The sequence below is a fragment of the Ipomoea triloba genome, chromosome 4 (genome assembly GCF_003576645.1).
Source record: "Ipomoea triloba cultivar NCNSP0323 chromosome 4, ASM357664v1".
Lineage (NCBI taxonomy): Eukaryota > Viridiplantae > Streptophyta > Magnoliopsida > Solanales > Convolvulaceae > Ipomoea > Ipomoea triloba.
The window spans coordinates 17933625-18005713 of NC_044919.1; the positions used below are offsets into that span (position 1 = coordinate 17933625).

General features: G+C 32.2%; 2 protein-coding genes across 3 annotated transcripts; both read right to left on the bottom strand.

Moving 5' to 3' along the window:
- Positions 1-46323: 46323 nt before the first annotated feature.
- LOC116015911 lies at positions 46324-46752 on the bottom strand. The gene has a single exon (XM_031256076.1). The coding sequence runs from the start codon at positions 46750-46752 to the stop codon at positions 46324-46326; it is 429 nt and encodes a 142-aa protein (XP_031111936.1).
- Positions 46753-51247: 4495 nt separating this feature from the next.
- Positions 51248-57729, bottom strand: LOC116017328 (glutamyl-tRNA(Gln) amidotransferase subunit B, chloroplastic/mitochondrial-like). 2 transcript variants are annotated; one of them, XM_031257888.1, is made up of 10 exons: positions 57651-57729; positions 55633-56310; positions 55098-55307; positions 54750-54890; positions 54458-54661; positions 52889-53086; positions 52192-52260; positions 51732-51848; positions 51558-51634; positions 51248-51481 (listed from the first exon to the last, which is right to left on the bottom strand). In XM_031257888.1, the coding sequence occupies exons 2-10, from the start codon at positions 56257-56259 to the stop codon at positions 51478-51480; spliced, it is 1647 nt and encodes a 548-aa protein (XP_031113748.1). In that variant the 5' UTR covers positions 56260-56310; positions 57651-57729; the 3' UTR covers positions 51248-51477. The 2 variants fall into 2 exon arrangements, with proteins under 2 accessions (XP_031113748.1, XP_031113749.1); XM_031257889.1 differs by lacking the exon at positions 57651-57729 and adding an exon at positions 57331-57594.
- Between the last annotated feature and the right edge of the window lie 14360 nt (positions 57730-72089).

Below are 72089 nucleotides of genomic sequence, written 5' to 3' on the forward strand. Positions count from 1 at the left end.
TTTCAAACCCTAATTTTGAATTTGGGGAAGAAGATGAAGTTGACTTTTTGAAATTCTTGACTTTTGTAGTTGACTTCTTATTTGACTATCAAATTGATATATCTTATGATGATTTTATGCATGAGTGTGATAATGGAATGATGTTGTTGATATTCTTATGCTAGAATTGTCCAAAATATAGGGGAAACTATGGCGAAATTTTCGAAAATACTTAGCCCTATATATTTGAAATCCATTATCATGACAAGGAATTTTACATAAAAATAATAGTGACTTATTTAAAGCCAATTACCATGAATGTTAATTTCTATAATTTGTAGGATGGGACGCTCGAAGGAAATTGTGAAGAAATCAAAGCATGATGTAGGAGAATCGAGTCGATCAAGGACGCGGCAACAAGCTACAGCTCCGCAGGAGCCGGGGTTAAGGTCACTACGACACTTGACACCCATCCAACTCGCAACAGTGGATAACTATAAAGGAAAGCATCTTTCTGTTGGCCGTCACTTCGAAGATAATGTTTTAAGCGAATTTGGTTGTTTGAACGAAGTAAATAGGCTTCTTAGGCACCCACAGCTCTGCTATCTGTTTGAGTGGAGAGGACCCACCTATGCGCCTGTCACTTATGAATTCTTGGCGACCTTGGAAATTAGAAGGGAAGCCAACAATGCAAGAGAGTATATTTCATTCACTCTTTTCGGCAACCACTACAGTATGTCTGTCAACACTTTGGGTGTTACACTCGGTTTTCATGATGCAGTGAGCATGTCCATGCCATATTTCAGAGATTTCAAGGAAGATTTTGATTCAGACGAAGTTGCTAGACGATATTGGAGAAGCATCACAAACAATGCCCCATACAACTCTTCAAACTTGAAGGCAAAACTCATCACCCGGAATGCTCTGAAGGCTATCAGATTAGCCTTCGCTATAAATCTCTCAGGCAGAACCACAAATCGCAACAAGATATACAAGCAGGATCTATTCTACATGTGGTGCATGGAAAATGATGTTCGCATCAACATGGGCATTCAAGCTAGGAAGTGGCTCCAAACCCAGCAAAAGCCTAAGGTTCAGACTGTGTTTATTGGATCTTTTGTTACTAAGCTGTGCATCGGGTTAGGCCTACTGAACCGATTGATGGGGGAGAGATCCGATGGTTGTACAATTTCTTTCTCCGTGGGTGAGTTCTTTGCCGCTGAACTAAAGCCTGGAGGTGATGATGCACCTAATCTAGAGGCTTCTGATGAGGATGATGATGAGGACGAGGAAGAGAATGAGGAGGAGAATGCTGCACAGGAGCAAGGCCCTACTCCCATGGATTGGGATACGACGCAGACCTTTCATAGGCAGCTCCATGAGGAACAAATGAACTTTTGGCGTGAGCAGCACACATGGCAAGAAGGCCATTTCACATCCATCTCCGCGAGATAGGATGTCCACACCGAGGACCTCAACCGCATGAGACAAGCGGTGGAGGAAAATGATAGGAGAATTGCCGCTCTTGAAGCTAGATTCGACAGGCAATTCCATCCCTTCGGTGATGAGTGATACCTTCCTTCGATTTTTCTTGATCCTGACCCATTAACACTTGATACTGAGTTCCTTGACTTTGGTTACTATGGTTGCTAGCCCCATCTGAACATTAGGATCCCTATGCGCGGGGTTCCGACTTTTATTTCCTTTATTTCTTTACTTTGATTTACTTATCTTTATTGCTTTATGTTATTTAATTTCCAACTGCTTTACTTTTCTGCATTTCTATTTGAATAATTCTACTTATTTATATGTTTTATTATCTAAGTTTTTGTTATTTTTATTGCTTTTATATTTCTATCAGCTTATAATAATTGAATAGTACTCCGAAAACCCTTTTTGTATGTTATGTCTCCATTTCTTATAGAGCATCTATAACGGGAGCAGGCCCATGCTGGAAGCTAAAGTGTGGAAAGAGGGATGCATACTTGGTTTATCCTCTTATCCCTTTTCTAATTTTAAGCCCCGTTTTGATCTTTAAAGTGTGGAAATATTTTCTTTATAGCTTTGTGTATGAGTATACTAGAGTTTACCATGATTAATAGGATTGTTTGATGCATACCCTATATCCCAGAGCAATTTCCAAAGTGTGGAAAGGGATTTTTATTTGTCTACCCTTAGAATCCCTATTTCGTTCCTTTACCCTATACGTATGGAAACATCGAGGACGATGTTTACTTTAAAGTGTGGAAAGGACGCACTTCGTGCTTTACATGCTTACATGCTTAGTATTAGAAGTTGAAGCTCTTGGTAATGATAAGCGGATGCATTTGCAGTTTTGAAAAGAGAGTTATTATTTGTGTTATCTAGGGAGAATTTTGACTGGATGCCCAAAAATTTTTACTCTCGAAATATCTTTGAGGAAGTTACTTTTCGCACCCATGAGAGTGTTTAGAGCCAAATAAGTTTAGATTCTTGCCTGCTTGCATGATGTTCACCTCTTATTTACGTAGGACCTTAGTCAAGGGTCTCTCGAAGTGGGAGTGTGCACTTTTTAATTTTAGAAAGATAAAACTAGCGAGGCCCGGAATTGAACTAACCTTGGTAGGGCATGGGGCAAAAGGTGAGCCTAATGGTAAGCTTAATGAGAAAACAAAACCCTTGATCATAAATAGAAAAAGGCATGAGGGGTTGACACGAGGAGAAGTCGAAAAGGCAAAAGGCCAATCACCAAAGAGTTTAAAAATTGAGAGAAGCCAATTCGTTGGGTTGTGTCCAAACCATAGTCTTCGGTAAGCAAAAAGCTTTATCTGGAGTCGGTTGTTCACATAAAAAGATCCCAAGAATTGAGAAAATAGAGCTGAGGTGAGCCGCTTTGCTAGGATTCGAGTACCCATTGCACTGACCTTCGAAAAAGCATGGATCTCCATGTGAAGTCGGGTGGCTCGATGATGTTATCCTAGGAAGTGAGAAGTAAGAGGGACCACGCTAAGCCAAAAGCGGTGAGTGGTCCATGCCCCTACCCTCATTTACATTTACGTTGGGCTTTGGCGTATAAGGATGGAAGTTGATTAGCTAGTGCACATCGTTCCCACTAGTGGGATCGGCTAGAGGCCCTATTTAAATAAGAAGGTGAACCAAAACTTTGGAAATGCATGCTTGCGTATGGTGCGAGAAGTGTGATCCCTTGTTTTATTTGTTTTATCTACGAAAGGTTTTTATTTCCCGAAAATATTTCTTGAGTTGCTGACATCTGACCAAAATCCTTTATAGATAACACAAATGATTTCCCCGTTTCAACAGTCTTAGACATACACCCATTATTTTGACTTGCCAAAAGCTTTGTTTTGCATGAGAGAGTATCTCGGAGACTTATGTGCTTAGAGAGTCAAACGTCTTGCTTGAGGACAAGCAAGAAACAAAGTGTGGAAAATTTGATAAGACTCCGAGATACCCTTATTTCAGGCACATTTTAGGGTGTTTTATCGCGTCTATAACATCCTTACTTGGTAAATTATGTGCGTAAATGCTTGAAAATCACTAATTGATGCACAAAAGCTATTTTTAGCTTAAAAGAAGTAAAACAGGAGCCCCGAGAGCAAATAGGACCAAAAGATGAGCTTAAAGAGCAAACCAGGTGAGAGCGGAGCCCCGAAGGACCAAACTGGAAGGCCACACGCGTGTGAGCAGGCGTGAAAACTTTCCAGAAGCTTCCCACGCATGCTCACACGCGTGGAGACAGTGATGTGCGAATTTCAGCTAGGGTTGTCATTTCGGAGACTATTTAAACCCCTTTAATGAATTTTCAGAAGGGGGAGCCCAAAAAATTAGTTTACCTTTTCTTAGGTTTTCCTTTGGAGAACTTTCTCCATTTTTCTTAGCTTTTAGATTAGATCAATCTCCATTGTAGAAGACAACAAGCTTGGATTGAAGATCTTTTTCTCTCTAGGTGATCTCTATTTCATTTCTATAATTTTAGCTATCTTGTTCTTGGATTAAATTAGCTTTTGCTTGCATTTCATATTATGAGTAGCTAATTTAGTCTAGGGATTTGGATTGTGTGATTGAATATTGCTGTTGTGATGATCTTATTTCTATATCTTGGATCTATGAGTTTGTGTTGATTGATTATCTATTCTTGTCTTTTGATTGTTGTTTTGATGAGATCTTGTTTGGATTTGGCCAATCTAGATGAGAGATTGAGCTCTTGACTCTTTCATGTCTTTGATTAGAGTTAGGATTTGAAGCTTGACACAATCAAAGTTCCTATGGACTTTTTAAGAATAGTAGGATAGTGTGTAGCTTAAGTGTTTGATAAAATTCCTCTTAGAACTTTGGATGCTTGAAGGCACTCCTAAGTCAAAGAAGCCTTAGTACACAAAGGTGGAAAAGGACTAAGACAACACACTCTTGAATAGACAATATCCTAGCAATCCTAATCCTTGACCTTAGACACTACACTATGCAATATTCATGAACACTATCCAATCCCTACCCCTTTTACATATTCCCAAAATCACTTTTACTTTACTACTCTCTTGCACTCAAACCAACCAATGAACTACTCTCACTCACAATCCACCCTTCACCACACTCGAATCCAATGCATGATCCAATCAAGTAAACTCCCGAACGTTTGACACACCTCCACGTCCCTCCTTCGAGACCGACACTCGGGGAGTCACAGACTTTCCGTTTTATCATAAATATCTTTTGACGAATCTACCTCCACACAATACTTCATTCTTCACATGTGGTCATTCACAAATATCACAATAAAGTGCAAGGTCCATACAAGGTTGAGGTTGCTTCCCCATCTTCTCTATCACAATAAAGTGCAAGGGACATACAAGGTTGAGCTAAAGGCCCATGGCTTCCACTTTGGCATCACTCATCGCCTTCTCAAAGATCTCATACATCTCGACCTTGTGATCACGCTTATCATACCAAAAAGAGGTATTAGCCGAGATAGTTTCAATAAACTCTTCAGCCTCATCCGGTGGTGATGACACAAACGCACCCTTTGATGATGAATCAAGTAACATCTTACTTTTGTCATTTAGGCTTCTATAGATTGAGCTAATAATGTCCCATGGGTGTAGCAAGTTAGGTGGGCATTGCTTTTTTAGACTCTTGAATCTCCTCCATGCCTCTCAAGCGATTCCGTATATCCTTGCTTAAAATCTTGCACTTGTTTCCAGATCTTAAGAGTTTTGGTCAATTCTTTATGGAGTTGATTCCATGACTAGAAGTGGTTATTTTTGTTGGAATCCAACCAATGGGCTACCTCACTGATGACCGAAAATGGGAACAACTTGAGCTGCACAATTTCGCCCGAAACACCATTTTGACGTTACAAACCACAAGACTAGATGAACCTTGTGATATAAACATGAGGGTTTTCCAACTGCGAACCACTAAACAGTGAATTTTGAACCAATGTGATAACCAGCTACCAGATCTCAATGTTGTTGGCGTCAATAGAAGGAATGAAGATCGAGTTGTGCATTGAAAATTCGGGAGTCATATACCTCCTCTAGTTTTCCCCTCCTTGGTTGAGGTGGTTGCCTATGATGTCCATTAAATTGGCTTTCCTCCTCAAAAGGCATTTGTCTAAGAGAGATAAGAAGCTCATATGCATCATCATAACATCCTTGTTGGTTCACCGGTAGTGGAGGTCTAGAAGCAGATCTCCTTTGTCCTTCGTTGTGAAGATTATCAATCGTTGAAGCCATTTCTTGATGTTCTTGAGGAATCGATACTCTCCTTCATCTTGTATGGGTGTTGATCTCTAGATCGAGTGGTGTCAAGCCTTGTCCACCCTTAGATCTAGTGTGCATTCAAGACAAGAACTGTTGTGCAACTAGAAATAGTTGCTTCTCAATGTGAACAATCACAAAATTCAAAACACAAAATAAAAGCAATGTAAACTAAATGGCTAAGTAATCAAAACAACCTTAGCCAAAAACAAGACAAAAAGTAAAGGCAACAAAGTAAAAGTAAGCACAAAGTAAATGAGAGGAACATAAAGAGATCAAAGGAAAGAAATGACCAAGTTTCCAAGATCTTTGGTTATGCGCATATCAACCCAAAGAACACATCATCTAACACTATTTGTTGTCCTTGGCAACGACGCCATTTTGACAAGTCATAGAAGAGCGGTGGATGGAAAGAAAGTTGAGGAATGTGAACTCTCCAGCACGTCATTGTCTAAAGATGACACGTGGGAGTGACCGACGCGTGGTTGAGTACAGGTGTGCCAAAATCCTACAAGAAGCTAGAACAAGGCATGTGCAAGAACAAGATTCTAGTAGCAAGTGAACTAAATGATTTTTTTTAAGAGACAAGTGAACTAAATGATAAGTGCCAAAGATGCATCTTTATAAGCGTCATTTTGAGATTGTTTTGTGCTTGATTGGAGTCCTTTGTGCTTGATTTGTGAAGAAAATTCTAAGAAATGATTTTATTTTGTTGCAAGGACCTGTGATAAGTGCATTTTATTATTTTGAAGGATTTTGGATCAAAGTGATAACATATGGGCATGATTTGCAATTTTGGAAGAGTGTTGTTATAGCAAGGCATCAAAGAGGCTGCATGTGTAACACCCCCATTTCCCAAATCAGAGAAACTCTTAAAAATACATACTTTTTTTTTTAAGTCAATACAAGCATGGAAGCGAAAACAAAACCAAAGGAAATGGAGAGTGCTACCGCCTTGCTTGGATAATTACCTATATCCAAACGCATAGGCTAAAACAAAAATTAAATCAACATTCAACTTTATTCACATCACAGGTTCCAATCTGATAAAATAAATTCAACTTAATAACTGATAAACTGAAGGATTTTAATCCAACTAGCTAACTAATTAATTAAATGACATCAATGATTAATACTCTAAGTGGAACGAATCGTTCTCATGCCCGATGCTCATGCAAGATCTCCTAAAAATAATTTAAGAATAAATCACAAGAAATACACAGAATTAGCACAACGCTAATTAAGATTTACTTCACCCCATAAAATAATCTTATACGTATATAGCACATAGCACATAGCACATAGGACAGATATTTAGAAGATAACCATATAAAAATACATCCCATAAAAATAAGGGCTCACACATGTGAATATTAGAGAAGCAATCAAATAGGGCAAGCATTCAATAGCTACTTCCTTAAAATTTCCATATAACTATTTCCTTGAGATTTTCTATATTGTCACCAATACTCAAAAGAATTTATTAGTTCTTAAAATATCCACCAAAGAGAGTTTCCAAGTCCTCAAAATAACCACTAAAGAGAGTTTCCAAACTCTCAAAATAACCACCAAAGAGTCTTCAAGCTCTAGAAAATTACCACCAGAGGTGAGCCTTCCAAAATAATTTGTTAAAACTTCTCATATAGTTATCAATACCTATTATATATAGTGTCAAGGAGGAAAAGATACCAAATGGAAAATTTTCAAGCTCTCAAAATAACAACCACACCAAAACCAAATCAAAATAAATCATCTCGTGGGAATTAATATCCCAACCCACACCGGTACGTAATAATAAGAATAACCTAAACCAATCGAAGAGTTCAAAACCACCCAATAGAACCATCCTCCATGACAAAATACATATCTATAACCTTAAAACTTCACACCTTATATTTATAACTCAAAAAACTTATCAAATTCTCACCTTACATCTATAACCTTAGCTTTAAACCAATTAGCATGCCATATCCAAAATATTTACACCAAAATACCATATACACTTAGTTTACACCTAACTATTACACTAAATATTCACAAATATACATATTATATCAATATTCACAATTTGAACATTGAACACAATTTTCATAACGATCATGAGTCAGATAGCATTTATTCAAAAATAACGAACTAGATTTTTGAGGAAAAAGATTTTCACATAAGTACTTAGGAAAAAGGTTTTTGTTTCTTATGGGGTTTAAAGAATTTTTAGTGAACATAAATCTTACCTCTAAGACCCAAAACAAAATAATCTACTGCACACCACAATCCTTAAAACCGTTGGCTCTCGTACGCTAGTTCTTGAATTGATGATGACTAGAGAGAAGATCGAGATTGAACCGATAAACAAGGAGAAGACCAAAGTATTGTTTACCTTTTGAGAGATGGGGAGAAAACAACACGATGAGAAGGAGAATTGGAGAGGGGAAAAAATATATGAGACTAGCTAGAGTTAACTTCTAAGAATATATATATTCAGGAATAAATAATTAGGTAGAATAATATAATAGGATTAGAAATATAACACACACACACACACACACACACACATATATATATATATACACACACGCGCGCGCGTACAAAACGTAACATATAGATATCTTAGGAATAATTAGGAATTGAAAAAATACATATAGTTGTGTATTCACGTATGGTAGGATTAGGAATTAAATAGCGTATATAATTCAATATATGTCTATATTCTAGGATTAGGATTACATTGGCAATTTGGCATATAGACATATATATTTATTTAAAAAATGTGTGGCCATATATATATATATATATATATATATATATATATATCTAAAAACATAATAAATGTGAATGAAGGTTATACCCCCCATTTATGTCTGTTTTTTCTGTTAAGTTTTTTTGTATATTATGCTATAAAAGTTGTACTACATAATATTTTGGACAAATATACCCCTATTGTTATAACTTCCGTTATCTTTTCCACTATTGTTACTATGCACATGCATCCACCATATATTTTCTTATCTTCTTCAATAATAATAATAATAATAATAATAATAACAATAATAACAATAATATACACATTAAATATTAGAGTTATATGTTATTTATTTTTTAAAATAAAAATATTTTACATTATTATTATTACTATTTACTATATTAAAATTTAAATAAATTTAAAATTTTAATACAAAATAATAATATTTGGCACCTATTTTTTGCACATCGCGCATAAGAAAAACTAGATATATATATATATATATAGTCATGATCAGGTGTGGTCTGGTCATTAGGTGTGGCCGTGTGGCCTAATTTCTGTCATTAGATCATATCAACTCATCAAACCAACGCGCAATATATATATGTTAGAAAACACACCATTCTACGTACTAAAACGCACTAGAGGACCGATAAAACACACAATTTCACACAATATACCAAATGCACCTATTCACTTAAAATTCATCAATATACTTGATAAAACAAATCATTCTACATATTAAAATATACCACAACGTGCCTCATGTCAGATTATAAGCATACACTATTTACACATATTAGAAAACATGTGCTAAAATATGCACTATTCTACGTATTAAAATGCACCACAACGTATGTTAAAATGCACAACTCCACTTTTAAAAATCCCATCCCCAGATTATAAACATGCACTATTACACTTATTAGAAAACATGTGTTAAAATACACACCATTCAACATATTAAAATGCACCAGGTGACGTATTAAAACACACCATTCCACAACACAGTTACACATCATTCTACGTATGAAAATGAACCAGCGAATAGATTAAAACACACCATTCCACAACACAGTTAATGCACCAACATACGTAATAAAACGCACCACAGCATGTATTCAAACGCACCACACTATGTACTAAAATGCACCATCCCAATTCACGTAATATAAATACTAAAATTACCATAATAACCCCACTTAAACATACGCGAATTTCAGTAGGATTAATGAAATTAGACGATGCAGATTAGGCCGCATGACCGCACCGGAGCTCACCGCCGCATTTGAACAAATATATATATATATATATAGTTGAATTCAAGTGTGGCCTGGTCTTTAGGTGTGACCGTGCAGCCTTTTTTCAGCCATTAGATTTCATCAAGTCATCAAATCAACGTGCAATATATATATGTTACAACACATCATTCTACATACTAAAATGCATCAAAGGACTGATAAAACAAACCATTCCATGCTATAACTAAATGCACCTATTTACTTAAAATTCATCAGTATACGTAATAAAATGCATCATTCTACGTATTAAAATGCACCACAACGTGCCTCATGTCAGATTATAAACATACACTATTTACACATATTAGAAAACATGTGCTAAAATATGCATCGTTCTACGTATTAAAATGCACCACAACGTGTGTTATAATTCACAATTCCACTTATTGAAAATCTTCATCCCAGATTATAAACATGTACTATTACACTTATTAGAAAACGTGTGTTAAAATACACATCATTCTACATATTAAAATGCACTGGAGGACGGATTAAAACACATCATTCCACAACACCGTTACACACTATTCTACGTATGAAAATGCACTAACGGATGGATTAAAACATACCATTCCACAACATAGTTAATGTACCTTCATACGTATTAAAATGCACCACATCATGTATTAAACCGCACTACACCATGTACTAAAATGCACCATTCCAATTCACATAATATATATACTAAAATTACCATAATACCCACACTTAAACTTACATGGACTGTAGTTGGATTAATAAAATCGGACGACACAGATGTAGCCGCACGACCGCATGGGAGCTCTCCGTCGCATTTGAGCCACTTTCTCTCTCTCTCTCTCTCTCTCTCTATATATATATATATATATATATATATATATATATATATATATATATATATATATATATATGTATAGCAAGATAGAATGTTTGTGGCAAAATTCGCGATAGAATTGCGACGAAAAATAATTACGTCGTTATTTTGCGACGGAATATTAATCTCCACCAGAGCGCCAAAATAAGCGATTCGAATAATTTTCCGTCGCCAAATTGCGACGAAAAATGTTCTGTCGCAATATTTCGCGACGGAATTTTTCCGTCGCGAAATATGGCAACAGAATTTTTCCGTCGCGAAATATGGCGACGGAATTTTTTTGTCGCAAACCAAGATACGACAAGCCGAAAGGCGACGAAACGAATTCCTTCGCAAAACCTGTTTCGCAATGGAATTTGGCTGTTTTGCGACAGAATTTTCCATCGCGAATCGCGATTTTTCTTGTAGTGGTGAAGATTTTATAGCAAGGAGGGGGATGTTCGTAGCGTGATCCGGAATCATGTGTGTGACGCATTTATGATTCAGTTCCAGTATGCAATCATGCTGTTGTCACGCTTCGTGACAGCAACGTGATTTGGCTTCAGTGCCTAATCACGCTGATGGTCACGCGCATGATAGCAACGTGATTTGGCTTTAGAGCCTAATCATGCTGGTGGGCACGCGGCGTGACCTTACCCTAGTGGCTTTCTTCCCCTTTTATTTCTTCCTTCTTTCCGAATCGTCCACCACACGAGTTCCTGCAAGTGTTTCATCTCTAAAGAACAAACATACAGATCATGAGTAAACTTTGTATAAAAGAGAAGAGAAAAAAAAACTACCAAAACACTTGGGTTGCCTCCCAAGAAGCGCCACATTTTACGTCCTTGGCTAGACGCAACCGGCTTTTCTTTGTCACTCTGTGTCACCACCATGAGGTCGTAGACACCAGGGGTTCAACCACTTTTTCCTCCATGTTAAATCTACATTCTTCCGAGAACAATTCGCCTTCACCTTCCAAAAAATTAATAGAATGACTAGTACGTCAATGGTAACTAGAGGAACAGATCAATTTTAGTTTAATTGCATAATTTTGGAATGTTTTGAGACCCAATTACAATTTTTTTAGTTGGATCTCACAATTAACTTTCACGTGTAGTTTGGTGATCTATTTGAGCATTGTTCCAAAAATAATGATGAGATCATCCTCTACACTATGGTGAAAGAAGTAATTATGATTGGTGAAAATGGGTTTTCTCTCTCTCTTCTAGTCACGTGTATGGAAGTAAGTGTACAGGAGGTTAAATGTAAGAGTAAAATGGGGAGTTGAGGCCCCGAGTGTCGTACTCAAGGAATGATAACTTGAAAGTGTTACGAGAGTGGGGTAGTAATGGTCTCGGGTGTGTCAAGCATTGGTCTAAGCATGGCTTTGTACAAGAGAGTTTGGAAAGCAAATGAGAGAGGGTGTACACAATTAACAACAACAATATGAACAAGACGGTCTAGGAATGTCCTCATGTTGCAATGTAACGTAGTGTATGAAATTAGAATGTGCATGAGTGAGGATTGCAATTCCAAGAGGAGTGGCAAGCGAATGCGTAGCAAATTTTGGTCTCTACGCCTCCAACTGATCAATATGGCACCCCAAGTGTCATAAGTTGATGGGGCAAATCAGCGAATACCTAGCTAGTCTAAACTCCTTCCCGGGCCTTGTCCTCTCGGATCTAGGGCAGAGATTGTGGTCAGATTAAGAGGCTAACCTAGGCTTGGCAATCTCTTGCCCAAGCCTAGCATTCCTAGGTTATTCATGGAGTCCGACCCTACTTCAAGAATACTACATCAATTCATCCTCCACAACAAGGAATTCAATCCATCTTCACCAACACGTTCATACAATTAGGTTTAAATCACACTACTTAGACACAATGCAACAATTAGAACAACCCTAGCCCTGATGATTTAGCTACACATGATCTTAGATTGTAAACACATTGAATTGAAGAATAGCATCATCAAGAACAATAGAATCGAAAGATAAAAGAGAAAATTTATTACCAAACTTCAATCATTGTGATTAGAATTATCAAGAAGTAGAAGATCCAAGCTCCTCCCACAAAGTTGTCACACCTTTGCTCTTGGAACTCTTTCCTCTAATTGAGAGAATTGTATTGCTAAGTTCTAGAGAGAGAATTTCTACAAGTGTTCTAAGAATCTAAATCTCAAAAAATGATCAAAAGTCTCAAGTCCTTTCTCCAAAAAATCTAGAGATCCTCCTATTTATAGAGAAAAATTCGCACCTAGCCTGCTGTGCTCAATCCACGCCGTCTCCAAGTGCGTGATGCTGGTGTGGTCTGGAAATAATCCTCATCCACGCCCAGAATCACACGTGATATATGTTCAGACAGCTTACGCACTAATAAACACGTGCGTGACAGCAGCGTGATTTAAGTTCAGAGCTTAGTCACGCTCAGGATCACGCGCATGACATGGGAGTGATTTGGTCCTGCTTTCGTGTTCTCCAAAAGTACATCCGTTTTGAGCTCTTTCGCTACCCTTTTTGTCCATAATTCATCAAAAACATCATAATCCACAAATTAGACGACCTTGTAATATAAAATGACATTTTATTGCTTTTCACTCCTAAACCATGCATAAATCATCCAAATCGTTGATAGAATACCTTCAAAATGACCTGGAAGCTAGCATCTTTTGACACTTATCAATTGGGTTCAGCGCAAATAAAATGATTTATTAATACCGGTGTTACCCGACTCATTGTTCCAACCGTTAACTATTTACCTCTTTTGAGGCTATCACTATAAAGAATGTATGGACCATAAATTTTGCATAGTTTGCTATTGAAGTCGTGGGTAAAGTGGTTCAGAACATAACCTCTAGGAAAGAACTGACTCTCACTAATGTGTTATACGTGCCTAAAGTTATAAATAATTTAATTTCTTGTTCTTTGTTGAACAAACATGTGTTACTAATAAGTCTTGTGTTTACTTGCTTGAGCCTTTCAACTTGTGATATGGTAGACTATGTCATGTTAATGTTAATTCTATACATAGATTAATTATCATGAATCACATTCCTACATTTCAAATTAATATGTACAAATGTGAAGTCTATGTGGAACTAAAACTAATAAGAACTCTTTTTAACTCAATTGAAAAGAATATAAAACTACTTGAATTAACCTTTATTGACAATAGAACATAATATTGTTATGTGTATTTTTTAAGGGCAAAGACAAAACTATTGATAAATTCATTATTTATAAGAATGAAGTGAAAATTTTATTTAATAGAAAAGTTAAGGTAACTAGAAGTGATCGAGGTAATCAGTCATTACTATGCGCAACATTGTACAGTATGTGAACATACAACACCTTATTCGCCATAATCAAACGGTGTTGCCAAGCATAAAAATCGCACATTGAAAATAATGAATGTGATGCTTATAAATTCAAGTTTGCTCCAAAATATGTGAGGTGAGGCTATTTTGTCAAGTAATTACCTATATACGACCTACAAAAAACTCAATAAGACGTACTCCTTACAAATCGTGGAAAGATAGGAGACTATCCCATCAATACTTGAAAAGTGAGGGCATCACGCAAAAGTAGTAGTGTCTACACTAATAAAATAAGTATTGTACTTTTGTAGAATTCGTAACTTCTACTGACTGACCAATTTGATAAGAGACAATAAAAAGTGAAATTGATTCTATTTTATAGAATCACATTTTGAAACTAGTTGATCTTCCTCCAGTTTCTAAACATTTAAGATCCAAATAGGTATTTAGATGGAAAGTGAAACCAGAATTATTAAATTGAAAAATATAAGAACAGATTTGCAATTAAATGTTACAATACAGGTGTTCATTCGATTAATTCGGTTCATAACTTAAATGAATTAACCAAACGAAATTATTTCCATTTACAAAATGCATTAACCATTAATTAAACCGAACTTCCTAATTCCATGTTAACCAAACAATATTTTTTTGGGTGGGTAATACTTGTATGAGACGAGTCAGATCTTTGATTAATGGGTCAATTTTTTTATTAATGGGTCAGATCTTTGACCTAATTAATTAAAAATTCGACCCGACCCGTGAGACGTCTCACACAAGTTTTTGTCTTTTTTAATTAATTGATTAACAAAACATTTTAGTAAAATTTTAAAACTTTTAAAATTTATAAATAAAAAATCTCAATCCATAGTTTCTCACCACAAAATAGCCATTACATCAATATCTAAATGATAAAATTGAAAAATTACTCTAATAGTATGATTTGTGAATTAACTAAAATTAAATCACAGACACAAGCACACACAAAATTTGGTTAATTCAGTTAACTGAAACTTTCAACTCAAATTAACTGATAATTGAAATTTTTAAATACTATTAATTGTTAATTGAACCGAACTATTTTGGTTAAAAAATGATTAACCAAAATTTGTTGATTTGGCCAACAAACTATTTTTTTCACCGAATTATGCAAACCCCTACATGCAACGTGAGGATCAAGATTAGTTTGATTCTTATTCTCCCGTAATGAGACTAAATTCTATTCTAAAAACATAATAAGTCTCAATCCAAATTATACCCCTGATTTATGTCCTTTTTTTTTGTTAATTTTTGTTGTACCTTATGCTATAAAAGTTGTACTACATAATTTTTTGAACAAAAATATCCCTACCATTATAACTGATGTTATCTTTTCACATTATAAATACCATGCACATGCATACACAATATTTTTTCTTACATTCTTCAATGGTAAGTTTGAATTCATTTCGGTTTTAATTAAAGATTATCATAGTTATCTATAATTCTTACTTCATATGAATTCTACAATTATAAATAAATAATTTATATATAGGGTAGAGTTCAAGTGCGGCCGCGTCTTAACCTGTGAACAGTGCGGCCTCACCACTATGTATACAGATATACACCACTCAGTGTTAGAAAATACACCACACAAATATGCACCGTTAGGTACACATCACCAAAAAACACATCACTAGGTATACAAATATACACCACACAGTGTTAGCAAATGCACCATTAGAGGCAGGGGAGTTATGGTGTATTACTAGTTTTACACGCGCATTGCGCGAATAGTTAATGCCCAATGTATATATTTAAATAAATATTTGAACGTATATCAATGCAAGATTATATAACAGAAGTTTATACATAGGTAATTGAATGTCGAGTTTGTTTATTTAAATATGTAACTCAAAGTATATGAATCCAAGATAATATAGGAAATTCATTATAATTGTCACTAAAATAAATGTTTGCAACTTTGTAAAATTGATAGTCTACATATTTGGTCTAAAAATGATAGTCTAAATAAATACTATTTTTGGTTTGAATTTTTCTAAGTATTCTTAATTCTCTTTTCAGTAACATTGTCATTGTCTTCATCTTTACTATTTGTTCTCTTCCTTTTTGTTGATAGTGTGTTATTTGCAATTGGGTTATTGTTGGTAGCATAGATGACAACGTCATGCAATGAGATTATGATATAGGAGCTATGGACTTTCCTTTAGGTATTCTGCTAAGGGTTCATTTGGTTCAACCATTATTGTTGAATGAGTTATTGTGGATAAAGAAATCCCTAGTTTAAGGAAGATTAAATAAATTAGTAAAAATTTAAAAATTTTAAATATGATGTATTCCAAAGATATTAAAAAGTAGTTTCTCGGTTCAATTTGCTAGGTAATGGGTTATTTGAGTACTTTCATTGTTAACGAATCCCCAAAGTAGTTAATATGTTTGGTTTCAAACTATTCTTTTTTTTATTTTTATGGTATTAATAAAATACTTAGTAAATAAATATATAACATTATTTTGTATTATAACTTTGATATTTTTTTTTTTTGAAAAAATAACTTTGATATTTAATTACAAAATAGTGTAAAAAGAACATAATCGACAATGCAATGAATATCAATTGATGAATTTGAATGTACATAATATTTGCATTAGAGAAAATAAAGACAATGTAACTAATAGAATTATTTTTCTTATTCAATTTATTGATAATGAATATTCTTTTTTAAATAAAGGCATTGTAGATACATAATTCTAAATTAAAGAAATGCACATGTATCATTTTTTTGTTGTAACTACTAATTTATTTAATTCAATAAGAGTAAAATATAGTGACCCCGCTTCAATTTGTTGGGTTATTTGAGTACTCTCTTTGTCAACCAATCAATCCCCAAGTAGTTAATATAAATATATAATTAGCTAGCTTCAAATTATTTTTAAAATTTTCTTTCATGGTATTAATAAAATACTTGGTAAATAAATATATAACATTATTTTGTATTATAACTTTGATATTTAATTACAAGATATTGTAAAAATAAGATAATGGACAATGTAATAAATATCAATTGATAAATTTGAATGTAAAAAATCTTTGCATGGGAGAAAATAAAGGCAATATAACTAATGAAATTATTTCTCTTATTTAATTTAATTTTTTGATAATGAATAATTTTTTCAAATAAAGGTATTGTAGACACATAATTCTAAATTAAAAAAATACATATGTATCATTTTTTGTTGTAGCTACTAATTAATTTATTTAATTTAATAAGAGTAAAATAGAGTGAAGAACTTAATTATGTCAAATTTAATTGGGATGAGGTTCGAACCTAAGACCTTTCTTATAGAAATTAATGGGTAAGTGAAAAGTTAACGGAATATTAACGGAAAAGAGAATATTTAACGGAAAACTTAACGGATAATCATATAATTAAGGATAAATTAGGAAATCTCTAGGAAAAATATAAATGTAAATAATCTGAACCATCCATTTGACTAAATAATTTGACCGCCATTTTTCTACCCATTTTAGGTCTAACTCTCTTTGGCTCTTATTAGTATAGGTGTGTGGTGTGTTTTGTGTATTTTCTTTGTGGTGCGTTTTATAATATTGAGTGGTGCATTTTATAACATTGAGTGGTGTGAACCGCACTGACCGCACGGGAAGGTGCAGCCACATTTGAACAGATTTCTATATATATATATATATATATATATTCTTACATTCTTCAATGGTAAAATTAAATTCATTTAGACTTTAATTAAATATTACCATAGTTATATTTAGTAATTTATCATTTCTATAATTCTTACTTCAATAATATTAATTTGAATTCTACAATTATAAAAAATAAATTATATATATATATATATATATATATATATATATATATATATACACACTTATAATAAGAGCCAATAATGTTAGACCCTTAATTGGAACTAAAAAATTGTTGGTGTAATAATCTGCTATAACATATTGTACTTTGTGTTCTTATTGTGCAACCTCTAATTACATTCCTAATATATCCTAATCTTTTATAATTTTACCAAATTTTTCCCTTAAATATAACGGAAGTTTAACATTAAATTCTTTAGCCAATTTGTTTCTTTATTGCAGTTTTCAAACAAATTGGAAATATTCTATAATACAATTCTGTATAGATTCCTAACTTAAAATTAGAATATTGAAATATTAATAAAATTCTATAATACAATTTTGTATAGATTCCTAACTAAATCATTATTCCACCCAAAACAATAGTGTATACACCCCCTCCCCTTCTCACTGGTATTCACCCAAAACTAAACCTAACATATTCTGCAACGCACCATATACTTGACATTCTATAGGTATGATTGTCAAAATATTATCATGCTAATTCTATTATTTGTATTTGTACTCATATTGATTACAGTTTTTTTTTTTTTAAATCAATGATGGTATACTCATTAATTAGTATAACTTCAATATCGTTATGTAAATATATCTATTGTATACTCTGTTCATCTATACTTGTATCCTTGTATGTAATGTTGTGGTTCTCATTATATTCCTCTATAATCTACACATTTTAGTTACTCATAACTCCCTAATCTATGGTTTTTGAATTTATGTTGTGGTTCCCATTATATTATTTCATAACATCCTTTATGAACATATTTTCCATGACACAAAGATATTAGTAATGACAAATGCAGTAAAGTTAATTGATATTGACACACAAACTATGGGCTGGAGTTGTACAGTTCATGTCATTAAGAAAAACGAACCAAAAACGCTATTGGAACGCTGAGAAAAAGTATATGCTCATCGTACTTGAAGATGAAACAGTAAGTAAATAGTAAAAATTTTCTCCCTTTATTATTATTATTATTATTATTATTATTATTATTATTATTTTATTTTTATCATTAGTATTATTATTATTATTATTATTATTATTATTATTTTATTTTTATCATTATTAGTATTATTATTATTATTGTGAAGATGCTCTCATTCACCACCAACATCATTGTAAATGATATATCTAAATGCAAGGAACTCGGGTTCAATCAATAATGTTTGATAATGACATTAGAATGTATGCTATCACTTTGCAAACCAACAAATGGTACATCATCTCAAATGTCATTGTCAAACATGTCCGGACGAACTATAAAGTACTTGATCACAAATACAATTACACATGAATTTTAAATGGTCGGACCGGTGTCCAAACAAGTGACAATGATGACACGCCATTTGCTCCCATGTAAGTGGTTTATTTGTTTCTACTTATTTTAGTTGCAATTTAGCTATTTACAATTTCGTTATGTTTTATTAAAATATATAAGCATCGAGACTATTTCTTTGATTTTTATTAATTTAGCATTTTTTTCTCTCATTATGATATGACTACTTTAACCCATTAAAGAACACTAATTTAAAAATACACATTGGGTATTGGTTTAATCGCGCAACGCACGTGTGATAACTAGTAATATAATAAGTCTCAATCCAAGTTATACCCCTGATTTATGTCCGTTTTTTCTGTTAATTTTTGTTGTACCTTATGCTATAAAAGTTGTACTATATAATTTTTTGGACAAAAATATCCCTCACATTATAACTTCTGTTATCTTTTCACATTATAATTACCATGCACATGCATACACATTATTTTTTTCTTACATTCTTCAATGATAAGTTTGAATTCATTTATGTTTTAATTAAATATTACCATAGTTATATTTAGTAATTTATCATTTCTATAATTCTTACTTCAATAATATTAATATGAATTCTACAATTATAAATAATATATATATATATATACACACACACACACACACACTATTATTTAAAAATATTAATATTATAAATGAGCAGCAACATAATACATTTGCAGTTGAACTAAGACAAGATTTTTGGATATCAATATGTGGAAGTTGTTGAATTGAGATAGTTGAAACCAAACATTATGTATATTCATATATGAATATGAATTTATAAGGGATATATCTCTAATTAGAAGAATGACTATATTTTTTCTCAAAAAAAAAAAAAGAAGAAGAAGACTATATTTAAACAAATTTTATTAATTTTCAAAGACAAAAATATTGTAATACAACGTTGAGTACCCTTAAAATTACAGAGGAATATATTCATCACAATGATTTTGAATTTCTTGTATTAATTTCAAATACATACACAACAAAAATTTTACTCGAATATCCATGAAACTTCGACAACTAAAAAAACGCATTATATCTATTTCAAAATGATTTACTAATTGGGTTTAAATATTGGGCACAAGTCTTCGCACAAAGCACGTAGAAAAAACTAGTAGGATAATACATGTCATCACAGCTTTCTAAAAATAGCCTTCTTGAATGTCGAATTATATGAGAAATCTATATAGAACAACCTAAGAGTTTTATTGTTTGGGACCGAGAGAATTAAGAAAGTATGTAAATTGGTTAAAACCTTATATATTTTGAAACAAGTGACTAAACAATGGCATGAAAAGTTGTATAATGCAATAACCAATGGATTTAAAATTAACAAAAGGGAAAAATGTGTCTACGTGAAAGACACGGTAGACGACTATGTCATTCTATATTTATATGTGGATGATATACTCATTGGTAGTAGTAAAAATCAAATGATTAAATCTACCAAAGACATTAAATTTAAAGTTTTGACATAAAAGATATGGGTTGTAAATTTAATCATTGCGGTTAAAATCATTATAAGATTGAATGGTCTTGTGTTTAGTTAATTAGTCGGATTATATTGATAAATCGTTGAAAAATTTAAAAGGATGATAATTAATTGGCTAGGATGTCATTAGATACTAATATTCATCTAAGTAAAAATTGGGAGTCTGTTTTTCAAGTAAAATACACTAGAATTATTGAAAATTTGATGTATCTAATGAGTTTGTATTAGATCGGATATTGCATTTGCAATTAGTAAACTTAGTAGATATACTAGTAATCTCGATAGTGACCACTGGAAGACAATTGTGAGAGTGATGAGATACTTAATGTATACTCATGATCTTGGGCTGCACTATACAAGGTATCAAGTTTTACTGTAAGGGTATAGTGATACTAATTGGAAGACATTGAGAACTCTAAGTCCACGAGCAACTATGTGTACGTTCACATTTGTTATTGGCGTCCTGTCCTGAAAATTCTCGAACCAAATTGTGATATAGATCCATGATGAAATATGAGATGATAGCATTGGACAAATGTATTGAAGAGACTGAATGAGTGGCATTTTCTAGAGTATATTCAGCTAGTTGAGAACAAAAACCCTATGGGGTCTCGAACCTCTATGCACTCCTTGTTGACATAGTGATTATCGTACGAGATTAGCATGGGATACTCAAGAAACAAAATCACCTATTTAATTGAGAGAGAAGTAGAGCCACTTCAAAACAGATTTGTATAGGCTCAGCTTTAAAAACTCTCACAGAAGTCAAGGACCTTGTAGTCCAGTGGCATCAAACCCTTCCCTTTATACGGGAGGTGGTGGGTTCGAGCCTCAGTGCAGGCAATATTGACTCTTGTGCTTCAATAGGTTGAGAAAATAGTTATGAACAGATACTACTGACTCTCACAGAACTTAATTAGCAAGGTGTTCCATAGCTAAATGGCACACTCATGAGAATTGAACAAAGAATTATGGGAAGTTCCTATGTAAGTTATATCATCATTTACACAAAATAGGAATAAAGTTTAAAGACATTACATTCTACTGGACAGCTGGTAAACGAAACATATATCTCTAGAAGGTTTAAATGGTAACACCTATCTATCTTATTCAGGTATGTTGCACGCAGTCATGCCTTTTTACAATCCTAGACAAGCTAAAGTTTGGCAAAATATATTTTTCCAACTAAGAGAGCAGCAAGCTAAGATGCATTCTATGGAGCATATGCAGTAAGACAATGAGATATCTTGTGTTGCATCTTACTATATGCTCTACACCTTATAGCAATAAGGCCGCACTTTCTACTTTGCCTCATTGTTGGAGTAGTAAAGTTGTGCTTACTGCCTTGCTTTTCATCGACTGAGGTTTCCTCAGCTTACTGCTTCCATGTCTTTGCTGTATAGTACCTCCCTATTGCATCTTACTGTTACTAAGTACTATAAATTAGTAAATTAATTCTTACTCCATCTATCTCATTTTATCTGTCATACTTATTATTATTTATTAGTCAAACAACTCTTTCTTCTTTGTTTATTTTCTTTAGTACTATTATTACTTATTTTTAAATTTGTTTTATTGTATTTTAATAATCTCTCGTTAACCGAATCAGACACATAAAATGAGACGGAGTATTAATTTAGGATTTAATATAATATTGATAATTCTTATTTTTTCTGAAAATTAAATTTGTAACATTATATTCATTTCAATTAAATTTCTAATTATGAGAGTTACATAACTGAATTTTAATTTAAAATTTTAAATGTCATGAATGACAATGAATTTTATCTCCCTATCAAACTTTGTGTAAGTTGTGTTGAGCATAATGTTTTAATACGTGAAAAAAATATATATTTTCCTTTCATTCTGTACTAGTTTTTATTCTTTAAAATTTCTGCTAGCAATTCGATCTAAAAAATTTTAGAGTGTTCCTTTTGTTCAAGTTCGGTGTATAATATATTTGAACGCTTGTTAAATCATAAATGGAAAATGGCACTTTTTCCCCCTATGTTATGTGCATATAACACTTTTTCCCCATGTGATTAAAGTGGTAGTTTTTCCCCCTGAAATGTTAAATTGACATTTTTACCCTTAAAAATAATTATTTCATTATTTTTCTTCTCTAACAAATTATTACTTATATGTATAGATGATCACGATTTGGTTCGAACCTAACCAAACACTACAGCAATCATACCGAAATAGTATGGACGGTTCTGGTTACGATTCAGAACCGAAAAAATAAAATTAAATAATTGTTGAACCGTGAACCGGAACTGAACCACAGTCATATACTCATATATAGTGAAAATGATCAAACACTTATTTGATAAATCAGTACGGTTCTGTTCCAATTTTGATTTTGAACCGCCAATCAAAACTTATTTATTTACTAGTTTTATACGCGCATTGCGCGAATGGGTTAATGCTCAATGTTTATATTTAAATAAATATTTGAAAGTATATCAATGCAAGATTATATAGGAGAAGTTTATACATGGGTAATTAAATGTCGAATTTTTTTTATTTAAATATCTAACTCAAAGTACATGAATCCAAGATAATATAGAAAATTCATTATAATTATAACTAAAATAAATGTTTGCAACCTTGTAAAATCGATAGTCTAAAAATGATAGTCTAAATAAATAATACTTTTAATTTGAATTTTTCTAAGTGTTCTTAATTCTCTTTTGAGTAACATTGTCATTGTCTTCATCTTTACTATTTGTTCTCTTCCTTTTTGTTGGTAGTGTGTTATTTGCAATTCGGTTATTGTTAGTATCATAGATGACAACGTCTTGCAATGAGATTATGATATAGGAGCTATGGACTTTCCTTTAGGTGTTCTGCTTGGGGTTTATTTGGTTTAACCATTATTGTTGAATAAGTTATTGTGGATAAAGAAATTCCTAGTTTAAGAAAAAAGATTAAATAAATTAATAAAAATTTGAAAATTTAAAATATTATGTATTCTAAAGATATTAAAAGGTAGTTTCTCGCTTCAATTTGCTGGGTAATGGGTTATTTGAGTACTTTCATTGTCAACAAATTCCCCAAGTAGTTAATATGATTGGTTTTAAACTACTCTTTTTTTATTTTTTATTTTTTTCATGGTATTAAAGAAATACATATGTATCATATTTTGGTGTAACTACTAATTTATTTAATTGAAAAAGAGTAAAATAGAGTGATTCCAATTCAATTTGTTGGGTTATTATTTGAATACTCTCTTTGTAAACCAATCCCCAAGTAGTTAATATAATTAGTTTCAAATTATTTTAAAATTTTTTTTCATAGTATTAGTAAAATATTTGGTAAATAAATAGATAACATTATTTTGTACTATAACTTTGATATTTAATTACAAGATATTGTAAATATAAGATAATGGACAATGTAATAAATATCAATTGATAAATTTGAATGTAAAGAATCTTTGAATGAGAGAAAATAAAGACAATATAACTAATGAAATTATTTCTCTTATTTAATTTAATTTTTTAATCATGAATAATTTTTTCAAATAAAGGTATTGTAGACACATAATTCTAAATTAAAGAAATACATATATATCATTTTTTGCTGTAGCTACTAATTTATTTAATTAATTTAATAAGAGTAAAATAGAGTGAGAAACTTAATTATGTCAAATTTGATTGAGATGAGGTTTGAACCTAAGACCTTTTCTTATAGAAATTAATGGGTAAGTTAAAAGTTAACGGAATATTAACGGAAAAGAGAATATTTAACGGAAAACTTAACAGATAATCATAAAAGTAAGGTTAAATTAGGTAATCTCTATTAATAATATTAATCTGAATTATCTTAACCATCTATTTGATTAAATAATTCATCTGAACCATCCATTTGATTAAATAATTTGACCGCCATTTTTCTACCTATTTTAGGCCTAACTCTCTTTGACTCTTATTAGTATAGTAGAAATTTATAATTTTATTTCTTATTTAAAAATAGTCTAAATTTAACAATTATTTTATTTTATTTTTTCGATTCTGAATCGTACCCGTAACCGTCCATACTTTTTAAGTTCAATTGCTACGGTGTTCGATTAGGTTCATATCGAACCGTAATCTTCCATACATATTAGTAATATAATTGGTTGGAGAATAAAAATAAATGAAATAGTTATTTTTAAGGGCAAAAATGTCAATTTAACATTTCAGGGGGAAAATTTATCACTTTTAAAATAACTGAGGGGGAAAACTGCCACTTTAATAACTCAGGGGGAAAAAGTGCTATATGCAAATAACTTAGGGGGAAAAAGTGCCATTTTCCCAATCATAAATTCGTTGTTTCTTAGAAAATCAACACTTCATCATTTCTAGCATATATCCTCGATAGGAAGCAAATCAATTTTAAGGAAATTGTGTATGATACAATTGTTTTGGATTAATTTCGTTAATACAGTGACTATATTTTGGGAATATATTTTCAATTTAAATTTCCCAATAATTTCTAAAACTTAAGTTTAAATGTTTAATTAGGTAAACTAATAACATTATTAACAAACTGATCAAGCTAATTAAGGTTCAATTTTTAATCATGAAATTTTAAATTCTTGTATTATTTCATTAGACGATGAGGAGTATGACATGAAGATAACATATGATGACGTAGTGACGAAGCAAAACAAAACAAAACAAAAACAAAAACAAAAAACTCTAGTTTGAAAAATAAGTCTAAAAATACTCTAGTAAAAACTTTCGAAAATATTTGAGGTGGGGAAGTAGTTGGATACCATGTGCAATGAATAATGATCCCTTTATTCTATTTACTGTTGTTTTGCGGCTTGCAAAAGATGTTAAGACATAGCACAATAATAATGTAGCTAGGGAGATAAGAAAACTTTAATTCCTTTCCAAATTCCAATGAATTGTGTGCAGAATACTCATGATGAAATGGATAATGAGAGAACGTGTCCATCATTCCAACAGCAAATCTATATCACGATTCAGCTACTACTCCATCTAAAAGTCTAAATATTATAATACGCATAATGAATTGGCTCGATTACCACTTCATATGTTTGGGTATAAATCACTCATAAGTGAGCCACATCTCAGCGCTAAGTGTCGATTACCACTTCATATGTTTAGGTATAAATCACTCATAAGTGAGTCACATCTCAGCGTTAAGTGTCGATTACCACTTCATATGTTTAGGTGTAAACAGTGGCGAATCCAGAAAGTTTTTCAGTGGGGGCGAATTCAAACATAAAAGATGAAGTTTAAAAAATAATCACTTAAAAGGAATATAGTCATAAATATTGTTAGATGTACACGAAAAATAAAACACAATAAAACTTTATAAAAATATTAATAACAAAACCATAATTAATTTGATAAAATAATTCAAATAGAAAACACATTATAAATTTAATCTCTTAAAAAGAATATAGTCATAAATATTGTTGGATATAGACAAAAAATAAAACACACTAAAACTTTATAAAAATATTAATAACAATATATGAAACATAATTAATTTGATAAAATAATTCAAATAAAAAAATACATTATAAATTACATATCTCATTATTATTATTATTATTATTATTATTATTATTATTATTATTATTATTATATATATATAAATTTAATAAAATAATTCAAATAAAAATACATTATAAATTACACATCTCATTATTATATATAATAATATAAAGGGAATGAGTGCAAAAGTCGAACTCACGCCCTTACCAATATATATATATATAAATACACACCAACCATCCCAACCAACTAATCTATTGTTTACTTACTTCTATTATCATATACTTATATCTAAAAATGTACTATACATACATATATACATATAAGGGCTATATAGGGGGTGGGGGTGGGTGAGTGGGGGCAGTGGCCCCCACTGCCCCCATGATGGATCCGCCTCTGGGTATAAATTACTTATAATTGAACCACACCTCAGCGCTAAGTGCAGTACCAAAATATACATGAAACGGGAAATTATCGAAATATTACCGCGTTATTTTCCATTAGTGCACAACATACCAACTCTTTGTAGTACATCACAATTAACTCAAAAGTGCACCACGGAGCACTCATAAGTGCACCACACCCAACACTTAGTTCACCACCGAACTATACATGTTGCAAAAAATTACAAAAATATCATGGTATTTCTTTTCATTAGTGGATCACAGACCAGCACTTTGTGGTACACCATAGTTCACTTAAAATTGCACCACATCCCAACACTTAGTGCACCACCGAAATATACATGATGCAAGATATTATCAAAATGGCACCGCGTGTTTTCCAATATTCATTGATTTTCAATAGTTTTTCAATAAGTCTCTTTATATTTATTTATAAAGGCACATATTATATTTATAGTATTTTGTACGCTATGAAAATATGTACATATTTTTTATAGAATTGTGAATACTGCTATAATTATACACATTGATTGCAATAGTTGTTACTCATTAAGAAAATTCCATTCTATATTTTGGCTAAACTCATTCTCTAAGTTGAAAAATTCATAAATATTCAGGTTCTATTTGGAAACCTAGAAAACATTTTTTGAAAAATAATTTTTAGAAAATGACTTATCAAAATACTTACGTATAGTTAAGGACTACATTAACAAGCCATAAAAAATTGAAAAGTAAATTCTTTTAATTTCTAAATGCAATTCCTTAGTTATAATTAAGGTAATATTAAATATAATTAAGGAACTGAAATTATAAAATTAAATAAATGTGTATTTATATATTTTTTAAAATTTCCTCAAATACATACATATACTTATGCACTATATTAACTGTACAAAATTAAAATACTATTGTTATAAATCTAACTACAATTATCTTAATTATAAATCTAGCAATATAAATTATAATTAGAAAAATCATATTATAAAATTTGCCTATATACATATTAATAAATATTATGTGCACATACAATGCATTATACAATCATATAAGAAAATACGTCAGATTATGATCTAAATCTACTAATATAAAATTTAAACTTGACATCTTTTTATTTCTAAATATAATTCCTTTAATTTAATTATTTTTCATATTGTTAAAATTATCTATAATATATATGAAATATTAGGAACAATCAATTTAATTATGTAAATTTCGTTTATAAATTTATCTAGATATGTACATACTTAGAAACTATATTAGCCATACAAAATATTAATTTTAATTTTAAATGCTATGAAAATACATAACTAACCAAATATATGTAAACACCAACTATATTATTATATTGCACATTTTAATATCGTTTTATTTTTTATAATTTTCATTTGAATTCATGATACCATAATTTCTTCCGTACGTGCATTATATTATGCGGGTAAAATCCTAATTAGTCTCATAATAGTGAAAATACTGGTTGAATGTTATATACAGAAGAAAAGCATATAATAGTGTGCGCAATAATAAGTGTGTAATTAATGTTATACTATTCATTTCCTTTAGGAGAAAGGGTCAAATACACCCTCAAACTTTAGGTAAGAAGTCAATTAGGCCTTAAACTTTTGAAAGTTACAATTAAAACCAAAAACATGTTATTTTGAAAGTTTCAATTTAAATATTACTAACTTTATTTACGCTATTTATTTTAACATTTTAAAATAATTTGTGATGTAAGCATGATTTCATTAAGACTTGCAAACATAACATTATAATAGAGGGACAAACTTATAAAAATAACATTGGGATAGATGAGATGTAATATTATTTTAAATGATGATAATGTAAAGGATTGGGTTAAAAGAAACAAAAAGGTTGCCACCTGCCACCAATTCAAATGCAGAATAGACTATATAATGATTAGGGCACTCCACCACCAAAAGTCTTGACAAAGTTTCTCAGCTCATCCACTAGGCAATGAGCAGTTGGCCAACCTATAATTAATTCATTTATTTTTGCTCAAACTGGGGCCCACACTTATAACGAACCAATCATCATCTTTGACAATTTAAAGTTTAAACACCCCCCATGAAGATTATATCTTCAGTCTTCAACTATATATTAATTTGTGAAAAGGACACACTATAAATAGTCAACAAGATATATATAGATTTTTGGATTCTCTGTTTAGGAGTATTCAAATAGAATAGAGTAAATTATCCACCGACTATAGGGTCATGTTAATTGCAATTCACAACTTTCAAAACTGTTAATTGAATACTTTGACTAGGGGTGGGCACTTCGGTTCGATTTACCGAACCGAATCGAAGTGGTTCGGTTCGGTTCAGTATAAATTGAAAGAACCGAACGGTACTTAATATAGAGAAACCGAACCGAAAACCATTCAGTTTTTTTAAATATATATAATAAATAATAATAATTAATATTGATCTGTGATGAGGGGATGATGGATGAACAAGATATTACTTTACAATTTGGATTGGAGTTTATTACCAAAATGGTCCCTCGACTATTGCGAAATTACCAATTTGTTCCTCAACAATTTTTCTTGACCAATTAAGTCCCTCGACTTTGAAAATTTTAACCAATTTAGTCCTCCGTTTATTTTTCCGTTAATATCCGTCAAATCAGGACCAAATTGGTAATTTTACTATAATCAGGGGATCATTTAAGTGAAAAATTAAGGGATAAACTACAATAAAGTGATCATTTAAGTGAAAAATTAAGGGATAAACTACAATAAAGTCATCGTACTATTTGGGAATTAAGGGATAAACTACAATAAAGTCATCGTACTATTTGGGAACAAGTAATTAGGTCATCCAACTCAAATAACCCCCAAATAAGGCATTGAACTCAAGAAAATAAAGCAATTGAGCCACTGCAACCCAAAAAAAAAAAAGCAATTAACCCATTTTTAAAATTTTCGGTGACAAATTCCGACACCGACGACCATTTCCGGCAACCAGCGGTTTCTGGTCACCTTCTCCTGGGGAAGGCGACCGGCGGCGACCATTGGAAATGATTGTCGGTGCCGAAATTTGTCGCCGGAAATTTTTAAAATGGGTTAATTGCTCTTTTTTTTCGGTTTTAGTCGCTCAATTGCTTTATTTTTTTGTTCAATGGTTTATTTGGGGTTATTTGAGTTGGATGGCCTAATTGCTTGTTTCCAAATAGTACGATGACTTATTTGTATTTATCCCAAAAATTAATTACCAATTTGGTCCCTTGACTATACCAAAATTACCAATTTGGTCCTGATTTAACGGATGTTTAACAGAAAAATANTTAAGGGATAAACTACAATAAAGTCATCGTACTATTTGGGAACAAGTAATTAGGTCATCCAACTCAAATAACCCCCAAATAAGGCATTGAACTCAAGAAAATAAAGCAATTGAGCCACTGCAACCCAAAAAAAAAAAAGCAATTAACCCATTTTTAAAATTTTCGGTGACAAATTCCGACACCGACGACCATTTCCGGCAACCAGCGGTTTCTGGTCACCTTCTCCTGGGGAAGGCGACCGGCGGCGACCATTGGAAATGATTGTCGGTGCCGAAATTTGTCGCCGGAAATTTTTAAAATGGGTTAATTGCTCTTTTTTTTCGGTTTTAGTCGCTCAATTGCTTTATTTTTTTGTTCAATGGTTTATTTGGGGTTATTTGAGTTGGATGGCCTAATTGCTTGTTTCCAAATAGTACGATGACTTATTTGTATTTATCCCAAAAATTAATTACCAATTTGGTCCCTTGACTATACCAAAATTACCAATTTGGTCCTGATTTAACGGATGTTTAACAGCAAAATTACCAATTTGGTCCTGATTTAACGGATGTTTAACAGAAAAATAAACAATTTGGTCCTGATTTAACGGATGTTTAACAGAAAAATAAACGGAGTGGTCCTGATTTAACGGATGTTTAACAGAAAAATAAACGGAGGACCAATGATTTAACGGATGTTTAACAGAAAAATAAACGGAGGACCAAATATTTAACGGATGTTTAACAGAAAAATAAACGGAGGACCAAATTGGTTAAATTTTTCAAAGTCGAGGGACTTAATTGGTCAAGAAAAATTGTTGAGGAGCAAATTGGTAATTTCGCAATAGTCGAGGGACCATTTTGGTAATAAACTCATTTGGATTGCTATGTTAATTTTGTGTTTGAATTGTTTTGTTTTTATGTAATATTTATATTTTAGACTTTGGATTATGCGAATATGTATTGTTTGGCAGTGTGTTGTTTGGAAAATTAGTAAATGTTGAAAATTGAACATCCTAAACCGAACCGAAGCCGAATCATTTCATACCGAACAGAAACCGAACCGAACTTTATTGTAAAACCGAATGGTATCATTTTTTGTAATACCGATACCGTAACCGGAAAAAAAATAAATAAATAAACCAAATCCCGAAGTGTCCAACCCTAACTTTGACTATTTAATTTTTTTTTTTATCAATTTTTATCACTCCAGTCAAATTGGCGGCCAAGTTTCGCCGGAATAACTTAACTACCCAATTAATGCTTAATCTGAGGGGCAAATTCGTCTTTTGCATTGTGTTTGATTACATCCATTTGACTCCGGCTACAGAGTGTTCAAGTTGCCAGAAAGATCTCTGTCAATCAGGTGCAATTCAAATAAATCCGAATTTAAAACCCTAGAACTACTCAAGCTCAGCTCCGACGGTGAATAATTCTGAAGCTCGTGTTGAAAGTAGCAAGCATGGTCCACTTGGGTCGCGTCATGCTGATCAACAGAACCGGGTAGGAAATTCGGGTCGAGAAAACTTTCAACGTTAGAGGGAATGAAGATCGAAATCATTGAACGAGGTAGTACCAATGGGAAGGGATCCCCCAAGTCATCCATGGAGGTAGTACCAATCGCAGCGGCATTTGACGGCGGCGGCGTCGATGGATCAGCCACCACTGAGTTCGTTATGCTCGATAGATTTCTGGCGACGGACCAGCGAAAGAAATTCCTAATCCAACCTCAAACAGAGATGTCGGCCATTTCACTTCTTCGTAGAATCACAGGAAAAAGATAAAAACATTTTCCCGTTATGTTATAGAAAGGATCTAGTACGCGCTACAGAGGAAACGTGGTTTGGTTAATTCGGACACAATACAAAAGACGAATTTGCCCTTCAGATTAAGCTTTAATTGGGTAGTTAAATTATTCCGGCGAAATTTGGCCGGAGTGACCAAAATTGATAAAAATTGAAAAGTCAAAGTATTCAATTAACAGTTTTGAAAGTCGTGGATTGCAATTAACAGGACCCCTATAGTCAGTGGACCAAAATGACAATTTACTGAATAGAATATTATTACTTTCTTTGTTGAATAAAAATTGTTTTAAAATATCGATAAATACCAATACCTCTTATACTCAATACCACCTAAAGTGATGAATAAGAAATGTTTTTGAGTTTGTACCGGACACAATGCATACTTGTGCCCATAGTACTAGATATATACAGACCTAACGTTTTCTCCAAAACTTATTAGCTTATACCTAGTGTATAGTTAGAGGCCATGACTATCATAAATATTCCTATTAATTATATAGTATGGTATATGTTGTAATTGATTTGTTGTGCCCGTTGGCCCATTAACTCCTAACCGATGAATATTTGCATAATAGAAGATATTGTAAAGAGAAATAGAGAAAGAGACTGAGACAATAGTGTAGAGAGGATAATCAGGCTTCATTCCATCATCCATTGATCAATCTATTACAAGTTTATATATATAACTATCATAATAACGGAAAACAACAATGGCATATATAAATATTACCGTTACAACCGTTATACAATATACTAATAATGTCCGCCATTAACAAATATTTATAACAGTATAAAGTTTTATAATATGTCAATCGTAAGTGAAAGTATTAAATGTATAATATTTAATTTCAAAATTATATTTAGAAGACGGTTTTGGAAATGAATCAATAAAAATTAAAAACTATTGAGTTTAATAAATGTGATAAATTTTGGTTGATATTCAATATAGTGATCTGAGCAGAACAATTTTTAACAGATAAAGAATGTAAAAAAATAAAAAATAAATAAATAAAAGGAAAAAATCTTATCTGAGAAAAGAGACTTTATATTTTCAAAAAAAAAAAAAAAAAAGAAGACTTTATAGTGGACTGGTGACTCTAAATGGACATCATAATATGGGTGTTGAACATATTTCTTATGAATCCAATTGAAAGCCCATTTCGCCTTTGGGTTTCAATTTCATTATTTCATTTTAGAAAAGTGGTCAAATAAGAAGCAAATTATTGTGTGGACCGTGGTCCACATAGCTGTGTGGACCATGAATATAAGGTACATTATTTTTGTACTGAAGGTACATTATTTTATAGTACTATAAAATAATGTACTTTCAGTACAAAAATAATGTACTCTAAAATAATGTACCTTCAGTACAAAAATAATGTACTTTCAATACAAAAATAATGTACTTTTTATTTATGGTTCACACAACTGTGTGGACCATGTTCCATGCAATAATAATTGCAAATAAGATACAGAAGTTATCCTTCTCTCTAAACTCTTCGCTTCTTCTTCTCCTTGGTCCGGCAGCCGCCGCCTCTGCATAAGCGGAGGCGGCGTCTTCTCCTCTTCACGATTGTCGTCTTCTTTTGCTCTTTTCTTTCTACCTCTCCTCTCCATTTTCGCCTCCCCCATCGCCGTCCACCACACCTACGATCTTGCACTATCGCCGCCGTGTTCTTCGGCTATCACCACCTCTTTTCCTTCCCTTCCAGCGTTCTTCCTCTTCCCCAGCTTCGGATTTGTCAAGAAGTACATCACCACTGAATAAGGAAAAGAAGGTTTTGGGTTTTGCAAAAGGTGAAGTAGGAAGGAGCGGTTTTTTCTTGATTCAAAGCAGTGTTGTTTTTTATTAGTAAGTTTTGTTGCTATTATACCTTTCGTTTATTTATAGAATTTGTTGTTTCTTGCATCTTTAGCAAGTGTATTCCCTCTCGCTTCTTTTACGAGTTTATTCCCTCTCGTTTTTTTTACGAGTTCTTGTTATAAGCGTAGAATGGTAATTGGTCATGGCGTATGTGAACCACCAAAGAATGAAGATTGATACTCGGGTGGTGTCAACGACTTTTGAACTAGAGTATGCCTTCGTTATGTTTGACCAAATTACTATTGACAGTAAAAGAAACTTGGAGTGCTCCTGTCGACTTCAGCTTCAATTTTGTGAAACAGTCTGCGATTCAAGTTTTCGATAACATTGTTAGGAAATTTGTTTCTATGTCTGACTGTAAGGAATGTTTGTGCATTCCTTTAATCTTTCTTGTAAACGTTTCCGCTTATGATTCAATGAATTAGTCTCGAGAGATTATTATCAAAAAGTTATCTTATTTATTCAGCAAGTTACTACAAATTTGGCAATAACTAGGCTTCTACCCAGGGACGGACCTATGTTGTTAGTTAGGGGGGCCTTGGCCCCCCCCCCCCAAAATTTTTTTTTTTTTACTATTATACTGTATATATANCTTGGCCCCCCCCAACATATTTCCCTGCCCCCCCCCCTCCGCCCTTCTTAACTCTTAAGTCCATAAAAAAAATTTGTCATTAGTTTAGAAAAAGCCAAAGAGTTGCAGGAAGTATGGAGTACTTTTGTTTTTTTTGAAAGTTGAAACCCACTAGCTTTTGTTTTATTATTATTTTTATTTTATTTTATTTGCAAATGTTGAAAGTTGAAATCACTTGTTGTCTACTTTCCTCCACCGGCTCCAGTGCTCCACTCAGAAGAGTAATTGAAGATTTGAACACTAAAGAAATTAAGCAAGCTCACTCCTGGTTTCATTTACAGAGTCACTCTTTTTGGACTCCTGAGTTTCATCATCTTCAAATCATCAATTTTCTATTCTTCTTCAACAATAAATCTGGTAATTTTTTTTATTTTCTTGTAGCTCTGAATAATTACTTTGTAAATTTGTATTCTTATATATTTTGTAGAATTGTAGAAGAATGAATTTATAAATTTATTAGGGGTAGTATTATAGAATTAGTATTGTAAATAGTTGTTGAATTTTGAGAACACTTGTTTGAAGTATTGTAAATAGTTGTTGAATTTTGAGAACACTTGTTTGAATTTTGAAATCGTAATTGCATAATTGCATAAATTAATAAATATGTTGAAAAAAAAAAGAGAGAAGGAACTAAGGAAGTTGAAAGCATATAAAAAAAAAAGAGAGAAGGAACTAAGGAAGTTGAAAGCATATACATAATACATGGAGAAGGAACTAAGGAAGTTGAAAGCATATACATAATACATGGAATTGGAACTAAGGAAGTTGAAAGCATATACATAATACATGGAATTGTATTCAGATTTAAGACATATTGAACTTGGTTAGTTTAAAAAGAAAAACACGAAATTGTAAATAGTTTAAAAAATAAAATATTTTTTTGTAATTATAGTAGCATTATATATTTAATTATTTTAATGTTTAATTGACTTGGATAATTTAATTGTTTAATTGACTTACCAAATTATTAATATTGTGATTTGTGAATATTTGTGATTTCTGATTTGTGAACACAGGAAGATTGAACTATAGATCCTATAATGAAAAAGACACAAAGGATAGATAACTTTTTTAAAAGAAAAAATTCTGAAGATTCAACATCTCAAGTAAATTCATCTACAAGTATTGATCAATTGAATTCTGAGAGTCGTCCTGAAAAATCTCAAAGAATTGAAATCAATGAGAACTTTGACATTCAAGCATTAGAAGCATTGAAATCGATGTGATGATGACTTGACATAAATTAAATAATTTTGTATCATTTTTAATTAAAAGCAGGACAAAGACTTTAGTGTTTGTCTCCATCTAGCACCATTAAGGATGTCAATCGAGCTAGTCCGATCAAAGGGCTCAACTAAAACTTTTAATATTTTCAATTAACATTCTAAACTTTCATTTTTAATAAACTTGTACTAATTAATATAGACGCATACATTATTCAATCAATATAAGCCTCCATATTTAAATCACAACAAAAAATAAATAATATATTTGCACTATAATATAATAATTATAATAAGTATTTTTTCATTACAGATTATTTATTTTCATAAAAATATTCTATTTTGTAATAAATTTATTAAAATTTTATCTACAAAGTTAACACAAATTTTAAAGATGATCATACATATAAATTCCCTATATATTTTGTTCCGCATCACTTTTAAAACAAAGAATAACTTTAAGTGGCTCGGGTTACCGGACTAGCCTACTCAATTTCAGGCTAGCTCATTTGGACTATCAAGCTCAGTGGCGGATCCAACATGGGGCAGTGGGGGCAGCTGCCCCCACTGCCCCAACACATATATAGTATATATATAAGATATACCATTATAAACCCAAAGTTTAGCATGGCTTAAATGGTAAGTTTGCATTATATTGATGAAATTGTCCAATGTTTGAACCACCCTGTAGGCTTTGATGAATTCCTTTCAAAGATTTTAATATCAATAGTAAGAATTCTAATTGAAATTTTTATTTGTAATAATGTGATTTTTTTTTTTCATTTCTTAATATCAATAGTGAGGATTTTAATTGAATTTTTTATTTGTAATATTGTGGTTTTTTTCATTTCTTAATATTAATAGTGAGATGAATAAAATTTTGTTTTTGACATTTTTTTAATATTAATAGTGAGAATTCTAATTGAATTTTTTATTTGTAACATTGTGACTTCTTTATTTTTTTAATATTAATAGTGAGATGAGTGATTTATAATGTATTTTTCAGTCAAACTATTTTATCTAATTAATTACGGAGTATGTGTTATATTTTATTTTAAATATTTTTATCTTGATGTATTTCGGCTTTTCATCTCTAGTTAACAATATTTATGAATCGATCTCTAAGTGTTTCATTTTTTTGTAAAAATATCTCGTTAGTTTATATTTATGAATCGATCCCATTTTTTTAAAAAATAAATTTTTTTGAAATTTTAATTTGTTCAAAAATATTATACAAAATTAATTAATTTATGCCAAGACATCACCATATCGTATGTTAAGTGATTGCCACATCATAATAATAGCATATGTGGAAGTCAAGTTATCGCCAAATCAGCAGTAACCTGTGAAATATTTAAGATAAGGACTTAACGCTTAATTGTACTTTTTTCTGGTTTAAATTTTAAAATCGCTCAATAGAAATTTTCATTTTTCTTTAATATTTTAGTTAGACGTTCAATTACATTATTTAGTGTACATAGAGGGACTTGACCTTTTTCCTTTCATATTTCAACAACTTAGTTTTATTTTTTACTAGGCCCATACTCAAATTTTTCAATCGTTAATTATATCGTGGACTAGGGTGTCGACCTTGCAAGGTGGACCCTATTTCAAAACCAGTCGTTATACGGTGGACCATGGTCACAAAACGACATCGTTTCAGTAAGTGGGAGAAATGGCGGTCGTTAGTCGTAACGGAGCTCCGTAACTGATACTACAGTTCATCTCAAAAGATACTGCCTCACATTTGTTTTTATATTATCGAATGAAACTGCAATTATATCAAAAAGGAACTGCAGTTGTGTTGAACTGATACTGAATAACAGTTTCATATTTTTGGGTACTGCAGGTATATCGAAAAGGAACTACAGTTGTGTTGAAAGGGAACTGCAGTTGTGCTGAACTGATACTGAATAACAGTTTCACATTTTTGGTGTATATTGTTCAATGAAACTACAGTTATATCGAAATGATATTGTAGTTGTGTTGAAAGGAAACTGCAGTGTATTATAAAAGAAACTATAGCTGCGTTGAAAGGAAACTGAATAACAATTTCACATATTTGAGTGTATAATATCGAATAAAACTGCAGTTATATCGAAAAGAAACTGCAGTTGTGTTGAAAGGGAACTGCAATTGTGTTGAAAAGAAACTGACGCAGTTACGCGGAACGGAGACCGTTTCAGCCGTTTGTTTTCATTAATCAAAACAACGTCGTTTTGACTTTTGATGCGCGGTCCACAGTAAAATTTGCGTTCCAAAACAATGTCATTTCATAACCTACATAAATGGTGCCCCGTTTTTCACACAATTAGACACAATGACGATACTATATCTACATAATTTGATAAATAAAAATACTTAATCTGTTAATTATAAATTTAAAAATCAATATCTCAAGTCTATAATATAAACTAGTTAACTTTCAACCAAATATCCATTAAAATTATACCATAATCTTGATTACATGTCAAAGACTGAATTTATTATGAACCTTTAACTTTAACTTTATTTACCTACACTTTTGTAACTTACATAAACGGTGTTTTTAGTAACGCCATTTTTTCGCATAATAAAAAACAATATCAGTTCTACAGGTATATAATCTTCTAATGGCTAGTACATAATATACTAACTGTAAGTGCATAATCGGTTAACTACATGTTTATGAATCAATACCTTAAATCCATAATAAAAACTTTGTAATTTTCAACCAAATATCGTTTAAAACGATATTATAATCATGATTACATATCAAACACTCAATTTATAAACATTTAGCTTTAATTTAAGTTTATTTACATACAATTCACATATTATGAATTGAATTTAAAACAATGCTAGAATTACTTCACATGATAAATTTATAGTTAACAAATTATGTATCTAGTTAAAATATTCAGTACTTACAACAAATGTGAATGTTGACCAAATGTAAGAAAAATAAAGGAAAACACAAAAAAAAAAAAAAAAAAAAAAAGACATGCGACGTTGTGTTAAATCAGGATTCACAATGCAAAGTGGACTCTAGTTCACAATATTTTGCCCAGATTGTTGACAAATTATATCGTGGGCTAAAGTCTACCTTACAAGGAGGACCATATACATAAAAACAATGTTGCATGTACATAAAAGTGACAAACAGTATTGAATTTATTTACCTACTGCAATATTTAATTCATTTGCTTACAGTACTTAATTATGTACTTATAATAGTAACTTTTATGAATCAAATTTATGTACCTAAAATAATTTTTATATGTACATGTGGATTTATTTTTAAAAAAATTTGTAAAAAAATAAATTAGATGTTATTTAAAAGATCTCAATTATTACTTTTTAATGATATATTTTTTTATAATTTCATTTCATTTGTAAGAAAAAGAAAAAAAATCAAGAAACCAAATTCCACAATATAACTAGTGTAGATTTTCCATGTGCTATATCATGCAAGATCAGACCCCGTAGCAGCAACATTCTTTTGGTAATGACTGGAAACAAAATTGTTGACATTAACGAGAACCAAAACAATAATAATGACAGAAAGTAAAAAATATGAGATTTATGTTGTTCGGTTATGCTCCTACGTCAATGAGAGTGAAACTATTTTTTTATTAACTAGTATTTTCACTTATGTATTGTATGGAATGAATTTGTTATAATATTTTAAGAATATTTATTAGATCGATATATAATTATACAAATTATAACAACGAATATTATATAGTGCAATTGATGAAATGGATTGGATCGATTATGTTTTCTGATGTTATCCTTTCTCGACTTTGAGCAAATAATTGTCCAACTACCCGTGTGATGCAGGAGTAACATTTTATATATTTAGATAATAAAATTAAAGATGAAATTATAAAAAATTCTAATATTTGAAAGTTTACATTTATTTGATTATTATAAGATTAGTGCAAAAGTATCACTCAATTAATTGAATAATATATGACTCGTTTGTCTGCAATTATCTTTAAAAATCGATATGTAATATGATTTATGTAATTATATTATTACTAAAATAAATATGGGAAGAAAATGATAGAATAATTTAATTGTAATTATTATAAAAATAAATCCAACGACTCATGTTTAGCTTAATTATTATTAGGCAATTATACTACATTTGTGCAGTTATACTTGTATACCTAAGTATATTCCTTTTCACCATATCGTCTTTATTTTTTTCCTCATCCTCCATATCTAAATGAATTAATTGTAATTATACTATATTCGTGTAATTATTAACTTAATTAACAAACGGTTGTTCAATTGGTTAACCGTTTGGCTAACCAAATCGTTTTAACTGAACTGAACTTTTTATTAACGAATTAATCGAACCGAAGTTTTTTTTTTTTTGATTTAATCGTTCGGTTAACCGATTAACTTAACTTTTTAAGCTAAAGTTTTAAATCTTAAAAATAATTAATATAATAATAAATCTAATTAAAATAATGCATATACTAATAAATGTATAAGAAAATATACAAAAATAATACCATAACAACACAACAAATTTATAGGGATTTTATATATATATATATATATATATATATATATATATATAGGGATGCACTCCCATGCGAACTGCCGCCCAGGTAAGAAATGAGAACGCTTCACAGCCGTCCACGTGTTCAAATCAACGAATCAGTTGCAATTTTAAAAAAATGACGCGGTAGCATTTTCGTAAATAACTGGAACTTTGGTGCACCTAGTTTCAGTGCACCTAGTTTCTCTTACAAGTGCACCTAGTTTCACTTACAAGTGCACCTATTTTCGCACCTATTTTCACTTACAAATGCACCTATTTTCGCACCTAGTTTCACTTACAAGTGCACCTATTTTCGCACCTATTTTCACTTACAAGTGCAAATAATTTACCTTATTAATATTCATGCACCTATTTTCGCAAATACTTTCACTTACAAATGCAAGTAATTTACCTTGTTAATATTTATGCACATGGGTGCAACCTAGGTGCACCTAGTTATAACATAGGTTGCACCTAGTTATAACATTAGGTACACCTAATTATAACATTAAGTGCACTTAGTATTGATGCTCACTGTACAATTCACTTGCACCTGTAATACATTTTACTTGCATCTGCAATACATTTTACTCGCACTTATGCAAGTAATTTACTTTGTTAACATTCATGCACCTGGTTGCAACCTCTGTGCACCTAGTTATAAGCATTAGGTGCACCTAGTTATAACATTAGGTGCACTTAGTATTGATGCTCATTGTACAATTTACTTGCACTTATAATACATTTTACTTGCACGTGTGCACCTATTTTCACTTACAAGTAATTTACCTTGTTAACATTTATGCACCTGGGTGCACCTAGTTATAACATGACGTGCACCTAGTTATAACGTTAGGTGCAACTACATTCCGGACACGTGGCGCACTGTGATTCGTCCGCATTTCTCTCCTGGGCGGCCAGTACGCATTTGAACTCGATCCTATATATATATATATATATATATAATTTTGGTTAACCGTTGGGTTAATTCGGTTAACCGAAGTTTCAAACCGAATTAACTGTTAACCGATATTTTAACAAACCTTTATTTATAATTGGAAGGGGTCACCCAACTATAACAAGTACAGTCTACTAGACATTTACATAGATGTTACGCCATCTTGGAAAACCAGCAGCGTCCTCAGCCAAACAGCCTACAACTTCAATTGGAGGGTCATCGAGGAGATGCATTCCTTTCTCAGCACCCTTAGATATGCCAGCTAGAGTATCTGCAACCGTGTTCTCTGTTCTCGGGCTATCCACAACACCTGCCAGTTCTCTAGGCTGCTTAGTTCTCGCTTACATGCTTTCAAAATGTTGTAAACTGTACTGTTATGTCATATGTGTCATAGTACTAGCGATACCCTCCACGACTTCTTTAGAGTCGCTTTCAAAGATGACCTTCTTATAGCCCATACTTATGGCAGTTTGAATACCTCTAAGGAGAGCCCATGCCTCGTCTTGAAAGGATGAGCAAACATCAATATTTTAACAAACCTTTAACCATTAACCGAACTGTTTCAGTTCGGTTAAAAAACGGGTTAACCAAACTTTATTGGTTCGGTCGGTTAACCAAAAATTTATTGAAGCTTACACACCCCTAATTAACATAATAATTTATTTTCTTCTCATAGTATTATACCTATATATATATATATATATATATATATATATATATATATATATATATATATATATATGTATTATAAAAAAAAATTAATTGTAATAATCTAACGACCCATGTTTAATTGTAATTATACTATTATTATGATAATTATTAGCTTAATTATTATAATAATTTTTCTTTCTATCCCATTTTATCTGTCCTAATTACTATTCATTGGTCCAATCAAATCTTTCTTCTTTGTTTATTTTCTTTAGTATTCTTTACTTTTAGTACTTTGTGTTTAATAGTACTTTTAGTGTAGTTTCTAAATATATAAATTTTATATACTAATACTAAACTTAATATTATGAAAAATAAGATAAAAATAACTTCAATCAAGCATCGTTAACCGAACTAGACACATAAAATGAAACGAATGGAGTATTAGTTAATTATACTAAAATATGTGTAAGTAATTCCTTAATTATCATATTAATTATTAGGTAAATATACTAATACTATGCAATTATAATATTATGCAACCAAAATGACTTCTGGACTTGAGGAAGATGTAGCTTCCAGTGGTGCTATGCCCTGTATGAAACTAATACTATGCAATTATAATGTGGAAAAAATATTATTGCAAGAGGAAGAAACAAGTTTAATGAGAACTAACTTGTTCAACATTGTCCTGTGGAGTGTTGAAATTCCCTAGACAAAAAAAAACAACGCATCAAGCAGAGCCTTATAGAGCATTTCCTTTTCTTGGAGGATAGGTCGGAGGTAGAGACGAAAACATACTTTAGTCAACAATAAGGAGAAATAACAAAAATACCAGAGAAAAACAGAAGATAATCGATGGAAGAATATAATTGTTCACGATTAAGAGTGTATTTATAGTGCAATTTCAATATTATTATTTGCGAATTTGCATAAATAAGGATGCATGTTTCATGTACAATTGTATTAAAGTTAGGAATATATTTATAGTGTAATTTCAATCAATATTATTATTTGGAGATTTTGTAAAATAATAAGTATGATTGTATTACGAATAAGAAAGTATTTATACTGTAACTTTTTTCTAAATTATTGAAATTTCAGTATTATAATTTGAATAAATAAGGATGCATGTTTCATGTACAATTGTATTACGGTAAAATTCACTTTTCGTCCCTAAGTTATCATTGGCGTTGCACTTTTTGTCCTTTCGTGCTCAATTTTCGTCCATGAGTTATACAAAAATTGCAAATTTTGTCTCTAACATTTTATTAATAGAAGGATGAAAAATGCAACATCAATGATAACTTAGGGACAAAAAGTGAGTATGACCAACACTTAAGGATGAATTCTACAATTACTTTATAATTTAGGGACGAAAAATGCAATTTTCCCTAATTCTAATGTAAAATTGTAGTACGAATAAGAATTTTATTACCATAATTTACAATATTACGTTGTATATGTACAATATTATTATCATTAGTAATTTTAATCTTAAATTGTACTAGGAATAGAAAAGTATGAAAAAATATATCGTATTAGGAATTGTATTACCATATTTTAATGTACAATTGTAATACAAATAAGAATCGTATTACCATATTTTACAATATTACACAAACCTTAATCGTATAAGAGTGTTTTGGGCGTAAAGTTAAAATGGAGGATTTGGTTTTTATTAATAGTATAGATTACACAAATCTAAATAATATAGGAGTGTTTTAGTCGAGAAGTTTTTTTTTTAAACCAACCAAATAGCAATATATTAAATCAAAGAAGCAATAGAGTCGGGCGGGATAGAATCCCAGAACAAAGCGTTAGCCTGTGTGAGTGCCAACGAAGCAAGCGAGTGAGCGGCTAGATTCGCAGATCTAGGAACCGTGCTCACCACACAATGATCAAAAGATGACATTAAAGTCTTAGAGGCATTAACGGAAAAAGCGACATATGAATAAAGAGGTCCATGATCCGAAGAGAGCAAACATTGAAGAGTGGCACAATCAGTGCAAAGGACCACGGACGTCAACCCCTGATCTTTAATCCATGAAAGCACCTCTTTACATGCCAACAATTCGGCCATGAGCGGGGAGAAGCAGTCGTGCAAGGGACCATTGAAAGCAGCAGCAAACACACCCCATGGAGAGAAGATCACAGCGCCCACCGTAGCCTTTCTCGTAGACTGTAGGAAGCCGGCATCGAAGTAGCAGCAGTGCAGTACATCGGCATGGTGAGTTGTTGCAGCAGCAGAGACGGCGGTCTCATGTGTACCGTCAGGGGGAAGGTTCAGCTGGTGTGTGTGCACCTGACGCCACGCGTGAACAGCCGCACATGCCATCCTCTAGGTACTCTGCGCCGTAGGCATGCAGCCGTCCCATACAGCCATGTTGCGTGCTCTCCATATGAAATATAACACCGCCACTGCCGCAAGGAGCTGGTCGGCCGTAAGAACAGACATAGCATTAGTGAACCACACGTCAAAACAGTCACCCAACAAGTTAGAAATTGGGATAGAGGACTCATGCCAAACCATCCTTGAAAAATCACACAAAATAAATGTATGCATTAAACTCTCATGTTCTAGACTACACATAGGGCATGTTGGGTCTACAACTACCCTCTTTATAATCAAATTTGGGGGTAATAGGAAGGACATCAGTGAGAGCTCTCCATAGAAATGTTTTCCACTAGGGAGGTGCCTTAATTTTCCACAAAGATAGCCACTTAACAAAAGACCCAGGGTCAGTGCTAAACTCGCCCCTAATGCACCTATAACCCTCCTTGACCGTGTAACACCCCTTGGGATCCCCGACCCAAAACCATGAGTCCTCATGCTCTGGGCTCACTGGGACACTCAGAATGCGTTCGACATCAGCAGGGACAAACAAGTCCCGTAAGATTGCTTGATCCCACGTGTTAGTAGAAATATCGATTAATCCTGAAACTACCGAACCATTAAGTGCTTGGGGCATTGCAGTTAGAATCATAGGTCCAGGATCATCCGGAAGCCAAGGGTGACCCCAAATCAGTGTGGAATTTTCATTCCCAATTCTCCTTCTAGCACCAGAACAAACCATATCATGGGCAACCATTATACTTCGCCAGCAAAAACTGGGGCAACCTCCAACAGTGGCATCAATAAAAGAGGTCTTAGGGTAATACCTAGCCTTGTACAAACGAGCTACTAAGCTGTGCGGGTTAAAAAGGAACCGCCAAGCTTGTTTGCCCAGCATTCCCAAGTTAAAAGCCCTCAGATCCTTAAAACCCAAACCACCAAACTTTTTAGGAACCCAAAGTCGATCCCAAACTTTCCAGTGAATTCCCTTTTCCCCTCCTGAGCCCCACCAGTACCGATTCATGGTTCTCTCAATAGACATGCAAACAAAATCAGGGAGCAAAAAGACACTCATTGAAAAGGTAGGTATAGACTGAGCCACACTCTTCAAGAGAATCTCCTTACCAACCCGAGAAAGTAATTTCTTATTCCAAGAACCAATTCTATGTCTGATCTTATCCTCAATGTATGAGAAAACCGCCCTCTTGTTCCTCCAAATAAAGGAAGGCAAGCCCAGATATTTTCCAAAGTTAGGGGCTTGAGACACACCCAAAATCGCGGCCACCACCTCCCTATCTGCCGTAGATGTGTTCCTGCTAAGACACACACTTGATTTATGAAAATTAACAGCCTGCCCCGACATTTCCTCATACTCATTCAGGCAATGTTTGATAACCCCAGCTTCCTGAGCATTAGCCTTAAAGAACAGGATGCTATCATCTGCAAAAAATAAATGTGAAATAGGAGGAGCCCCCCTAGCCACCCTACAGCCATGAAAGAACCCTCTGGATTCAGCTTGTTGTAACAACAATGATAGGCCCTTTGCGCAAATGATAAATAAATATGGTGAAAGCGGGTCTCCCTGTCGGATTCCCCTTGTAGGGGGTAACCTGCCAATGATGTCACCATTCACCAGGAAGCTATAAGAAACAGTGGTGGCACACAGCATAATAAGATTTACCCAGTTAGCAGCAAACCCCAGGGCCAAAAGCATCTGACGAAGAAAGGACCACTCCATGCGGTCATAAGCCTTTGCCATACCCAGTTTGAGGGCACCCCATCCTACCACCCCATTCTGCTTCCTGTTCAAATAATGACCTACCTCCGCAACAATCAAAATATTATCAATAATTAGCCTATCAGGAATAAACGCACTTTGGGACTCAGAAATTACATCCCCTAGCAGGGGTTTCATTCTGTTTGCTATCATCTTTGCTATAACCTTGTACACCACATTACAGAGAGCAATTGGATGAAGGTCAGACACCAATTTCGAAGCACACTTCTTAGGGATTAGAACCACATTGGTATTATTTAAACCCTCCGAGAAAGAGCCAGTAGATAAGCAATTAAGCACAAACCCTGTTACATCCTCCCCCACAACATCCCAGAAATGCTGAAAGAACCCCGGGTTCATCCCATCTAGGCCAGGGGCTTTATCTGGGAACATAGAGAATAAAGCTGCCTTTACCTCCCCCGGTTCAAAAGGCTTTAGGAGGCGCTCATTCTGACTCTGGGAGACACGGGGAGTCACAGATGCAAAAAACGACCCCGTAGGTGCAGAATTATTTGAAGTAAATATAGCATCAAAATAATTAAGCACAATAGAATTTAGGCCCTCATCCTCCACCCACATACCAGAGTCATTCTTCAACCTAGTTAAGGTATTTTTTCTTTTTACGAGCTGAAGCGTACCTGTGAAAGAATTTCGTGTTGGCATCTGCTCCTTTAAGCCAATGCTGCTTTGCCCGTTGTCTCCAGAAAGTTTCCTCCTAGGCCTCCAGACGGCACAGCTCAGCCTCGATGCGTTGAAACTCAACTAGGGAAGTGGAGTCCAAGGCCCCCCGCAGGAGCAACTGCTCCCTTCGTAAATTCTTTATCTGCTCACCAAACTTATGATAGCGGTCACCTCCCCAGCGAAGCAGCTTGTGCCCACAGTGTTCCAAACATCTAAGTAATCCGCCCTCCTTACCCTCCTCCCACGCACCTTCCACCTGTCGTCTACACCCATCATCGTACAACCATGCCATCTCAAATCTGAACCTCCTACGAGGCCCACGAGGCCTTGCCCGACCATCCCTAACCCGCAGGTAGAGAGTAGAATGGTCCGAAGTCCGGGTCAAGATGTTAGTCACAGCTGCATAGGGAAAAGTATCACACCAATCAGGGTTCGCTAGCACCTTGTCTAGCTTTTCCTCCATCCAATCCACAGTACCCTTCCCTCTCTCCCAACTGAACTGTTAGCCATCCATGGGCAATTGAGACAATCCATAGTTAGAGACTGCCTCCCCGAACCCACGTAGAAGATTATCTGGGTGCGGGTTCCCTCCATGCTTCTCATGCTGAAAGATAAGATCATTAAAATCACCGAGGACCACCCACGGAAGGGGACATCTACTAGCCAGAGTCCGTAACAGATCCCACGATTCACTCCGACGTGCTCGTTCAGGAAAGCCATAAAAACATGTCATACGCCATTCTCCAACACCAGCCAAGGACACTTCCACATCGACGTGATTTCTCGAGAAACTTAATAGCCTTGCAGTATTATTTCTTTTCCACAACAAAGCTAAACCACCGCTTAATCCAGCATTATCAACATAAAATAAACCATCAAAACCAAGTTTGATACGCAAATGCTCAACATGAGTCCTCCCCACCTTAGTTTCCATGAGGAAGACGAAATCGGGCTTCTTAATAGACACAAGGTCTACAAGTTCACGAACTGTTCGTGGATTGCCCAAGCCACGACAGTTCCAGCTCAGAGTACTCATGATGATGGGCGGGTCTGGGAACCAGAACCCGCCTACGACAAGTTTTTTGACACCTCTTGCATAACAACATCCTCTCCTACAACACCCACCCTCCTTCCATCGCCTCCAGACCCCTCCCTCCTCCTCTTCATAACTGCCACCACCGCCCCATCCACACTACCGCGAGCAGCAGTAGCACTGTCCGGCATTACCGCTACATGCGACTCACCATCCCGGGCAACATCACGCTTCACTGGACCCCTCCACCGGCACCAACCAACTCTCCCCCACAGCGCGCGATCCTCGGCTGCCCCCTACTCTCAGGCCTGCATCATACAGATACTGGGAAACATGAAGAGTTGACTCCCTCGCCTTGATGCAAAATTTGTAAGAGTGTCCTAAGAGCCCGCAGAAGAAACAGAAATTATGGAGACGTTCATACTTGAACGTTACCCAACATGTAGATTTATCATGCTTCATCAAACGCATGTGCCGCTTAATGGGCTTGCTCACGGGGATTGAAACTCGCACACGGTAGAAACTACGCCAAGGGACATCTTTAAAGCGATTATCACATCTGATAAAAACTCCCAGGTAGTTGCCTATCTGCTCGAGTACCGAACCAGATGTATACCCCATAGGTAGGTCGTGGAGTTGAACCCACATGTCAAGAGAGTCCAGCATCACGTCAACCGGGAGCACACCATCAGGAACCTATCGGCAAACTATAGAGTTGCTCTCGAACGACCATGGGCCTTCGGAGAGGACATGCTGCACGTCAGTTATATGATAGAATACAAAGAGAAACAGGTTCGGTTGTAACTCAGAAATTTGCACTCCCTTCACCGGCTGCCAAACTGAGGCCAAAACCTGCCGCATATATTCCAGCTTAACGAGTTTATTTGTTAGAAAACGTCCGACGATCGCCCAGGATTCCACCACCCCAACCTCTACATCCCCGCTGTCAATCCCGACCGGTTCGAACGCCACCTCCTCCTCCTCCAAAGCCATGTCCGCCCAACGTTCTGTTAGCCTCTCCACCCCACCAGCTAAAGTTTCCGACGCCATGCACTCGTACGACAGAAAGGGAACCGGAAAGCACCAGAGAAAAGAAAGAAATAAACCAACGTAAAACCCTAGCAAACCCTAGGAGCGGAAGCGAAACCCTAGACAACGCTAGAGAGAGAATTTAATAGTATAGATTGTGATGGTGATAAAACACCTAGAGATACAAACAACGTATTTATAGACATCTCTGGACATGTACATGTACAAAAATACCCATGTACCACAGGTAGGTCCAACCCACTCAGCTCCGCAACTCATCCTTATATGAGACATACTCAACAAATCTCCACCCTAGCGAGTATATATGTCCTAGAAGGAAAGATCTATCTCACATATACCCATGAGTCAGGGTAACCATGCTCATCTAGCATATGGAAACACCCAACAACTCCAAACAATGTTTGAACTTGTCGCCAGTAACTGCCTTTGTCAACATGTCTGCTTCATTCTCACTAGTATATGAATTTTCTACAATAATATCTCTCCAGAAGCAACCATATCTCTAATCTTATGGAACCTTACATCAATATGCTTGGTTCAGGCATGATATACTTAACTTTTAGCCAAAAAGATAACACTCTAACTGTCACAATGCAACTGAACTCCACCTTACTCAATACCCAATTCTTTAATCAAACTTGAAGTTACGAAGCCTCTTTAGTTGCCTCAGTCACAACCATGTATTATACTACAGATGTATACAAAGCTACAATAGACTGAACTAATGAGTAGTCATGCCCAAGGTTCGGTTCTGGTTCCTAAATTGGCCGATCCGAAACCGGACCCTTCTATTAAGGTTCAACTTACCATTCTAGAATCAACGGTTTTGGTTCGAATCGAATTTTTGTTTTTTTTCTTTTTTGTTTTTTTTTTTTTGGTAAATTCTGTTTTGTATTTTTTAAATCGTCCAAATTCAACAATTAAATTTTTCATAATGAAATTTTAAAAAAAAATGTTTGTATGAAATATTTAAACTTCAAAGTTGAATTAAAACAATAAAAATAATTCTTAGGGTAACACTTGTGTAAGACCGTCTCACGGATCTCAATCCGTGAGATGGGAAGGATCTTTAATTAATGGGTCAAATCTTTGACCTCATTAATCAAAGATCTGACCCGGCACGAATTGAGAATCGTGAAACAGTCTCACATAAATTTTGCCTAATTCTTATAGTTAAACTTTAAATTGTTATTTAAAATTTAAACTTTAATCAAATAATAATTAAACTTTAATCAAATAATAGTTAAACCTCATCTTTGACCTCATTAATCAAAGAGCACTTCACTTCTAATTAATACCCATAGAACATATATTTCACTGATCAATTCATTTCTCTGTTGTAATCAATTTCTTCAATTCCTCCATTCCATATACATCATTCTTATTTTCTGAAATTTGTTCTTTCCAAAAAAAAAAAAAAACCACACCCACAACCCTCCTAAAAAAAAATTCAAACACATTTACTAATGGTCATTCCAAAATTTACAACAATGTAAAAAGATATACATAATCACACCTTTCATCTTTTAACACAAATAAAATTTCCTCCGAAAATCTTGAGTTGTGCACATTAGGACTTTCAATCCACAACAACAGTACATCAAAGACTCATACTCCAAGTTGCTTCGCACTCTTGATTAATTAAGCAGAAGACGAAGACATTGCACACCAAGAAGATTAATATAAACGTCGACAAGGAGAGTATACTAAAGGATGTTTTGAGAAGACGAAGATGAAGAAAGAACTTATATGCATGCTTTGTAATGTTTGCTTGATTTTAAAGGTCAACATTAATAAATTTCATATCAACAAATTCGTTTTTAATTAAATTCCTTGTTAACTATGTGGAATGGCTACAAGGAAAAAAATGCTAAGCGAAGAAATTTAGGGAGTTAATGTCTCAAATTAAATATTAGTTTAGATTAAGGTGTTACTTGAACCGTTGTGATGAGGGCAAATTATACCGTGCGCCACGGTGCACATAGCAATGTGCACCACGTATGTAAACTACGTTGTTTTGAGCATTGTAAACTAACCGTCCTTTTTTTTTGGAAATCACGTTTCCCGTTTCGACCGGTCTCTGTATTTATGTTAATATTCTGTGTATTCTAGGTAATCGTTCTGTGTATTTCATGCAATCATTCTGTGTATTCTAGGCAACCGTTGTGTGTATTCATGTTAGTAACACATGTTGTGATGTGTTTGTGCATTCGAATGTTTAGGAGGATGAGTTCTGTGTATTTTGTGTCAATATTCTGTGTATTCATATTATTAACACATGTTGTGATGTGTTTGTGCATTCAAATGTTAAGAGGATGAGTCCTGTGTATTCTAGATAATGATTATGTGTATTATAGATAATGAATTCCCTGGAGTTATTCGCGTCCGCGTCCACTAACATCAAAACAACGTCGTTTAAGTACGTGATGCACATTGCTATGTGCACCGTAGTCCACGATATAACGATTGTGTGATGAGTAAATGAGCCTATTTGATCCGTCTACCTAAGGTGTGGGACTTGCTTTGAGATGATAGTTTTAGGGATTTCTTTGTGATTTTGTGCTACTTTGGGTTATGGGTCACATTTGAGTACTCGTTAATAAATAAAATGAGTTAATACCCGATTTGGTCCCTCGACTAATAGAATTTCACCACTTTGGTTCTCGACTTTCAAATTTGCTTAATTTCAACCCCAACTATGCAATTGTTAACCAAAATGGTTTTGATTAGGACTATTTTGGTTTGGACAAAGGACTAATTTAGGTAAAAATTACATAGTTGAAGATGAAATTGAGAAGTTTGAAAGTCGATGACTAAAATAGTGAAATACTAATAGTCGATGGACCAAATTGGGTATTAACTCTAAAAAAAAGCATACTCAGAATATCAACCTAGACTTTCTTTGCTATCTCCTAACTAAAGGAAAAGTGTAAGTTGTACAATCCTTCCATCTCAAGACTCAAGAGAGTATCTAATCTATAAAGCAACCAACACCGTTTTGCTGCTTCACAACAATACAATGGGAAATTGATCGACTCACCAGCTATGATCATCTAACCATATCAAGTAACTGGTATCTGAACCCTGAACCCTGAACCCACCATGTCAGCTACACAGATAATAGGAAAACCAGATAAGATGGGGATAAATGAATTATTCAAGGCTGCTAATGGACACAGCATCACCTTTTGGCATTTAACTTTTCTAATAGGATTTTGTTCAACATCTTTGGATTTGCCTTGCCTTTGGATTCCTTCATCACCTTTTCATTTTCATACAAATTTAGAAAAGCATTAACTTTATTACAGCATTGTAGGATTGAGAAATGAAAAATTAAAGCAACCGCGAAATAACCATACCTGACCAGCAAAATAACCTTGCAGTTTAGTTTTACCCCCACGGTATTGCTCTAGTTGCTTTGGATTGTCAGCAATCACTTTATCTACCATTTTCTCGATCTCTTGAGGATCTACAATCTGATGTTTTGAAAATAAAAGAGAATTATGCATCATTCTTTTTTGCCTCATAGTTTTTGGGATATGCTTAGTTTTTAGAATTTACTAAAATCATCTCTCATTAAAACTGTTCCAAACACATCTCGACATATCTGGTGCTAGAAAGAGACTAACTAGAAAAAATTAGACATGTGCTAATATCGTTGGACATGCAAATCGATAAGATCTAACGACCTTTATGAACCATTTCATGATTACTCAACCCATCTAAAAGTCATTAAAAAAAAAATTAAGAAGTTTTAATAACCAGATAGCAAAGACAAATGGTCACAAGCTTCAGAACATTAGCTATGGGATAACTTGCCTGAACCAAATCCTTTTCTTTTATCATCCCCTTGACAGTTCCACCCTTGGCCAATATCTCAAACAATATCTGCAGATGTTACGTTGGAATCAATGAAAAAACAAAACTTTAACCAAGCTTGGAAACTCTGGTATATATTTCTTCTCAGTGGAATTAGTATGGTATTATGGATATGAGGATATCCCAAAATTGTGAAAGCCACTTATCTATCATTAAAAAATTTGAAAGGTCAAATAGTATCAAATGCAAATGTCTGTTATCATGGTATGCTAAAATTTGTGAATAGTACTTTTATATCATTAAAAAAATTTTAAGGTGAAATTGCACACCAGTATACATATAAATAAATAAATAACCTACCTATTTTTCTTAAGCAGTATCCAGAAACATGCATTCGGTATTCAAAGTATTCCAAGTATACTGTGTGATATAAGGACAAGTAGAAGTATATGGAATTGATGAGGTAGGAAGAAAGGATAATAGGACTTGATCCAATGGTGGGCAAAACAGAGTATCATAAAATACCTCACTCCAGATGATTAATAAATACTTGCGGAATAAAGAATAATTATTCCAACTAAACCTTCAAAATATTTCATGGTTAAGGCTATCAACCAAAAAAATAAAAAAATCTCTAAGATTAATAAGATTGGGGCAAGTTAGAGAATGTTAGAGCACATGCCAACTATATATGTACCTCTTTCCCAATCTTTCCACTGATAGTCTCCTCTTTGATTGTAGAAATAAGCTCACTGAGTTCTTGAGGAGTAAGTTTAATCTCATTGATGGATAACTTTTCATTTTTCAAATATGCAGCTATGTCACCCATCATCCAATTAGTAGCAAGTTTTACATCTGCACCTCTAGCAATTGTTGCATCGAAAAACTCTGCAACCTGAAACATTTGTTTATGGAAAGATAATGCTACTACAGAGTATGAAACATCACATTAATTTTTTGTAAGAGTACTAGAAGAATCTAAAAGAAATGCTAGGTTCAATCATCACTTTCCCAGACCATGTGGATTTCATGTTTCAGAGTTTGCCTTTAAGTTAGAAAAATCACATGTGAAAGAAGCCACACACCCTTCCCAACTTTGGGTTCATGAAAATAGACACAGCCACAACACACTCACCCCTCAACCGGTAATTAACAAAATAAAACTTCTATATTTTCTTATTGTTATAGATTGAAGGGAAGAAACTTTTGTGTTGTATGTTCACTCTCAATAGTCTAAACATAGATTATAAGCATACAAACACCCAAACATAGACATATATATACAAATATGTATGTGTGTATATATATATATATATATATATATATATATATATAGTTTATTTCTTTCTTTCACGCTTGTTGGTGAGTGAAAAGACTGGGTTGGACAGAGGCATGCCAATCTAAAGCATTAAATGTTTATTTAACTAATACGACCCCGACATCCCGTATCTAACAAGCACTACTTTGAGCAAGTGTTAGCGCCAATAAAGAATTGGGGAGGAGAATATAGTGATAGAATGTAAGGAAAAGTATAAAAAGACTATATTGTTCTTCTGGTTCACTGCTTCCACAATACGTGGGGGCCTATTATTTATAACATTGTATTCTTAAAGTCTAACTATTTCCAATGTTCTACTAATTCTAATAATATAATAATTCATATTCTAATGTTTCTCTAATTCTAATAATACAATAACTCCTATTATAATGTTCATCTAATTCTAATAATACAATACTTCACATAAATAACTATTCCTATTCCTATGGGTGTATCATTAACAGTTAACACAACAAAATTTTGATTCAATATCAAACTGCTTCAGATAACTTTAGGGATAAACTACAAATAAGCCATTGTACTATTTGGGAATAAGCAATTAGGCCATCGAACTTGAATAACCCCCAAATAAGCCACTAAACTCAGAAAAATAAAGCAATTAAGCCACTGAAACTGGAAAAAACAATTAACCCAATTTTAAAATTTCCAGCGACAACTTCCGGCACCAGCGACCATTTCAGTGGCTTGATTGCTTTATTTTTTCAAGTTCAGTGGCTTATTTGGGGGTTATTCAAGTTCGATGGCCTAATTGCTTGTTCCCAAATAGTACGATGGCTTATTTGTAGTTTATCCCATAATTTTATGCCACTCTTCTATGGAACTTCTAGTTAGTAGTTACCATGCAAACTAGCATAAAAGGTCAAGTTAATGTGTAGCATTATGCCAATATAAAGACCAAAAATCTAAGCAGTCATGAACATTACTTACATTAGAGTCGTTAGTCAGAAAAAGAACATCTTGCATGCTTAATCCCATTTTTTCGTACCTCCGCCGTTTCATCTCTGGAAGTTCAGGCAATGAATTGCAAACACTGTCAACATAGTCTTGAGTGATAGTAACTCCTGGAAGATCAGGCTCTGGGAAATAACGGTAGTCAGAAAGCCCTTCCTTTTTTCTCATGGTAATTGTCCTCTGAAAATACGAAAAGCATTACCAAATAAGCAAACCGTAACATATTAATTTTATGTTGTCACAGGACAAAAGTTAACCCCTGTATAACCTGAGAACCTTCTTCCCAGAGACGAGTTTCTTGTACAATTTGATCACTATGGCCTTGGCTATGAAGAAGCACCTGTCTTGAAATCTCAAAATCAATAGCCCTACTTACCGATGAGAATGAGTTCAAATTCTTAATTTCCACCTGTCCAAGGAATTCCAAGTAACATTATCAATTACCAAAACAAAGTAGCACTCTACTAATTTAAACATAGAGTAAATATATTTATAAGTTAAATCAATAAATCATGAAACATGAGAAATGAATAATATTAAATAAGGATTTAAAGTAAATTACAGAAATACTAGAACTTGGGAAAAATATATTACTAAACAAAAGAAAATTGTTTACCTTTGTACCAAATTCTAATTGTCCAATTGGACGAACAGAGATATTCACATCACAACGAAGTGACCCTTCTTGCATATTTCCGTTACTCACTCCCAAATATCTTACCAATCGTTGCAACTCTGCAGCATACTCTGCAGCTTCAATTCCAGTTCTCATATCAGGTTCAGAGACAATTTCAAGTAATGGCACCCCTGCTCTATTCAAGTCAACCTGTTATAAAACTTAAAAAAAGATTAGATCCTGCTCGTATAGAATTCGCAATAAAATAAATGAACAATATTAGTTGGTTGCTAGGTGAGATATTGCCAAAAAGTTACTAGTATACTTAGTGACATGAAAGTAAACGTTACACACTGAAATGCTCATAATATGATCGAGTTGCAAAAGAAAGTGATTTTCACAATTCGTTTAAACTTCAACAAACAGAAAAACTCAACAAATCTAGTCAAATGCTTTAGTCATAATCTCAAATAGGAAAAAAAAAATTATGAAATACAAGATTTGTAGATGTAGAGAAGGGATGTAAAATACTTTCCTGAGAATAACTCCCACCATCAGTATGAAGCAGCTTGCCGGCATCTTCTTCCATGTGAACCCTTGTAATGCCAAATCTCCTATGTCCCCCACCAAACTCAACCGGCAGATCTAGATCAAGATAACCCCCAGTTGCAATAGGTATATCAAACTGTGATATTTGGTATCCCTTTGGAAGATCCGGATAAAAGTACTGCTTCCTATCAAACTTTGAGCTCAGAGAAAGCTTACAGTTGAGTGCAAGACCAACTTTAATGGCAGATTCTATAACCTTTGAGTTTAAAACTGGCAAGGCCCCAGGTAAACCCATGCAAATGGGGCAAATGTGTGTATTTGGGGGAGCCCCGTAAGTATATGGGCAGCCACAAAAAGCCTTTGTAAGAGTTGAAACCTGCACATGGGTTTCTATACCAATGATTGATTCATAATCTTTCAAAATGTTATCAAGTGATTTTGATTGATTTTTTGGCAACCCTTTCAACTTGGTCTGTTGTTTTTCTTGTGTTGTAGTATTGGTTTCTGTTCTTTCCAAAGTACAATACAAAGTTGCATGTTTTCTAGAAAAATATGGGAATTTGTATTGCTTAAGAGGATAGAATTGTATCCCCCTAAAGAGTGTCACAGACATGTTATAGATCCTTCACTCTAACTTCAAAATCAAGAACAATGAGAATTGCGCCTGCAAATCATCATGCACATTACAAAATAGTGTTAAAAAAATCTCAATTAATAAACATAAAATGTTTTCAAACACATAGAAACTTTGATTATAAATTATAATTGTAAAAACATTAGCCAACAAGAATTCAATTTCCTAGTCAAAGACTCACAGTCATCAAAGTACATGATGTTTGTAGTTTATAAGATGGATACTACCAGAGCTAAATGCAATATACTGTTGATGTAAAAAACTGTCAGAATGCTTTAGAACATTACATATTACATGTTATTTTTGTTAATATAGAATAACATTAATATACTTAAAACCACCTCAATAGACAAAACAACAAATTAGGCTAAGACAAGTTAACTAATAATATAAAGGTTGACAGAAAACAACCTAAATGTACAAAGCAACAGATTGGACTGTATTAAATAATGGAAGTTATTTTCTGTCATATAACATGCAAGTTACACTTACTAGTTATGGTTCCTAGCACAAAATCACATGCTCTAGAGAATTTCTTGGATATAAGTTTTCAACATGATATAAAAACAAGGAAAAAGCACGTACCTTACTTCACCAGTAACTATCTCCTACATTTCTACCAAGTCCTAGATGGCTGAGTTATCCTATAAAGCATTCATGAACATTTCCATCACTTGTTTAACTATATCTTTAGTTGTCTTTAAATAACTAGTCTTTCTCCTTTCAAAGACAATGGGTATGGTGCATCTAAGGCATCTAAGGATAACAATGAACTTAAAATACTTAATATTAATCTTTGCCATCTAAAAGCAATCAAACTAAAACCACTTAATGAAAAAATGCTTATCTGTGAATCAAAAGACAATTACGAAACAAACATACTGAATGAATCCTGTTTAGAGGATGTCTAGTTTTGTAGTTATAATAACAATGAATATTGTGTGTGTTTGTATACAACCATTGGACTGCATATTCTAATGTGAGCACTGTAAAAGGAAACAGTAGAAATTCCACATATAGGTGGGGTTCAATAAATCATTTCATACTAACATTAGAAGCTTCAATTTGCATCAATGAGTTCATCTGACTGCATCCTCGTTAAAAGAAGGTGACCACACTTGGAAACAGATAATCAAGATAGTTCAGATTTTACAGCACCATAGCAGGGTTTAAAATATGTATAATTTTCCGGGCTTGCTTCAAAGTATAAAGTTTCAACATCTGAGAACAGTCCTAAAACCTTTATACCCAAACCTTATTTCAGAAATGGCCATAATTTTTAATTGAAAATCGAATCAACATTCAGGAACTAAAACTAGCGTAAAATTACAATTGAAAGCTATGAGAGAGATGTGTCAAGAGATAGATACCTGGGATAAGAAATGCAATGGCAACCGTTAAGAGCAATAGAGTACGGGTGACATTTTGGTTTGGGTTTTTCGGGTTCTATTTTTTTTTTTTTTTTTAAATGAAACATTCAGTTTTAAAATTTAGTTCAGTTCAGTTTAAAAATTTTGGGAATGGAGATTTAATATCCCGTTTAATTTGCATAAAATATTTTAAAGGAAATGGAATTGAAATTGAAAAGCAATTACTAGAAAAGATGAATTTGATTGTTTGGTTGGCGAAAAAAATACTAGAATTACTAATTTTATTGGTTGGTCAGATTTGGAATTGTAAGGAATTATTAGTATAAAGACTTATATACCCCTACAAATTAATAAGAGTAATATAATTAACTAAATTAAGAAAGAAAGCAAGGATAAAATAGTCATGTCATATCATTTTTACTTCTCATTTTTCATGGAAAACAAAATCCCATGTCCAACCAAGGATTTTGTTTTCCTCAAATTTGAAGAATTCATTTTTCAATGGAAAATGAAATCCATGAATCAAACATCAAAAAACAACATTTTCTTCCACTTTAAGGAAAAACTTTTCCATCCAACCAAACATCCCCTAATAGTGTGTGTGTGTGTGTGTGTGTGAGAGAGAGTGTGTGTCTATATATATATATATAGGGGCGCACTCCCGTGCGAACTACCGCCCAAGTAGGAAATGAGAACGCTCCACAGCCGTCCACGTGTCAAGATCAACGAATCAGATGCAATTTAAAAAAAAATGACGCGGTGGCATTTTCGTAAATAATTGGAACTTTGGTGCACCTAGTTTCACTTACAAGTGCACCTAGTTTCACTTATAAGTGCACCTATTTTCGCACTTATTTTTTTCACTTACAAGTGCAAATAATTTACCTTGTTAATATTCATACACCTATTTTCGCAAATATTTTCACTTACAAATGCAAGTAATTTACCTTGTTAATTTTCATGCACCTGGTGCAACCTAGGTACACCTAATTATAACATTAGGTGCACCTAGTTATAACATTAGGTGAACTTAGTATTGATGCTCAGTGTACAATTCACTTGCACCTTAATACATTTTACTTGTATCTGCAATACATTTTACTTGCATTTATGCAAGTAATTTACTTTGTTAACATTCATGCACATGGGTGCAACCTAGGTGCACCTAGTTATAACATTAGGTGCACTTAGTATTGATGCTCATTGTACAATTTACTTGCACTTGTAATACATTTTACTTTCGCGTGTGCACCTATTTTCACTTAAAAATGCAACTAATTTACCTTGTTAACATTTATGCACCTGGGTGCACCTAGGTGCACCTAGTTATAACATTACGTGCACCTAGTTATAACGTTAGGTGCAACTACATTCCGGACACGTGGCGCGATGCGATTCGTCCGCAGTTCTCTCCTAGACGGCCCGTACGCACCTGAACGTGATCCTATATATATATATATATATATATATGAAGGGTTCAGGTGCGGGTATATCTTCCGTGGGGTTGTGCGGTATTCACCTTAAGCATTAAAACGGCGCACCTTAAGTTCACAAACCACGCACCTTAAGTACACAAGTCACGCACCTTAAGGACACAAACCACGCACCTTAAGTACACAAGTCACGCACCTTAAGGACACAAACCACGCACCTAACGTTTTAAAATGACGCACCTTAAGTTTCAACAACTCACGCACCTTAACCATACATATAACGCATCTTAAGAAAGAAAACAACGCACCTTATGAAGAAAAATCGCACACCTTAAGAAGAAAATTACGCACCTAAAGTCACCGCACAATCGCACAGAAAACACCTCATCGCACGTGAACTGAATTATATATATATATATATATATATATATATATATATATATATAGAGAGAGAGAGAGGGGTAATGTTGTAAATACAAAAATATTTGGGTATATATATAAAACATGATTTCAAGAAATGTGGATAAACCTTAACTATAGAAATAATAGATTTAGCGATTAGAAATTAAAGAGAAAAAAAAAACACAAGTAGTTTCACAAATATTATAAAATTTATAAGTTTGTAATATTTATGAAAATGGCTTACTCCTATAAATTTATGACTGAAAAACGAATTAGCATATTATAAATCTACATTAGTTGTAGATTTTTTTTTAACAATTTTTTTTGGCTTTTTTATAAAATATTTCAAAAGAATAAATTTACTTTATAATCATTCACAAAATATTGTAGATGTGTTTATTTTCATAAATTTTATAGTTCTATTTTGAAAATTATAATATTTTGTTGATTGTAAAATTTCTAAATTCTAATGCATACTATAATTTTGAGTGACTAAACATTATGATCCTTTAATTTTATATTTGTAAAATTGACCATATGTAAATATAATACTTACCTATTGAATTAGTGGTGTATGTAATTTTTTTTTATATCATCTAACTTTTGAAAATAATATTGAAATTATTATTACTATATAGAAATTTATCTCTTTATGTTCAAAGATTGAAAATATGAAAGGTAAAATCTATAATTATTATGATTTTAGCATTCTTCTAATGAAAAACTTAAATATTATTGTATTCATTTAAAATAATTTGTAGTACAAATGGTATAAACAAATTTTATAAATACAATAAATATTATTATCTAAAAAAATTGATTTAGGATAAAACCATAATTGAATAAAAATTAACATAAAAATATTTATAAATTATTGAATTGACTTACATACATTGTGGAGATTAAACAAATAAAATTTCATTGGGTGACTCACATTTAAATATAATGTTATTAAATTAATTTTAACCCACATTTAAATAGGATACATCATCTCTAGATCTATAAATTTAAAACAAAGAAGAAATAATATAACGAAAAGAAATAAAATTTCAACAAATTAGTTAAAAACTTATTGAAGCACAAAGTTTGCTATGAACTTCCCATAATAGACCTACTATTTAAATGTTGACCTTAAATTGTTTTGATTGTATTACATCTTGGAAAACATTTCGAAACAAAACTAAGGGTTTTCCAAACATATATATTCTATTTATGATAACAAATAAAAGTTTATAATATCACCAAAGTAAATTATAAATAAAACTCATATATCAATACACAATTTTTAAATAAGAATGTTTTTGCATACAAAGAAAAATATAATATAATATAAATTTATCTATATTTATATAATAACAAAAGTATTACCAATGTCTCTTTCTATCAATTTATATAGAAATATATTATATTTATATTATTTTTTACACTATTAAATATTAAATATTGTGATTAGTGTTATTATAATTGTGCACATTGATTGTTACAATAGTTACTCATTAATAAAATTTTATTTAAAACTCACTTAAAATACAATTCAAGTTCTTTCAAAAATGGAATTGTATATATACTAGTGTAAACCTACGTTCCTTTTTCAATGTGGGAGGAAGGCTACTTCAAAGCCTTCTGGTCAATTCAAATGGGTACACTTTGAGAATTAATATATCCACTATCTATTTTGCGTATAATATATCAAATTGATCATCTCACTTAGGAGAACCTGAATCCACTTTGACTCGGTCTAAAATAAAAGTGAACCATATTAAAAATTATACCACACAATTATCACTTTAAATGTCATTTTAAGCTAATTTTTTAACAATACATTCTATTCTTACGAGGGTATTTGGTATACACCGTTTATTAGTTAATTTTTAACTTATTTGATCAATTTTTGTTTTTTTATAAGCAGTTTTTTTTTTTGACTTAGCTTATAGATGCTATTAAGTTAAAAAAAAAAAAAAAAAAAAAAATTAAAAAAAAACCAAAAAACTTTTTTTTTTTTTTTTTTTTTTTATTTTTTTTTTTTTTTTAATGTGTTTTTTTTTTTTTTTTATTTTTTTTTTTTTTTTAATGTGTTTTTTTTTTTTTTTTATTTTTTTTTTTTTTTTAATGTGTTTTTTTTTTTTTTTTATTTTTTTTTTTTTTTTAATGTGTTTTTTTTTTTTTTTTATTTTTTTTTTTTTTTTAATGTGTTTTTTTTTTTTTTTTATTTTTTTTTTTTTTTTAATGTGTTTTTTTTTTTTTTTTATTTTTTTTTTTTTTTTAATGTGTTTTTTTTTTTTTTTTATTTTTTTTTTTTTTTTAATGTGTTTTTTTTTTTTTTTTATTTTTTTTTTTTTTTTAATGTAAAAAAAAAAAAAAAAAAAAAAAAAAAAAAAAAGCTAGTTGGGGTATCTTTTTGATATCAGCTAATTGCATTCTTTTAAGTTTTATTTATTTTTAATTGGTTATTTTGATGTTTATGCATATTCACTTTTTGTTCAAATTTAAATTTTTAATAATAATAATAACAACAACCATGATAATAATTAAATTATTATATTTATATCTAAAATTAAAAATAATTTAAGTATAATTCAATAAATCAAATAATATATTCATGTTATTATTTTATACGCTGATTGTAGCAAAATACTTTTCTACAAATCGCTAATACTGCCATTTAGTCATAAAATTAACAGAATTAGCTACCAACTAATTGCCAATCACCTTTAAAACTGTACAAATTTGCATTTGGTATAAATTATACATATAAGTATAGGAAGTGGTTCTGGTGCAAAGATACTCTCAAATGAAAGATGGGATTAGATTTGAGCCGTTGATCAAATTTAGATCAACGATACAAATTAATGAACATTAAAAAAAGACACGTCCTTCCATATTTTCTATAATCTCTAGAAAACGCACAGATCAACGGTAACTAGTTGGAAACCAATCCAGAATTGGTGCACAAATTTTCAGAATGTCCAGGAGGTTCAGACAATGAATTACAGAATCAATAAAAATAGTCCAAAAATTCCAGAATTTGTTACAGCGAAGCAAAATGAATTACAAACAAACATAGAAGCATCTCTGAAGGAATTGGAGGTCCAAGCATCACTAGAATTAAAGAACCAAACTGTAAAAAAATAATGCACCTTTAGAAGGAAAACAAAACACCTTAAGAAGGAAAACAAAGTATCTTAAGAAGGAAAACTACGCACCATAAGAAGGAAATCAATGCACCTAAAGTTTTAGCCCGGCGCACCTTAAGTTTCAACAACAAACGCACCTTAAGCACACATCACAGAAACCACGCACCTTAAACACAAAAAAAATTGCCACCGCGTTTTTATTAGATTTTGATTAGATCAAGGGCGCATATTAAACCCCATCTTTCACAGGAAGCTGATCACCGCACCTGATCCTATTTCTATATATATATATATACATACATATATATATATATATATATACATATACATATATATATACATATACATATATATATATATATATATACACATATATATATATATATATACATATACATATATATATATATACATATATATTTATGATGGCGTTCAGGTGCGTACGGGCCGCCCAGAAGAGAACTACGGACGAATCGCAGCGCGCCACGTATCCATGATATAGTTGCATCTGACGTTATAACTAGGTGCATGTAATGTTATAACTAGGTGCACCTAGGTGCACCCAGGTGCATAAATGTTAGCAAGGTAAATTACTTGCACTTTTAAGTGAAAATAGGTGCACACGCACAAGTAAAATTTATTACAAGTGCAAGTAAATTGTACAATGAGCATCAATACTAAGTGCACCTAATGTTATAACTAGATGCACCTAATGTTATAACTAGGTGCACCAAGGTTGCACCCATGTGCATGAATGTTAACAAAGTAAATTACTTGCATAAGTACAAGTAAAATGTATTGCAGATGTAAGTAAAATGTATTACAGGTGCAAGTGAATTGTACACTGAGCATCAATACTAAATGCACCTAATGTTATAACTAGGTGCACCTAGGTTGTACCCAGGTGCATGAATATTAACAAGGTAAATTACTTGCATTTGTAAGCGAAAGTATTTGCGAAAATAGGTGTATGAATATTAACAAGGTAAATTATTTGCACTTGTAAGTGAAAATAGGTGCACTTGTAAGTCAAACTAGGTGCACTTGTAGGGGAAACTAGGTGCACCTATAACACAATTACTTGCACCAAAGTTCCAGTTATTTACGAAAATGCCACCGCGTCGTTTTTTTAAAATTGCCTCTGATTCGTTGATCTGGACACGTGGACGGCTGTGATGCGTTCTCATTTCCTTCTTAGGCAGCTATCCGCACGGGAGTGTGCCCCTATATATATATATATATATATATATATATATATATATATATATATATATATATATATATATATATATACTACAAAAAAATGCCTATATAACGACGGATTTAGCGACGGAAAATTTCCGTTGCTAATATAGTGATGGAATAGCGACATTTTAGCGACAGATTTTAATTTTTTGAGCTAAATGGACATTTAGCGACGGATTAGCGAGGGATTTGTGACGAATATTGCGGCGGAATATTTCCGTCTTCTCTCACAACGTACCAATATCTGTGCTCTCACTATTAGTTAGAGATCTATTATCTGTAATTCTACGAAGTCGAAGATCGAACTTTAACACGCGTAGAATTGTTATGGTATGCGGTATGATTTAATTTTTAGTTGATTCATTCTGCATGTTGGAGATCCTTATGGTGTAGTCTGCATTCCATAGAGTATTTTGTAGTACTGTGATTTAGTTTGATTTTAACAGCTCAATATGCTTTAATTTTTGCTGATAAGGTTTCAAGTAACTAGGCCAATTTTGCCATGGGCGTATCACGTATGTAAAATTACAATTTTCAGAGTGATTGTAGTGAACAATCAAATGTTTTCTATAATTATATATTTTAATCACATTACTTTGATTGGTAATTTCTAATGGAAAAACATTGTATTGTAACTTTGTATTACAAGATTTTGAATGATAATACCTTATTTAACTATCCATCTTTTTAGTTGTACTGTGCAAAATAACTAGCAATCTACAGATGCTCATCTATATATTGTAGAATTTGCAATCTTGATCTTCCCCATTTACGGATGCTTATGTAATTTGGTAAAAATGGTGGTTACTATACTTGAATAAATCCTCAATTATTCATTCCAATTGTTCGTTTTACCATTCAAATTCTTCATTTTATAAAAAATGGTGCATTGGAAGCTAAACATGGGTCATTGTATCATTGATTGTTGATTCCAATTATTATTAATCTTTATCATTAATTGCACAATACTAATTCACACTTATTAGTTAAAAAATGGTGATTACTATACTTGAATAAATGAAATAATAATATTAAATTTTGTAGCCTCGATTTAAAATCTATTATGTTAATATAATAATAATAATAATAATAATAATAATAATAATAATAATAATAATAATAATAATAATAATATAATACTCCGTAGTAATAATAATCTAAAATTCTTAATATAATTTTCCTAATAATAATAATAATATAATAATAATAATCCATAACTCTTAATATAAGTTTGTAACTAAATTTTCCTATTAAATCTGTTTATAAAGGTAATTATAAATATAGAATTGAGAAATTCCTATGATATTTTATTTAATTGATATTATTCCTAATATATTTTATCTAAAAGGCTTCCTTCCTTTTTTATAACATTGTTCCATATGTTAATCCGTTTAATATGCTAATCTATATAGGTAATTACCATATACTATTTATCATCTAAATAATCCGTGGTAATTACACTATATTTAACATCTAAATTTATTATGGTCATTAAACATAGAGATTTCATTCTTACGATAATTTTATATATTTTTACTTCAGATAATGTCAATTACCCGTGCATTTCATTTGATTACTTTTGAATAAAATCTTAAAAATTATGACAACTAATGAATTAATATTGTTGTTCGTAATATAAATTTTATCAAATCAGTTAACGAAATTGATAATACACATATTACATCCATAATTAGAGGAGATTAACAAAATTATGATAATTATTTAAATTCACGTATTATTATGCTAATTCACATATTATTACGTCCATACAATTATATAAATTATTTCAATTCACAGATTATTACACATATAAAATTATGCTAATGGTTACTTTGGAATAAAATCTTAATAATTATGGTCATTGAGAAATTAGTTCAAACATTATACTTTTATTAAACAGTTTTTTATACTTGCCGTAATTTTATCTAATCAATTAAAGAAATTAATGGTACACATATTACGGACATAATTAAAGAAAATTAAACATACACATATATATTACGGATAAAATTAAAGAAAATTAAACATACACATATTACGTCCATAATTAAACGAAATTAAAATATACATTATTTTTTAATTATAATATATACTCCTTAATTACCATACTTATTCATAATACATGGACGTCATAATTAGCATAATATTAATCTATACTATATATAAAAACATAAGAATAGTAAAGACATATTTTAAATTTTAAACAATAGTAAAGGTAAATTAAAAATAGAATGAAAATATTTCAATAATAATTTTCTACATCATTAATTAAAAATAGAACAGAAATTAGGTAAAAATACCAGTGGATCTATTATTCTAATTGACTAATTAACTGAAAATAAAAAAAATCGACTAAAAATGAATCTGATGTTACTAATTGATTGAATATATAAAAGGAAATGAATATTAATAATTGACTGTAAATAAAAAAAATATCCATAATTAACTAAAATGAAAAAGGAAATGGTCATATCATTGCAATTTAATTAAAAAAGGAAAACATTCTACATCATAAATAATAAAGGCATATTATAAACAATATTAAAGATAAATTTAAAAAGGAACGGAAATTAAAAATGAAACGGAAATATTTCAATAATAATATTGTACATCATCAATTAAAAATGGAACGAAAATTAGGTCAATATTACTACGTAATTCTTTTCATTTTTCCTAGATAAGGTTACTTGATATTAATTTACACATAACAATCGGCACTAATAATTAAAAAAAAAATTAAAAAAATAGAAGAACTGCTGGAAACGTCTGTTTTTTTTTAAAAAAAAATTATTATTATTATTATTATTTAATTATTTTAATTAAAATTATTTAAAAAATTTATTTTAAAATTAGTAACCACCATGTCATCACAATTGTAGGTAAACTGGTCAATTTGGACTTTTTTTTTTTTTTGAAAACATGTCAATTTGTACTTAATTGCATGAGTTTATATAGTTCAGGAATCCAATTGCATTCTTTTTGAGTTCGATGGCCTAATTGCAGTTTTGTGTGTAGTTCAGTGGTTTATTTGACCATTATTCTGAGAAAAATGATATTACTAATTGATTTAAAATATAAAAAGATCGTAATCTATATTCTATACTATATATAAAAGTAAAATCCTCCTATTTCATTCCCTGCCTAAACTTTTGTAGTCAATTAATGAAATATTTTATTGGTCAAATAATTAATAAAGCTTATTTGTTAAGAAAATGTAAAATAGAAATTAACTAATATCTATAAATTGATAATATGTATACTCACGTATCAACACTATTAATAAAATCATTTATCGGGAAAAGAAAAGGATATTACTAATTGACTGAAAATTATTTAAAAACTTTAATAGTTAATTATACTTTCCTTTTGAAAACTCTAAATTATTTAAACTTTAAAAAAATTAATTGAACATGGGTTGTTAGATTTTTATAATAATCAAAATTAATTCATTCAAATATGGAGGAGGAAGATAAAACTAAATGCAATATGGGGAAAATGAATATACTTAAAGTATAAAAGTATAATTACACATATATTAGTGTAATTGACTAATAATAATTGCCTAATAATTATTATGATAATTAAGTTAAGCATTGGTCGTTGAATTTATTTTTATAATAATTACAATTAATTTATTTCTCATTTTCTCATATTTATTTTAGTAATAATATAATTATATAAGTCATAATATAATTATATAAGTCATATTACTTATAGATCTTTTTAAAATAATTTTAGACAAACAAGTCATATATTATTCAATTAATTGAGTAATATTTTTGTACTAATCTTATAATCAAATAAATGTACACGTTCAATATTAGAATTTTTTATAATTTCATCTTTATTTTTATTATCTCAATATATAATAAAAAAATTTATCCACGCCCGGGTAATTGGACAATTATTTGTTCTAATTCAAAGGAAAACATCAGAAAACATAATCGATCCAATCAATTTCATCAATTGCGCTATATAATATTCGATGTTATAATATATATAATTGTATATTGATCCAAATATTCTTTAAATATTATAACAAATTCATTCCGTGCAACGCACGAGCGAAAATACTAGTACATATATATACCATTGTTGGCACTGAAAATTCAAATAATATTATTGGGCCGTGACGGATAATGGATTATTAAATTAATTACTTAATTTTGTTAATTGGACTAATATTTATTTAATTGGGATGATTTAATGGCCCAATAAATAATTAATTGGTTTAATTACTTAATTAAATGTAATTGGATGTTAGATTGTTCGGCCCCAATTGAAGAAATATTTAATTGAGTTGGACCAGGCTAATTGGATTAATTGGGCCGCTCAAATTGACGGACTTTGACTTGGTTTGGCCCATCAACAATATATGCGGATCATATAATTCTTGGGAAAGATGTGGATATTATAAATTGGTTCAAAAAATATAAAATAATGAACCTGGACGTGATAGTGTCCCGATACATTCCTTATATTTAATTCAAATATTAATTAAATATAAGAATTATCCAAATGGATAGAGTTGGTTAGATTTTTTCCTACCAACTCACCACTATAAATAGTGGTTTCATTTTCAAGGAAAGGGAGCTCTGAAGATCTGCATAGCGAAGCTCTGCCGAAATCTCACAAGAATATTGTCTGGAACACACTTGCAATTTATTTGCACCGAGGGATACGCCTGCAATTAATTTATTTGCACCGAGGGATACGCCTGCAATTAATTTATTTGCACCGAGGGATACGCCTGCAATTAATTTGCAATTAATTTGCACCAAGGAACACTTCCAGTTGGCATACTCCAACTTGGCATCCTTCCAGTTGACATACTTCCAACTCGGCATACTTCCAGTTGTCATACTTCCAACTCAGCACACACTTAATTCGGCATATTCCGGATTCAGTACACATCTAATCGGCATACTTCCAGTTCAACATATTCTGAACTAGGCATACTTCCAATTGACATACTTTTAGTAGAGAATAAGAGGATTTATACACAGAGATTGTACCCCTTTTTTCGTTTGATACATACTATTCATGGTAACCGATACTTTGAATTTTGAATATATACAATTCAAGTTTTTCGCGTTTACAACCATTTTTTTTTTCATTTAAAGTACAATACTGTACACATACACGTATCCTACGCTCATTTTCTACCTTTTAACTATTTTTTTTAAAGAAAAATTAACATGCATTCGCAGAATGCATTTGTTTTTAAGCAAACATGCATTCCATGAAAATACTGTGCTGATCTTTGTTACCTTTTTAAAACCGGCCTATTTTTGTATCCCACCTAATACCGTGCTTATGACTCTCGCCATCAGTGCCTCCATCGCCGCCCAGCTCTCAGATTCAACGATACCGTCTGACCCATCCCGCCGACCAAACCCTCCATTGCTGCTATGTTCTCATTTCCTTGCTGTTCTCTTTTCTCGCATCCAGTGACGCCATCCTGCCGACCTTCTGAAATCCCCACGATAAGGTCGCCTTCGCTGTCCACGCTTCATGTGTTGCTTCTGGTTTTGTTCTTCTTGCCACCGGCGTTTCTGCTTTTTCCGACGATCCATTCTCCTCAGCCTTCTCCGGTATACTCCCTCTAGAACAAAATTTACAAGTTATTATTTCGATTCTAGCGGTTATATTTGTGAATTTTAGGGTTTGGTTTACTGTTATGGGCGTGCTAATGTATAGTGAAATAACTTGTGAATAGATCCTGACATAACTTTGTGACAAATGTGAAATTTCTAGTTCAAGAACTCTAATGACTAATGCATCAAAGTGTACACAGCAGTTAACAATTTTACTCTTTAATGGCTCAACTGATGTTATTTGGTGTATTAAAATCTAATACCTGGCTTATGTAGTCAAAGGCTGAGTAATTGCAGCAAGGTATAACTGCCTTGAAATTATTCAAGTAAAAGTGAGGCCTGAAAAAAACTCTGATAGTCTGATGTTAAAGTTCTTGGTTGATGAAAAGTTTGGGATATTGTTATTTGTAGCCTTGCTACTTGTTTTAGATCTAGTTCTGTCCCTGCACTGCTATCTGTGCTATATGTTTACTTAAATTTCATGAAAGTAATAATAATAATAATATATGCTAGCATGTTCCACAAAACAATTACATTTTCCCACTGCTGGTATGTGCTGATTTTTTTTTTCTTTTTCTTTTAGTGTTTTTAAGATCCATGAAGCAGACATTTTTAGGTTGTCATTTGCAGTTGAGCTTGCTGAAGAGTTCTATGGAAGGTCTGCAGCTTTCATAAACTCAATATAACAATCATTAGAGTTTCAATTCCTCAACCTTATTTGAATTTCTGATTTAACTTCTAGTTTCTTTCTTCTTTTTTGGCTCTTTTATTTTTTCAAGTGGTTCCTCCTCATGTGACGAACAGGAAGCCTTGTGATCATGGTATATCTTCATGGGGCTGAAATCTGAGTGGTCAACACTCCACATACCATGCATTGTTTCCTAGGGCTTGGACCGTCTATGATGGTACTTCTCTAATATTTTCTTTTCTTCTATCAGTTCTATGTAAAAGGACTTAAACAATTTTTATACTCATAATGTGTTTGGATGATGTTCACCCCTCTATCCAGGCGAACCGGATCCAGAACTTAAAGTGTCTTGTTGGCAGATTTCACCATTTATTCCACACAATTATAGAGAGAGCAGTCTTCCCACAGCTGTTTTTGTTTACACTGTATGGACACTTAAATCCTGATATTAATTGTTTGATAATGCTTCATATTTTCTCTGAATAAAATATAATTAACCAACCATGTTTCATGGTTCTTTATGCATGTAGTTTATTTTGGCACTACTCCTGTAGTTTTTCTTTTGTTTTCTCAACTTGATTTTTTTTTTTTACTTCTCACAGGAGGTATACAAAATACTATGGTACCTCAGAAAAGGCTGCTAAAGATATAGTACATGATGCATTGACAAGTAAGTAGAGCTCATTTCACCTGATTCTGATTAATTTGCAATTTAACTGTACTCTAATTTTGCCAAGGACCAATAAAGAACTTACATAGTGGAGTTCAGACTACTACTCATTTATGTATTTATTTATCTTATTTATTTTCAGTGGGCTGTTATGTGTTTAAATAAAGATCTATCATATTGTAACTGTTTAAATCTTTGATTAGATTATAAGCTATGGGAAGAAGAGATTGAGAAATGGCAGTATCCTATACTTAATGATCCAAAGCTTCCAGAATGGTAATATGATTTAGTTGTTGCTAATTTGGTAAATATTGACATGTTTTTATTGTGTGATGATGCTTTAGGAAACTTAGATGCTAACTATTAGTTTGCATTCTTCTTTTTATTTATGCTTCCAACTTTAGGGGTCTGAACATGCTTGTTCCTTTATGTGAAATATACTTCCATTCAGGGGAAAAGTTAAGCACCATAACATAAGATGGGATGGACAGGAGAGTAATTTAGTCAATTCAATGTGTCTTAAAAATTGACAGTTATATATGTGTTTAATCTAAGATAGGTTATAAGCTGCCATATTGAAAGATATACACTCGAGAACAGAGTAAGCTTTTGTTTTAAAATTGGTCAGTTCTAGAGCAAAGAGTTTACTTTGTTGTCCTCTAGGTAACATGTTTTTAGAGATGGATAACCAAAGCATGGTGATTAAGAGAATTCATTCAGTTTGGAGTCTAGAGAATTTGGCTTGTATTTAGTTATTTTCTGTAACACTTATAATGTCATTTACTAATTCCCCAACTTAAAGTTGAAAAAAAAAACCTTAATAGTTGAATATTCAAGTCCAATTAGTCTTTAAAATTCTAAGATTGCAAGACTGGAACTGTGAAAAAGGTTGATGATTTAATGAACTGGAGAGACTTGTGTAAGGATAATTTTTTGTAACTTAAATGGTGATGCCCCTGTTTTTCCAACATAGAGAAGAAAACCACTGAATAATGGGAATCTCTGAGATGGCAGGTGAACTTTGAAAAACCAGGACTCCATGAGTCATTGTAATAATGATGTGGTGTGATTACTTCCGCAAAATCTGAATTTCTGCTTAATGTGCTGTAAAATTTAAAATTCATGGTAGTATAAAAGATGCATCCACAAATTCTTGCAGAACATTCCAGTGAAGTTTTCTGTTTTTGTTGCACGAATTCACTAATCTGCTGACTATATTATGCATTTTATACCAAAGAACTTTGAGTATACTTATGCAATTTATTTATTG

What these genes read in the sequence shown, in the direction of transcription:
- LOC116017328 (XM_031257888.1), bottom strand. Translation starts at nt 56,259, where the DNA reads ATGTCTGTGACACTCTTTAGGGGGATACAATTCTATCCTCTTAAGCAA. An exon ending in AATTAGAATTTGGTACAAAG is followed by an intron (nt 54,891 to 55,097) that starts GTAAACAATTTT and finishes TTCCTTGGACAG; the next exon opens with GTGGAAATTAAGAATTTGAA. An exon ending in TCTGGGAAGAAGGTTCTCAG is followed by an intron (nt 54,662 to 54,749) that starts GTTATACAGGGG and finishes TCGTATTTTCAG; the next exon opens with AGGACAATTACCATGAGAAA.
- LOC116015911 (XM_031256076.1), bottom strand. Translation starts at nt 46,752, where the DNA reads ATGGAGGAAAAGCTAGACAAGGTGCTAGCGAACCCTGATTGGTGTGAT.